The 68,862-nt window shown below is 35.1% G+C and overlaps 3 protein-coding genes and 1 pseudogene across 3 annotated transcripts; 2 read left to right on the top strand and 2 right to left on the bottom strand.

Annotated features, from left to right (window-relative positions):
• Positions 1-15,023: 15,023 nt before the first annotated feature.
• LOC120166241 (probable glycosyltransferase At5g03795) lies at positions 15,024-39,669 on the top strand. Its single transcript, XM_039175548.1, has 7 exons — positions 15,024-15,357; positions 15,670-16,680; positions 16,773-16,903; positions 17,071-17,419; positions 17,793-18,487; positions 33,444-33,453; positions 39,659-39,669. Exons 2-5 carry the CDS (start codon positions 15,769-15,771, stop codon positions 18,465-18,467), a joined length of 2,067 nt encoding a protein of 688 aa, XP_039031479.1. The 5' UTR covers positions 15,024-15,357; positions 15,670-15,768; the 3' UTR covers positions 18,468-18,487; positions 33,444-33,453; positions 39,659-39,669.
• LOC120166240 (protein unc-13 homolog) lies at positions 22,707-27,285 on the top strand. Its single transcript, XM_039175547.1, has 6 exons — positions 22,707-23,383; positions 23,800-24,666; positions 24,866-25,321; positions 25,528-25,717; positions 25,808-26,797; positions 26,860-27,285. Exons 1-5 carry the CDS (start codon positions 22,838-22,840, stop codon positions 26,740-26,742), a joined length of 2,994 nt encoding a protein of 997 aa, XP_039031478.1. The 5' UTR covers positions 22,707-22,837; the 3' UTR covers positions 26,743-26,797; positions 26,860-27,285.
• LOC120166226 lies at positions 28,070-30,885 on the bottom strand (annotated as a pseudogene).
• On the bottom strand, positions 33,776-54,952 carry LOC120166239. The gene is given in 25 exon segments (XM_039175545.1): positions 33,776-34,001; positions 34,081-34,172; positions 34,293-34,535; positions 34,633-34,843; positions 35,503-35,780; positions 35,880-36,068; positions 36,593-36,611; positions 36,613-36,825; positions 36,962-37,089; positions 37,259-37,530; positions 38,251-38,359; positions 38,771-38,864; positions 39,495-39,831; positions 46,161-46,286; positions 46,289-46,345; positions 46,604-46,721; positions 46,809-46,908; positions 46,997-47,052; positions 51,910-52,035; positions 52,130-52,258; positions 52,413-52,532; positions 52,867-52,981; positions 52,983-53,073; positions 53,416-53,531; positions 53,921-54,952. Coding segments are annotated over 25 exon segments (4,311 nt in total). The 5' UTR covers positions 54,745-54,952; the 3' UTR covers positions 33,776-33,853.
• Positions 54,953-68,862: the final 13,910 nt, after the last annotated feature.

Here is a 68,862-nt window from a genome sequence, read left to right on the forward strand (position 1 = left end):
TCTTAACTTTAGAATTTGGATGAAATATGGAGATTATAAAGTGTTAGAATGGTAGACGTTAGTTAAAATGATTGTAGATGAGTTTAGTGGTATGAAAGGAGTTTTAAATGAGAAAATTCAGTGAAGAGTTGATGAATTTTCTGGTGAAAAAGCCTGTTTTGAGTAGAGTTTATCGGTACCCTATGTATGTGTACTGATACCATCTTGAACGAAAAATAACAGAATGCAGTAAGGGTACCGATACCTCAAGGGGTGTATTGATACCCCCTAAAGGAAAAATTGAATATTGATTCATTAAATTTGTTTAAGTTAATAGCGTCGAAGTATAAGGTTTAGGCTTATGATAATCATCTTGAAAATTATATTTTTGTAGATACAGAGCCTAAACGAGTTCTGGAACAATTGGCAAGTAAGATTGATCGAGGGAAAGGCAAGGAAATATAAGTGAGTGCATACGCATAGCATGAATATAGTATTATAATCAGTCCTAGACTTGTGATAAGTCTAGATTCAATGTTTTGATACATGACCACATTCCATATTATGATACATGATATGAGTTCATACCATATGCATTATGTGACATGAATATGCAAGAAAAGTTATATGAGCTATGTGATAAAGGTATAGAAATGATATGTCTATGTGATAAAGGTATGGAAATAATCTGTCTATGAGATACATTATGTGAATTGTGAAAGCCCATGTTATGTAGATGAGAACTATAGGTATAGCTATGTGACAAATTCTACGTTGTGTTTCGGGACATATATGTATTCTTTGGAACATGTATGAGGTATTTTGAGACACATACTTGATCCTTGGTATATGTATATGATTCTTAAGGAATTTCTATATGGTCCTTATGGACAAATCTTATATGGCACTAAGGTGCATTTCTACGCGGTCCTTCGGGACAAATTCTACGTGGCACTTCGGTGCAAATTTATACGAGCTGTGGTGACAGCATAGTGCACAACCTCACAGTACTCACATACCTCATGTTCTCAGTATTATATCATGGGCCAATGAACTTATTATATGAATTCATGATGGTTAATTTGATGAGATTACAGGTAAGATATATGGTTATGTAACTTCCATGGATTAAATATGTAATTTTGTCACACTTCATCTCATGACAACATTATCATTATATTTTATTGTAATTATTATTATGCCTCCCTAAGTCGATGACTTAGCATGTGAGTGTTTCACACGTAGGATCAAAGAAGATAGACAAGCAAGGTTAGACAGCTGGGACAACATTACTCCTACAACTATCAAATCAGAATAAACTTAAACAGTAGGTATTATTATGTGATAAATAGGTTGACATGTAAACAAAGTCTTTAAATTAAGTATGTGTGCTCTGAACGAGTTTTGGAATGTTTTAAACGTAATTATGTAAATGATAACTTTATAGTGTTGAAAGTTTAAATTTTTATGAGTTTAATATGTTTTGCCGAAAATTACTGTAGTAGGGTATCGATTCCCCTATATCAATCTGGAAAAAATTTAGCATTCGATATTGTTCACGGTACTATTAATCAATGTTCACGGTATTGTTCATACCGTATAGTACTATTCATAAAAACGTATATATTTTTTTAAATTGTTATAAGAAACATAATTCAAAAATATATTATCATATTTTCATAATATAAGTCCAATTGATCTGTATTTTGTTAAGAATATTTAAAAAGTCAATGTAACATCTCGGACTCGTATCCGAGTCTGGTACGGGTTGGGGTTACATTTAATGGTATCATAGCTACGGTTTAGTCGATTCTTGGCATAAACCGAAGTCTAGAGTATCTTATAATGTATACATGTCAATAAAATAGTGAAACCTTCTGATCTGGTATAGTAATGAGTATGTTGTTTTGCTAATAGAATGATATGTTTATTCTTATTAGATTTCCGGACATGATAGTTCTCGAAGTGAAGTGGGAGATGATCGGCCCGCTAAAAGTAGTAATTCACCTGCCCTGGCCAGGCAAGGTGAAGAACAGACACATTCTGGAGTGCCTGTAACTGATCAAGATGTGTTCTTTAGAACATTAGATACGGTATTGACGCGCTTCCAACCTCCTTCTCCATCAACTCCCAGAGTAAATGTAGCAAAGGAGTTGAGAGGATTATGAGCTTCTAAATTTAAGGGAGAAGCCAAAGAAGGTCCGGTTGCAACGAATCTTTGGTTAAATGATTTGAAAATCATGTTAAATGGTCTGCACTATTCTGAAGTGGAGAATCTGGATGGAGTTGTGTCTTTACTTGGAGGACAAGCTAGAATATGGTGGACGAATGTCACCATGAGAATGTCAAGTGATCAAGTAACTTGGTCTCTGTTCTTGGAAGAGTTTAAGCACAAATACATTGGAGATCAGTTTATCCAGCAAATGAAGTAGGAGTTTATGAATTTGAAACAGATGAATCGCTCTGTATATGAATACGAATGTGAATTTAATAAGCTGAGTCGGTTTGCTTCGGAGCTTGTGATTACTGAAAAAGATGTTTGTGAATGGTTTATGGAGGGCTTATGCCCTAGATTGAAAAAATGCTGATAGTATTGAATTTTTCATCGTTCTAGGAGGTGATTAATCATGCTAAAGCTCTTGAGAGAGCTCAGAACGAGAGATTTGGGGACTCAAGAGTTCATATACCTAAGAGGATTGATATTTCTTCTAGCACAACACCATCAAAAAGAGGAAGAGATTTGAGATTCCGACCTCGAGCTAGATCAGAATCAATTGCATCCTCTGCTAGAGGAGCAAGTCAAATGAGAACTCGACAGACGTAATAAATGGGATCTGGTACTGGGAGAGCCACTCAAAGTCAAGTGAGACAATGTCAGCATTATGGGAAAAATCATTTTGGAACATGTCGAATGGTTTCTGGAGTCTGTTTCCGATGTGGAGATGTCAGACATTTTATTCGGGATTGTCCATTAATGGTGGGTGAGTCTGTACCATCTGAAAGAAATGTTTCTGCTTCTCAAAGAGGACAAGGAAGAGGTAGAGGGAGGAATCAATCTGAATCCTCTGTATAACTTGAAATTCGCTCCACTGTACAAGTATACAATTTAAAGACAAGTGACGATCGTGATGATCCCGATATTATAGTAGGTACTTTCCAACTATATGATAAATTAGTATTCGTGCTGATTGATCTGGGTTCTAATTATTATTATATTATCAGTAAATTAGTAAAGGAATTAAGAATCCCTTTAGAAGCTACGAGTAATGAGGTGATAGTAACTAACCCTTTAGGGCATAGTGCTCAGGTAAATAAGGTTTATAAGGGATGTCCCATAAGGATTTAGGGAATTGAATTTCCTACTAATCTGATGAAACTACCTTTTGATGAATTCTAAGTGATTCTGGGAATGGATTGGTTGTTTCGTTCTTATGGGAACGTGGATTGTATATTAAAAAAGATAACCCTGAATAGTCCAATAGGGATAGAAGTAAATGTGATTAGTGAAAGGTTTAATCCTTTAGCAAATGTAATATCGGCAATGGCAGCAAAGAAGTTGATGCTACAAGGATGTCAAGGTTTTCTTGCAAATGTGATAGATACAAGAGTTAAAGAGAAAGGGTTAGATGAAACTTCTATAGTCGAAGAATTCCCTGATGATTTCCCTGCGGAATTGTCAAGATTACCTCCAGATATAGAGGTAGAATTTCAAATTGAAGTAATATCGGGAACAGCTCCTATTGCAATGGCACCTTATCGTATGGCTCCAAAAGAATTGTAGGAATATAAGAAGCAATTGCAAGAGTTGCTAGAGAATGAATTTATTCGACCAAGTGTGTCGCCTTGGAGAGCTCCAGTGTTATTTGTTAAGAAGAATGATGGTTCAATATGTCTCTGCATTGACTATCAACAGCTTAATAAGATGACAATCAAGAACAAGTATCCCCTTCCTTGAATTGATGACTTGTTTGATTAGTTAAAAGGAGCTTCGGTATTTTCGAAGATTAATTTGCGTTCTGGTTACCATCAATTAAAGATTAGAGAGAAAGATATTTCGAAGACAACTTTTCAAACAAGATATGAACATTTCGAGTTCATCGTGATGCCATTTGGAGTAACAAATGTGCATGCTGCTTTCATGGACCTCATGAGCAGGATTTTTCAGTCCTATTTGGACCAATTTGTTGTTGTCTTTATTGATGACATACTAGTATACTCAAAAGCCCATGAAGAGCATAGCATACATCTGAGGATAGTCTTACAAATTCTCAGGGATAAGAAGCTTTATGTTAAATTGTCCAAATGTGAATTTTGGCTAAATGAAGTAATTTTCTTGGGGCATGTGATCTCTGAAGATGAGATTAGAGTGGACCCTCATAAGATAAAATCTATAATGGACTGGGAAGTTCCAAAGAATGTGTCTGAAGTTTGAAGTTTCCTTGGACTTGCAGGTTATTATCGAAGATTCGTTAAGAATTTTTTGATGATAGTGCTGCCTTTAACAAAGCTTATGAGGAAGAACATACTGTTTGTTTGAACTTTGGAGTGTCAAGAAAGTTTTGAAGCTTTAAAGAGAATTTTGACAGAAACTCATGTATTAGTTCAACCTGAATCCGGTAAGAATTTTGTGGTATATAGTGACACGTCCCATAATGGATTGGGATGTGTATTAAAATAAGAAGGGAAAGTGGTAGCATATGCATCAAGACAGTTGAAACCACATGAAAAGAATTATCCAACTCATGATTTAGAAATGGTTGTTGTAGTTTTCGCTCTCAAGATTTGGCGTCACTACCTATACGGAGAACGTTGTTATTCGTATACAGATAATAAGAGCTTGAAGTATATGATGACTCAAAAAGAACTTAATTTGAGTTAAAGGAGATGGGTTGAGTTCTTAAAAGATTATGATGTGATAATTGACTATCATCCCGGAAAGGCTAACATGGTAGTAGATGCTTTGAGCAGGAAAACGTTTGCAACTTTACGAGCTATGGATGTAAGATTTTCTTTAATTGGAGACGGTGGTCTATGTACAGAGTTAAAGCTTAAACTAACGTGGTTGGATCAAATTGGGGAATTACAAAGTAAAAATGAAATGTGTTTGAAAAGAATAGAGCAAGTAATGAATGGAGAAATTAAAAATTTTGAGGTTAAGTTGGATGGGAAATTGTATTATAGAGTAAGAATTGTGATACCAGACGATGAGGAATTGAAGAAAGATTTATTGACAGAGGCTCATTGCAGTCCATTGACGATACACCCGGGTGGGACCAAGATGTATATGGATTTGAAAAATCGGTATTGGTGGCCAGGAATGAAAAGAAATATCATAGAATTTGTGTCTAAGTTCTTGGTATGTCAACAAGTCAAAGATGAGAATCAAGTTCCATCAGGATTATTGCAACCGCTTTTCATTCCACAATGGAAGTGGGAAAATGTGACGATGTATTTTTTGGGGGTTATCCCTGACTCCGAATAAAAGAGATTCAATCTGGGTGATTGTTGATCAATTAATTAAGTCAACGTATTTTCTTCCTGTTAGAACTTATTTATCTATGGAAAAGTACGCAAGGTTGTACATTAGAGAAATTATTAGATTGCATGGAGTGCCTATTTCTATAGTTTCTGATCGAGACCCTCGATTTACTTCAAGATTCTGGAAATCCCTACATGGAGCGTTGGGAACTCGTCTAAACTTTAGTACGTCTTTTCATCCTCAAACTGATGGGCAATCAGAAAGGACTATTCAAATCTTGGAGAATATGTTGATAGAATGTGTAATTGAGTTCAAAGGGTCATGGGAAAAGTATTTACCATTGGCAGAATTCGCTTACAACAATAGTTATCAATCCAGTATTAAGATGGCACCCTATGAGGCTTTATATGGAAGAAAATGTCGTACGCCATTAAACTGGTATGAACTCAAAGATCGAAGTGTTCTTGGTCCGGATTTGATTCAAGATGTGGAAGAGAAAGTTCAAGAAATTCAGAATAATCTCAAAGTGGCATTTGATCAATAAAAGTTCTATTCTGATCTTAAAAGGAAAGAAATTGAATTTGAAGTTAGAGATAAAGTTTTTTTGAAAGTATCTCCTTGAAAGAAAGTATTAAGGTTTGGTCGGAAAGGAAAGTTGAGTCCTATATTTATTAGACCTTATAAGATTGTAAAGAGAGTAGGACATGTGGCATATCAACTAGCTTTGCCACCTAAGATGGAAAAGATACATGATGTCTTTCACGTTTCAATGCTTCGAAGATGTAGATCTGATCCTACTCATATCGTGGCACCATAAAAGATTGAGGTTCAATCTAATCTAACTTATAAAGAGGAACTTGTTCAAATATTAGCTCACAAGGTGAAACAACTAAGGAATAAGACTATTCCTTTGGTCAAAGTTCTATGGAGAAATCACAAGATAGAGGAAGCAACGTGGGAACGTGAAGATGATATACGGCATCAGTACCCTCATTTATTCGTGCAATGAAGATTCGAGGATAAATTTTCTTAAGGGGGAGATTTGTAACATCCTCGATACCGAGTTAGTAATTAAAGTGTAAGATTTTAAAATTCAATGACCATATTAGATAAATTGAAAAGTGAAAGAATTAATTGAAAAATGTTGGCGTAGGATGAATTAATAAATGAAGGACAAGTAAAAGGGTAAATGTGTCTTTGAATAAGAAAATAATTAAATAATAATTAGTGGGTATTATAATACCCATGTGGAGCATATGTTTGGGAAATCAAGTTTCCAAACATTTCTCCCATCTTCATCTTCTTCTCTTCTCCGACGTGAGGCCAAAATTAAGATAAGGTGGGTTTGATTTCTTTTGGTTAATCCTTCAAATTCAAGCATGGTTTTGATTCATAAAGCTTTAGGAAAGATGATGGAGATGAAAAAGGTCATAAAAACTTAAAGATTTGTAAGTTATGAAGGATTAAAGATAAGAAGTGGATAAGTGAAATTTTGAATAATGATGTATAAATAGATTTAGAAGTTGAATTTGACTTGTCATAGGTATGAATAATAAGTTATAAGTGTTGGAATTAAGTTTGGATAACATGGAAAATTGGGTATGATTCTTAACTTTAAGAATTTGGATGAAATATGAGAGATTATAAAGTGTTGGAATGATAGAAGTTAGTTAAAATGGTTGTAGATGAGTTTAGTGGTATGAAAGAAGTTTTATATGAGGAAATTCAGTGAAGAGTTGATGATTTTTCTGGTGAAAAAGCCTGTTTTGAGCAGAGTGTATCGGTACCCTATGTATGTGTACTGATACCCTCTTGAACGAAAAATAACAGAATGCAGTAAGGGTACCAATACCTCAAGGAGTGTATCGATACCCCTTAAAGGAAAAATTGAATATTGATTCATTAAATTTGTTTAAGTTAATAGCATCGAAGTATAAGGTTTAAGCTTATGATAATCATCTTGAAAATTATATTTCTGTAGATACAGAGCCTAAACGAGTTCCGGAACAATTGCCAAGTAAGATTGATTGAGGGAAAGACAAGGAAATATAGGTGAGTGCATATGCATAGCATGAATAGAGTATTATAATCAGTTCTAGACTTGTGATAAGTCTAGATTCAATATTCTGATACATTATCACATTCCATATTATGATACATGATATGAGTTCATACCATATGCATTATGTGACATGAATATGCAGGAAAAGTTATATGAGTTATGTGATAAAGGTATGGAAATGATATGTCTATGTGATAAAGGTATGGAAATAATATGTCTATGAGATACGCTATGTGAATTGTGAAAGCCCATGTTATGTAGATGAGAACTATAGGTATAGTTGGCATGCAAGAGTAGAGGGTCTACGCGGTCATTTGGGACAAATTCTATGTGGTCCTTCGGGACATATATGTATTCTTTAGAACATGTATGAGGTTTTTTGAGACACCTACTTGATCCTTGGTATATGTATATGATTTTTAAGGAATTTCTATGTGGTCCTTATGGACAAATATTATATGGCACTACGGTGCATTTCTACGCGGTACTTCGGGAAAATTTCTACATGGCATTCGGTGTAAATTTATACGAGCTGTGGTGACAGCATAGTGCATAACCTCACAGTACTCACATACCTCAGGTTCTCAGTATTATATCATGGGCCAGTGAACTTATTATATGAATTCATGATGGTTAATTTGATGAGATTGCAGGTAATATATATGTTTATGTATCTTGCATGGATTAAATATGTAATTTTGTCACACTTCATCTCATGATGGCATTATCATTATATTTTATTGTTATTATTATTATGCCTCACTAAGTCGATGACTTAGCGTGTGTGTGTTTCACACGTATGATCAAAGAAGATAAACAAGCAAGGTTAAACAGCTGGGATAACATTACTCCTACAACTATCAGATCAGAAGAAACTTAAACATTAGGTATTATTATGTGATAAATAGGTTGCCATGTAAACAAAGTCTTTAAATTAAGTATGTGTGCTCTGATCAAGTTTTGGAATGTTTTAAACGTATTTATGTAAATGATAACTTTATAATGTTAAAAGTTTAAATTTTATGAGTTTTATATGTTTTGCCGAAAAAAATTGTAGCAGGGTATCGGTACACTGTAGCAGGGCATCGATACCCCTGCATCAATCTGGAAAAATTTTAGCATTCGGTATTGTTCATCATTGTTCACGATATTGTTCATTATTGTTCATAACATTGTTCATACCATATAGTACTATTCATTAAAACGTATATATTTTTTTTAAATTGTTATAACGAACATAATTCAACAGTATATTATCATATTTTCTTAATATAAGTCCAATTGATCTGTATTTTGTTAAGAATATTGTTTTAAAAAGTCAATGTAATAACTCGGACTCGTATCCGGGTCGGGTACGGGTTGGGGTGTTACACTTTGATTTTCAGTTTCAACTTCAGTTTAAAAGAATCATTTACAAGCTCATATACAAGTATAACATCCTCAACAATCACAACCCTGGTTCTTTTGCATGCTCCTACAACATTTTCTTCTCTGTGTCTTACCGATTTCTGTTAATTTTGTTATCTTGAAGTTAAAGTTTCCTTTATTTATGACATTATAGAAGCTTAGCAGTTAACGAAGATAAGTCTATGTTGTATAGTAGCACCGACAACAGTGGTGAATGCACTGCACGACGGTCGTAGATTATAGTAAATAGTTAGTAAAGCATCAAGAAATAACCATCACATCTTTTTATGCTTCCCTATCCCATTTACGATCCCATCAAGAAGCAATCAATTATGCAGCGAGGAACGTTGAACCTTATTTGATGTATGTTTTCATTTTGGTCCACAGTTGGATATGTGCTATTGGTGGACGCTCATTGTTATTTGGTTTTGGTTCCCCTCGAATATTTTGATTGTTGACCGAATTTAAGATGATGTTTATACTTTTGTGATGCATAGAGATGCCTGAGTTTCGCGTGTGGATTAGAACATTACCAATACATTAAATGTTTAGAAAAGTGATTTATGTTTTTGATATTTTCTAGTTCTTCTTGGCCTTCCATTGTGCTTTGTATCACTTTTAAATTGTTATAATGTTGTTTGTCATAATAATGAAAATTCGACTATCATCTGATGATTATTGAAATGCACACATGGATTTCATTCTCAGTGAATTCATTAGTTAGCATTTGCCTTATAAATATTATCATCACACTATTTTTGATTGGTTGAAATTTATATTTATATCATTAGTACATAGAATTACATTTAATCAACCCTTTTTTATTTTTCAATTTTGTTCTGTTGACTTGGTACAGTCACAGAATTACATTTAATTAACCCTTGCAACATGGAAGAGATAGCCATTCATTCCCTTAAGAACATGAATGAATTACATTCATCCATTCCTTTTTTGTCTTTAAAGTATCACTATCATCAATTTTCTAATTTTTCTTTATATATATATACATATATTGATGCAGGCTTAAAACTATGACAGTAGTGATAGAATGGAAGCTACAAATGTGCAATCTAGCAAATCAACTAATGAAGTACCTAACTTGGAAGAGGCACATGATGAAAACAAAGAGGGAGGCTCTAAAGTTGAAAAGGATAAAAGGAAAAGGAAAACTACAGATGAACCCACATCCAAGAATCCTGAGCCTAGAGATGAAGGTAACAAAAAATATTGTAGGAATATTAGATCATGGGCTTGGGATCATTTTTCTAAAGATCTCTCTTGTAGCACAAAAAGTAGAGCTTTTTGTATTTGGTGTGCAAAGTCTTATGCATGCGATACTCGCAAAAATGGTACAAGTAATATGATAAATCATTTGTTGCATATTTGTAAAAATGTTCCCAAAGAGACTCGTGATTATCATAAAAAAACTCTTTCCTTTCAACAATTGAAAAAGAAAGATGGTCAGGGAAGTAGCAGTGTTTTGACTAGTGTTCATTTTGATGTTGATGCATGTAGACAAACATTAGCTAGAATGATAATTGTGGATGAATTGCCTTTCAAGTTTGTTGAGGGGGAGGGATTTCGTTACTTTATGAGTATTGTGCAACCTAAGCTACCAATTACGGGAATGATTTCAGCTGCTAGGGATTGTTGGAGTCTTTAAATAAGTGAGAAACAAAAATTGAAAATTTTGTTTAATCACACACATCAAGGTGTATCTCTCACAACTAATTGTTGGACTTCTGTTCAAAATATGAATTACCTTTGTCTCACTGCACATTGCACATTTTATTGATGAAAATTGGAAGTTGCATAAGCGGATTCTAAGTTTTTGTCAAATTAAAAATCATAAGGGAGAGACAATTGGTAGAAAAATTGAAAAATGCTTAGAGAGTTGGCAAATAGGTAAAGTTTGTACTATCACAGTTGACAATGCTAGCTCTGATGATGTTGCAATCTCTTATTTGAAAAGTAGAATGGAGGATTAGAATACACATCCTCTAAAGGGAGAACATATGCATGTTAGGTGTTGTGCTCATATCTTGAATCTTATGGTTCAATATGGATTGAAAGAGTGTAATTCTACAATTAGTAAAATTAGGAATGAAGTTAGATATGTCTGTGCATCTCCTGGTCGCATAGATAAGTTTAGAAGTTGCATTAAGGAAGATAGGCTACAAGATAAAAGTATTGTGCAATTAGATGTGCCTACTAGGTGGAATTCCACCTACTTGATGCTTAAAAGTGCTTTAAAGTTTCAAAAGGCGTTTAAGAGATTGGGGGGAAAATGTGTTGAATATGTGATGTTGCAAGGTGGTATTCCAAATAATGAAGATTGGGAAACTGCAAGATGCCTTGTTAAATTCTTTAAGATTTTTTTTGATATAACTGAAAAAGTTTCAAGTACAAAATATGTTACCTCTTTCCAATATTTTAATGAACATGTTTTGTCTTTGATTACATTTAAAAAAATGAGAGAAAGTGGTGATCTAATGCTTGGAATGATGGCTGAAAAAATGAAAGTTAAATATGATAAGTATTTAGGGAATGTGAAAAATATGAATATGTTGATTTTTGTTGCTCTGGTGCTTGATCCTCGTAATAAGTTTCAGTTTGTTGAGTGGGGAATGAACAAAATTTATGAGAAAGATATTGTTGAATTTATGAGTCAAGAGGTGAAAGAGGAATTGTATGAAATGTTTGAGAAGTATAGTTTTTTTGCTAATCAAGAGCAGATTGAAACTTGTGTTCAATCATCTAATGAAAATAGAACGATAAACATTGATTCAGTTAATGATGAACTTGCTGTTGAGTTTGAAAAAAACATGGATCTTCGTGAGAATTTGAATAAAAATGAAATAGACTTGTATCTCATAAAGGCATTGGAGAAGAAACGCAATCCTAATTTTGACATTTTGAATTGGTGGAAAGTAAACTCTACCAAATATCACATTCTTGGTCAATTAGCTAGAGACGTTTTAGCCATACCTATGTTTACTGTTGCTTCAGAGTCTGCTTTTAGCACAAGAGGTAGAGTGCTTAACTGTTATAGGAGCTCTCTTACACCAAAGACCGTTGAGGCTTTGATTTGTACCCAAAATTGGTGTCGATCCTCCCCAATATCAACTGATGTTGAAGAGCTCATGGAGGATTTAGAAAAACTTGAGCTAGGTATTTTTATTGTACCTCATAGTAGTGTATTTGTTTTTTATTATATTTTAAATATTTGTAGATCTTGCTCCAATCCCGCAACTAAATGAAGAGTAATCTGATGTGGATCTAATTAGTTGTTGATTTGGTATCATATTTTTAATTGGTTGTTTTTCTTAATAATAGTTATATTGATTATTATTTTTAATTGGATGCCTTTTTTTAAACGTGCAATGGACTTTGGATCATGTTGTTTGGAGTTATTTAGGATCATGTTGTTATTTGGAGCTGCTGTTGTTTGGAGCTGTTTTTGGATCATGTTGTTGTTTTAATGTATTGACAGTGTTGTTGTTTTGGAATCTGTTGGATTCTATTATACTTTTTCTTTATCTAAACTATGATTTGTTGCAATATGGATGCTTGTGGGGGTTATTGTTCTAGAATGCTTTGAATTTGAGCAATTGCGTAACTTTTAGTAGTGTACTTAGGGTTTAGAATTTGAACAATGTACTGGTTTACTTTTACTCAGAGCATTTCTAAGGCCTGAATGGAACTCTGTTAAGTTTGCTTCTAGTTCTTCAAACAATGTTTTCTGAATCGTATGTAAATAAGTTTTTCTAAAAGATATTTCTGATTAAATTTCTTGCATATCTTTCTTCCCTTGGATATGTGCCACCTGAGATTTGAGGATGTGACATGTTTTGGCATTATGAACTCACGGCTTGGGCATAACTTGGTACCATTTATTGAAATTAGTTCAAACTGTAATTGAAGAACTGGTCTAAAAAAGAACATTGCTAAAACAACGTAGGGCTTCCTAAATATCAAGTTTATCCTTCCCCTTTAAGCTATGTATATCATGATAATTTATTAATTACATGTAAAAAATTGTTAAATGAACTGTAATCTAATGAATGGAATTTATTATTGGTTTAAAAAAGAAGAAAAGTAAAAAAAAGAGTTGAAGGTATCTCCTTAGCATTCTATTGTTAATTCTTGTATTCTTCTTACTACTCTGTATCAAGCAATGTAAGATCTCGCCAATGGTAATTTTATTCTTCCGAACATGTTGCATGGTTTTGTGTAATTCATCTTGCTGAATATGGTATTTGTTTTCTGCAGTGAGTTTCAGCTCATTCATGAGTTATGCTTATATGTACTATGAGTTTCTCAGATAACAGAGCTTATACAGGCTACGCTATCTACTTTTAAAGCTTGGATTAAAAAAATGTGCTGACAGTGTTGTTGCTTTGAATTATTTTCAAAAATTAGATTCCAAAAATCGCACAAATCCAAATCGAATCAAGCCGCACTTAATTGGATCGGATTTTCTTTTAGAAACATCCAAACCGATCCAAACTGCAAACATTTATACTTTCGGATTGGATGAATTTTTAGTCAAAACTCGATCCAAACCGACCGCGAACACCCCTAATCCTAGGTTAGAGTTGGATTCTCATCGCAACACTATAACTAGTCAACTCATTTTGACACCAATTAAATGATACACGTGTTACTCTTTGATTAGAGTTTAAATTTATCAAATTAGATGATTGAAATAAAATCTAATTAAGGGGTAACAACTGCCATTATTTAATTGGATATTAATTTTATTGAATTAATTTAAAATTAGGATTAGGTCGATATAATATAAAATATTAAGGATTAAATGTACAATTATAATAATTTTAGTAACGGCCAAGTCACCACCTCTATCAAATATTAACGACAAGTGACTTGATTGGATACAATTAAATAGTTAAATGGTCTAATTGATATAATTGAAAAATTGATGATAATAGTAAAATAGCTAAATAGTTTTGAGTTATTCATGTAGTTTACCCTAAATAATTTACTTTTAAAATTTTAACTAATTTATAATTATACGTTGAGTTTTTTAGAATTTTAAATTTTATAAATTAAATTAATAATACTATCATTAATGATATTTATCGGTGCTCGTGTGAAAGAATTTTCCCCTATAAAATTATTAAAATTGAAATTGAAATTGAAATATTTAAGGACGAGAGAGTATAAATTACGGCCGAGAACGTGATTCTACGTAATAATATAAAGAATTTTTCGTTCACTTACTTAAAAAAAACAAAACTTCCTAATTTGAAAATAGAAGGTACTTTCCTCAAATATACATTTATTAGAATATTTATAAAAACATTTATTAGAATAAAATATCCAAATAAAAATTACATTCAATTGATTATTAAAATAATATTTTTTATTAAAATTCTGAAAATGTATAACTAATTAGTTGTTTTGTTGCATATGTGTCATCTAAACTACGATTTCATTTTTAATAACATAAAAGGATTCTAAAAGTTGTAGTGAACAAACCGTATTTTTCTTGAATTTTGAATAATGAATGAATTGTCAAAATGAAGAAAATAAAATTAATAAATAAATTTCTTCTAAAAAATTATATACATAACACATATTGGAAACATGTATTAATATATAATACGAATAAAATTAAACTATGACGGTATATATTGAAATTTTTTATCTTTAATCATGTGTGAGTAGATATTAAAATATTATATTTAATTATTTAGAAAAATAAATATTTAATCAATATAAGCTTCGAAATTGTGATATTTATTTGTTTAAATTTTAAACATTTAAAATGAGATATTTGGGTAAGTTAGTCAAAATAGAAAACTAAATATGTGCATTTTTTACTAAATATTTGCATTTTTTTTTTTAAAATTGTTATTTTAGAGGAAAAAGTAGAGTGAAACGCGGAGACGGGTCCGTTACGTTAAGGAAAGAATTGAGGGAGCGCTAAATGCGCCGCGCGTGTATTAAAGACAGTCGGGTGAGAAGATAAAAAGGCGGTGGTTAATTCGTAATATCAAAAGAGATTGGTGTCCTTTGTCGTTCAAAGGAATATCAGTTCAAGTTACTACTATTAATACAGACCACGGGAATCACCGTTTCCACGTTCAGGGTATTCCCGTAGTTTCAGTAAAACATAAGCTGTAAGAAGCCTCGAATTTCCCGTTGAGATTTCAAACTCCCCATGCAAATCTGGAATTCATTGTTTGGCTGCTAAGAAAATAGAATTCTTTATAGAAAGTAAAAGGAAAAGCAAATGAAGTGAAGAGAAAGGAAGAAAACCCGGTCTCCTAGTTTTGGCACTGTCCAGTGTCCACCTCTTGGAGACGATTCCAAGTATACTTTCTGAGAATTTTCGTTTTTCATCCTTTTTTTCTTGTCAACCAAACAGAAGATTGAAGAACGAGAGTTCAATGACCCAAAAATCGTACGTATATCTTTCTCCGGTTTTATTTGACCATGATCTTGAGTTTCTTGTTGTTTTGCCTTTCCTCTGTATTTTTCTAGATTTGCATGTGTCTGATTAATGGAAAGACGAACAAGCGAAAGAATTAGCGTTAGATCGATAATTGGAAAATACGAGTCGGTCTTAATTTTCCTTTAGTAATCAATATAAATTTCAATTGTTCAACTGTTGATCTTTGAAACAATTTGGCTTGTTTAGTAATCTCTAAGCTCCTTTTGCTTGGATTATGTTTCGGAATTTTCCAAGTTATTGAGTTTTTCATTCATTCATTAGTGGAGGAGTTTCGTTTTGACTAATTCAGGGACCTGGGAACGCAATTCAGGGATGATATTAGTGTTTTAATCAGTTGACAATCGGTCGAGTGGTTTCTCAATGAGGCATGAAGTTAAATCTCTGCTTCAAGTGAATACCAGGAAATTGATATGGCTTATAGGGATAACGTTTGCTGTGATTATAACTTTCCAGTATCTTGAACTTCCATACGGGAATGTTTTTTCGTCATTATTTCCTTCCGGTAAGGTTTCAGTTGAGGAACAAAGTCGCTTCTTGGATATCGGTCCTTCATCTGCCGAATCTAGTCTGAACTTTAATGATACAAATGCTTCTAATGAGACAGCTCATGATGCTGAGAAGGAAGGTAATATCACAAGTTTAAATAATCAGAACAAAACAGGTGCTGTTAATGAAACAGCTAAAGCTAATGATGTTGGGGCCTCGGAAGATGGTTTCACATCAGCAGAAGTAGGCTTGAATAGATCTTCTACATTAGTTAAGGATAGCATTTCTTCTAGGGAGGAATCCGAGGACCTAAACAAAACTTCCACAGTGAATTTCCCTGTTAGTTCCAATAATTCAAGTATAGCTGAGAATGTTGGCAAAACCGATGAAAGTTTTTCTTCAAAAAATGGTACCGTTGAAATCAGCACTTCGAACAACGATATTGGAAATGAAAGTGTCGGTTTATCACCAATAAACACACTGTCCTCAGATACAGGCCTCGTTACAGCTAACACTGCCTTAGGAAAAGATGTTGAGACAAATGTCAGCACTCCTATCGCATCTTCTAATTCCAGTATATCTACAGTAGAGCAACATGCGACACCAAGTGTAGTCAAGAATGAAAAATTGAAAGAGATGCAGAACAATTTCACCAAATCAAGTGATGATCCTGCTCCCCTCAAGGCTCCCAAGATGAAGGAAAAGCCCCAGACCTTACCTGCACTAACTACAATAGCTGACATGAACAATTTGGTTTATCAGAGCCGTGTTTCATATAAATCCAAGGTATGCTCATACATTTTGTTTTCCCTTATTACAAATGGATACGTTAGTTCTATATTTCAATGTTTCTTTTTTATATCCATTTGTTTTTGTAGACACCAAGATGGCCTTCAGAAGCTGACAAAGTTCTACTAGAAGCAAGATTGCAGATCGAGAGTACACCCATTATAAAGAACGACCCGCAACTTTATGCACCTCTTTATCGGAATGTTTCTATGTTCAAAAGGTAGATTACCACTCCACTTTTCTCTTTCATTTTTAGCGTTTCACCAAAATGTATTACAAGGAAAGGTGGAGTGCTGGTTGAGTTGAGAATGTTAAGTTTCTGCTAAACAGAACCAGTTACAAGTACAGAAGTGCATAAAGTATAAACAGTTTGCTTATCATTTTCAGGAGCTATGAATTGATGGAAAACATACTCAAAGTGTATGTCTACAAGGAAGGAAAAAGACCCATAGCACATACGTGGCCTCTCAAGGGTATTTATGCCTCTGAAGGATGGTTCATGAAGCAGCTGGAAACTAGTACAAAATTTGTCACTAAAAACCCAAGATATGCCCACATGTTTTACTTGCCTTTTAGTTCCAGAATGTTAGAGGAAACCTTATATGTGGTTGGTTCCCACAGTCATAAGCCCCTTATACAGTATTTGAAGAACTACGTGAACACAATTGCAGCAAAATATCCTTACTGGAATAGAACTGAAGGAGCTGACCATTTTCTGGTTGCTTGCCATGACTGGGTAATGCTTTTTATGCTTCCAATACATTTTAGGGTCTTTGGAACTATTCATAAATTTCAAATAGTCCATCTATTTTACATACCACTAGTATTTCAAATACCTTAATGTACATGACATCTATTTTACTCATTAGAAGTTATTGCCAAATGATTGATTTTTCTCCACTATAAATTCTTGTCTCCCTGTTTTTACCTCGACCTCTGTATAGATACAGAGCCATATACCCCCTTTGTAAGCTTGCAAATCAATGACTGCATTGTTTCGTTTTTCTCGGTAGAGACCAATAGTTTGATATTTTTCATACAATGATGAAATGATTCTCTGTTTTTTCCTCTTCTTGGAACTTTCTTCTTATAAACACTACTTTTCTCAGGCGCCATCTGAAACAAGGGAACCCATGGCCAATTGCATAAAAGCCCTCTGCAATTCTGATGTTAGAGAAGGTTATGTTTTCGGCAAGGATGTGTCTCTTCCTGAGACATATGTTGGGAATCCAAAGAAACCTCTTAGAGACCTCGGGGGCTACCCTCCATCCAAGAGATCCATCCTGGCTTTCTTTGCAGGAAGCATGCATGGTTATCTAAGGCCAATTCTGTTAGAACATTGGGGAAACAAAGATCCCGACATGAAAATCTTTGGCAGGATGCCTAACATGCCTAATGTTAAGGGGAAACTGAACTACATCCGGCACATGAAGACCAGTAAGTACTGCCTTTGCCCTAGAGGATACGAAGTTAATAGTCCAAGGGTGGTAGAGGCCATTTTCTATGAATGTGTTCCTGTGATCATCTCCGACAATTTTGTGCCCCCATTTTTCGAGGTTTTGAACTGGGAATCATTCGCCGTATTTGTTTTGGAGAAGGATATTCCAAATTTGAAGAAGATCCTGTTATCGATCCCAGAAAAGCAGTATCTGCAGATGCAACTTAGAGTAAAAAAGATACAACAACATTTTCTTTGGCATCCCAAGCCTGAGAAGTATGACATATTTCATATGATTCTTCACTCAGTTTGGTACAATAGAGTTTTCCAAATGAAATCCAGGTAAGTGAACGTCAGATTGTGTACGTTGAATAGATGATTAACTATAATAATTTAAGGACTTATTTTGATTAAAAAATAATTTAGGAACTTAAAGTAAAAAAGAATGCATAGGTTGAGTACCTATTTTTACATGAATAAGCAAAAATATAATTTTATTTTTGAGAATATTTTTTTTAATTAATTCAATTATACACTAATAATATCAATCACATAAAAAATAGGTTAGTCTATGTTTATGTATCATTTAAAAATTAACAAAATATTTATGGGAAAATCAACCGAATAAAACGTTTCACCTAATAGTTAGCGATGGTTAGTACAATCCATGATTAGAAACTTAAACTATATTCTGTTATAAAAAGAAACTTAAACTTTACTTTTATTTTTCGTTCACTTTTGGCTTTATCAGTACCTTACTAACCTTTACTTATCCCATAACCAAAGAATATATACTAAATTCATTATTTTGTTTAAATTACTATATATAATCACTTTAAGCATCTCAATTATTTTTTATCAAAATGAGTACATAAACTATATTATGTTGCTTTTAGTCCCTAAAGTATTTTTTTTAAACATGTATCTAATTTCGTGTGATGTGTTAATATCTTATTGGTAAAAAATTATTAAAACTTAAAGTAATTAATATAATTATTTAAGTACTTAAATTCATAAAAAAAATAATTTAGATATCTAAATTAAAAATTAAAAATAAGTATTTTTTTTACTTTTAAGCAAAAAAAAAATACTACTTAGTTGGTGGAGAGGTAAAGGGCGATTTTCCCAATAAATCGTCATTTTAAATTTTATTTCCCTGTCAGACACTTTTTATTTTTTGATTTAACGCCTTTTGCAGAAAAACATGACCCATGCTTAGCGTCTTATGTCACATGTTGAAAGGCGCGACCCATGCACCGCGTCTTATAACATGTGTAACAATTGGGTTTTCGTTTCGTAAATATTTTTAAAATGGTGTAAGTATGTAATTAATTTCTATTAGGGTGATTTTTTGTGTAAAAAAATCAACTTTTTTTATTTATTTTTTGTGTGTGAAATTTTTTTTCTGCATTAAAATCTTTAAATATTCTTTTACAAATTATTTTATAACTCGATAAATTTTAATTTTTGCATGAAATTACACAATAGGTATAATCTAGTGTAGGAAAACTTTGATTGTAAGTAATTTAAAATATGAATAATTTTATAAAAGTTTTATAACTAAAATTTCTTTTATAAAATGATGATGATAATAAGAAATATTTTATAATTTAAAAAATATATAAATTTCATATATTTTTAAAAATTTATTGACTTTTAAAATTAATTATTTAAAAATATAAAAATATTAAAATAAACTTTTAATTAAAATTGAGGGATTAAATGAATTATTATTCATTAATTATTATTTTTTAACAACACTTAATAATGTTTATTCATTTTTAATAAAATTAGAATTTAATATTTATTTAATATTTTTTAAAATTAATATTAAAAAATAATATTTTAAATATATATGTGATATTTTTTAGTTTTACATTTTTTATATTGAATTTTGTTACAAGGTTAGAGAGTAACAAAAAAAAAGGAAAATCTTTAGATTTTCATGTATGTGTTCATACTTTTCTTTTAGAAACATTTTACCATAATTTTCTTAATTAATTTGAATAATAGCATAATAAATGATTAATTTGAATTATAAATCATATATTTAAAAAGCAATAAAAATACAATAAAAAATTAAAAGTGAATAAAATTTAATAAAAAAAGAATTTAAAGCTAAAGAATCAATTATTTTAATATTTTTTTATATTTTTAAACAATTAATTTTAAAAGTTAATAATTTTTTTTAAAATATATTAAATTTATAATTTTTTAAATTATAAAATATTTATTATCATCATCATCATTTTGTAAAAGGAATACTAGTTATAAAACTTTTATAAAATTATTCATGTTTTAAATTACTTACCCTCAAAGATTTTCTATACTAGATTATACGTATTATATAATTTCATGCAAAAATCAAAATTTGTCGATTTATAAAATAATTTGCAAAAGAATATTTAAAAAATTTAATGTAGAAAGTTTTTTTCACACATAAAAAATAAATAAGTAAAGTTGAAGTTTTGACATAAAAATTATTTTAACAGAAATTAATTATATATTATGCACAATTTCAAAAATATTTACAAAATTAGCATTCGCTTTTTACACGTGACGTCACATCAGCGTAAGGTGTGGTGCATGGATCGTGTCTTACCAACGTAATGTCACATCAACGTAAGACACAATGTATAATCTATTCATTTATGGAAGGGATATTAAATCAGAAAATAAAAATGAAAGGGTGTATAACATATAAATAAAGAGATAAAAAAGTGATTTACTGGGAAAATCGCCGAGGTAGAGAGTAAATATGGAAATCTTATGTAATTGGGCTGTCACTATCAATCATAGCAATTATAATTAAATATAATTATATAAGTCGCTCAAAGATTTTCTGGCGCTGTCAAAACAGCTTTGAATTTTATTCGTTAGTTAAAATAAAGGGAAAACTATATTAAATGTCACTCTTGGTTCATTTTTTTGATTGTGGTCATTCAACTTTTAATTGTTACGATTTAGTTACTTATATTAACGATTATTAACAATTTGGTCAATGAGAGGTTAAGTAGTGTTATATTGATAATGTGATAGTTAATAAAAATATTAAATTTTAATTTTAATTTCAATTTTGGTTAAAATATTAATTTAGTTATTTAAAAAAACTCTTTTATTCTTAGCTTTTATTTGAAGTATTTTCATCTTTATAAAAAATATAAAAACTAATTTAATTTCCTTTTTATTCCATATTATCATATCGTTATCGATGTCACTCCAGTCATCTTCTTTCAATTGATAATGTTGTTGAAAAATAAAGATACCTCTTCTTTATTTCCTTCTATTGTTATATTTTTTAAACTCGATTTGAAGATAAAAAAATCTACGTCTTCGTTATAAATTTTCGTACCGTCATCTTTCAACGTCACTTCCAATTAAGAGTAGTGTTGTTTGACTCCTCCTTGGTCCTTTCTTTCTATATCGATATGTCGATTTAGACTAGTAAAAAATATTCGGAAATCCTCAAATCTCAAAACAAATTTAAATTCTAAATTTTTTTGACCTATCGCTTTTAACTGTTGGATTAACTTAAAAACAAACCATATTACTATTTTCAACGTAATTACGTGAGTTACACACTCACAATTGAAATTTACCGATGATTGTTTCGATCATCGGTAATTTGTTGAGGTCAAACTAAAGACATTATCTGTTTAAAGATAATTCTCAACCACTTAATATTGAACGTTCACACTCCTAACATTCCTAATGCTCAATCCGGAACCTCAAGAAATAACAATATTTTTACCACTAAGTTGCTCTTATGGTGCTAGTCGTATGATATCTTTGATCGATAATGTTGGGTTGATTTTGGTGAAAGTTTTTAGTTTGGATTTGTGTCTCGATTGGTGGTAGGAATTAATTAGTTCATAGTGGTGACTATAATTAGTTGGTTCAGTAGTGATAAGTGGTGACAAGGAATGATAGGGAAGTGAAAAATGATTACGGTAGTGTTAGATGCTTAAGGGTTTGATAATATGACAAGGTTATGAGTTCGAATCCTGATGTTTTTGAATGATATTAGGCTAAGAGGGTCTCATCACATTTTCAGTATCCGATCCAGATTGATTGATCAAAAGATCGGATACTGATGGTTATTGTAATTAATTGATAATATGTGACTAAGTAATAACAATTGGAAGTTGAGTTACTAAAATCTGAAGAGAATAAAAAAAAAGTGACATTTACTATAGTTTAACCTAAATAGAATTTTTAAAAAAAAATCTCCGCTGTATAACAGCTGCGCGTGGTCCCTGTCCGTCGCCACCGTGAAAATAAATTACCTTTCTTTTTAATATAACAATTTAATTATAATATAAATTAACCCAGTACAAAAATTGTATGTCAATAGAACAATTATGGATGATTTGAAAATTTTCATTAGTCTCTTAACTAGAACAGTTAATGATGTTAATAATTCAAATTAATTAATAATATTATAAAACTAAGAAGACCAAATTTTATTCAAATTAAAAATATAACTTAAAACTCAAAATTTCGTATAATGGATGGACCAAAACCACAATTTGACTTATTAATTTAGGCCTTTTTTTTTATAAACTTTGAATATAATATGAAAAACCAAAATGCCAAACAGCTCCTATCTTTTTCTCGTTCTCACCAGTTTTTACTCTCTCAGAGAGTCCCATGTTCTAACTCAGTAACTCGTTCGTGTAGGTGTTTCTCTTCTGTCGTTCACAGTGACTTGATTCAATGGCGCATCTCTTCAGGGATCTTTCACTCGGTCACTCAAAGAGAGAGTCGACGCTGACGCCACCGCCACTGCAAACTAAGCCTCAACCAATGCCTAGCAAGCTCACCCCGACAGATCTCCAATCTCCATTCGGTCAACTCGCCTCTCAGCTCACTGATTCCGACCTTAGACTCACTGCTTACGACGTTTTCCTCGCGGTATGCCGTACCTCCTCCTCCAAACCTCTATCCACTTCCGCCTCCTTCAATCCCGATTCACCGAGTCTCAACTCGCCTGGTGAAAACCACAATCACTCGCCTAACACGCCCGCGTTGCAGCGCTCGCTTACGTCAGCGGCTGCTAGTAAGATGAAGAAGGCTTTAGGATTGAAGTCGCCGGGCTCTTCATCGGGCTCGAAGAAGAGTCCGGGTTCCGGACCAGGCTCGGGCCAGGGCAAGTCTAAGCGGTCTATGACCGTAGGGGAGCTTATGAGGATTCAAATGCGGGTACCTGAGACCATCGATTCGCGAGTTAGAAGATCGCTTCTGAGAATCGGCGGTGGCCTGGTCAGCTCAATTTAACTTATTATTATTATTTGAAAATTGGAATTTTGGTTGATTCGAATGCTTTTATTTACGATTTACTAGATCTGCATAATACTGCTTGTGAGCAAATCAATTTTCGTTATTTATAATATTAAAGTATATGCGTTTGGATCCAAATCCGACGGTATGATTTTTAAAAATAGATTATGATTTACGTTCCAAACAAATTTGATTCTATAATTTAATCTTGAATGATGGTGCGACAATGTAAATTCTCCAATGTTCGTGAAACTCATTAAGATTATCAAATTTAAGATTAGAATATAGTTGCGCTTCGCTGAAGTTCACGGTTCTTATTTGTTGTAATCTTATTGGTCTTTAATTGATTTATATTACCTCCTATTGTTTCATTAGTATTGATTATTTTCGAATGGTAGGTTGGAAGGCGTATTGAGTCAGTGGTTCTTCCATTGGAGCTGTTACAGCAGCTCAAGCAATCAGATTTTACTGATCGGCAAGAATATGTTGAATGGCAAAAAAGAAACCTCAAGGTTCTTGAAGCTGGTTTACTGTTGCATCCTCGTGTGCCACTTGATAAGTTAAATAATTTATCACAAAGGCTACGGCAAATCATTCATGCAGCCTTAGATAGACCAATAGAAACTGGAAAAAACAACGAGTCAATGCAAGTTCTTCGTACTGCTGTTATGTCTCTTGCTTCCCGATCTGACGGGTCTCTTTCTGATTCATGCCACTGGGCTGATGGGATTCCACTGAATCTTAGACTCTATGAAATCCTTTTGGAGGCATGCTTCGATATTAATGATGAGACATCTATTATTGAGGAAGTTGATGAGCTTATGGAGCATGTGAAAAAGACATGGGTGATCCTTGGGATTAACCAAATGCTCCACAACCTCTGCTTTACTTGGGTCCTGTTTCACCGTTTTGTTGCCACTGGGCAAGTTGAAATGGACTTACTATATGCTGCTGATAGCCAGCTAGCAGAGGTAGCAAAAGATGCAAAGGCAACGAAGGATCCAGAGTACTCCAAGATTTTAAGTTCTACATTGACTTCAATATTGGGCTGGGCTGAGAAACGACTCCTTGCTTATCATGACACTTTTGATAGTGGAAATATCTATACCATGCAGGGAATCGTTTCTTTAGGCGTATCAGCAGCTAAGATTTTGGTTGAGGATGCATCTACTGAGTATCGCAGAAAGAGGAAAGGAGAAGTCGATGTAGCTCAAAATAGAATTGACACTTACATCAGGTCATCATTGCGCACTGCTTTTGCTCAGGCAAGTCTTTATTATCTGCTATTGGCCCTTTTACTGATCCTTTGAGGAAAAATGAGCGCTTATGTTGTATATATAGTATCTGAATTGTCATGCATATGTACAAATTTCTTAGATGTATTGGGCTTGGGATTGTCTTGCCACCTAGTTTTCCTTTTAGTTGGTTTAACGACTATGCATATGCTTTTTAATTGTTATACAGAGAATGGAGAAAGCAGATTCTAGCAGGAGAGCTTCCAAAAACCAGTTGAATCCTCTTCCTGTCCTTGCAATCCTTGCTAAGGATGTTGGTGAGCTAGCTGTTCATGAGAAGCAGGTTTTCAGTCCAATATTGAAGGGTTGGCACCCTTTGGCTGCAGGTGTGGCTGTGGCCACCCTTCATGCTTGTTATGCAAATGAGATAAAACAGTTTATATCAGGCATTATGGAGTTGACTCCTGATGCTGTTCAAGTACTGAGAGCAGCAGATAAATTGGAGAAGGATCTCGTGCAGATTGCTGTTGAGGATTCAGTTGACAGTGATGATGGTGGGAAGGCAATAATCCGCGAGATGCCTCCTTATGAAGCTGAATCTGCTATCGGCAATCTTGTTAAAGGTTGGATCAAGACAAGAGTTGACAGACTTAAGGAATGGGTTGACCGGAGTTTGCAACAAGAGGCATGTGTTTACTATTCTTTGCCCTTTGGGTGAAAATTTTATCTGAAATTTAAATCTTTCAAATCTCAGTTCCTTTTGAAATTAGCATTTTTGGTCATGCAACTGAGCAGCTATCTACTGAATTGCTGGTTTAGGTTTTGACGTTTTGCTATAATATGATTTATTATTACTATTATTATTGCTAACAACACATTCCATGACACTAGATCTGGAGTCCAGAAGCAAATCAAGAAGGATATGCCCCCTCTGCTGTCGAAATTTTGAGAATCGTTTATGAGACTTTGGATGCATTTTTCCAGCTACCAATACCAACACATCCTACATTGCTACCAGATTTGATGCTTGGTCTTGACAAATGTCTTCAATATTACGCAATCAAGGCAAAATCTGGCTGTGGTATGCACTTGCAAATATAATAAATGATCTCAGTACGACAGCTATGGTTTTTAGAGTTTCTGACATTTTACCTTTTAATCTGACATTTAGGTCCACGTAATTCATATATCCCCACAATGCCTGCATTGACTAGATGTGAGACAGGATCAAAGTTCCAAGGTGTGTGGAAGAAGAAAGAGAAGTTACAAAACTCTCAGAAGAGAAATTCTCAGGTTAGAACAATGAATGGAGATAATTCATTTGGGGTGCCACAGCTGTGTGTTCGTATAAATACATTGCACCATATCCGATCCGAGATGGATGTTATAGAAAAGAGGATCATAACGCACTTGAGGAACTGCGAGTCTGCTCATGTGGACGATTTTTCTAATGGTTTGAACAAGAAATTTGAACTAACACCAGCTGCTTGTGTGGAAGGGGTTCAGCAATTATCCGAGGCAGTAGCTTACAAAATCTTATTCCATGACCTAAGTCATGTTTTATGGGATGGTTTGTATATTGGGGAGCCATCATCTTCTAGGATTGACCCTCTATTACAGGAACTGGAGCGAAACTTGTTGATCGTCTCTGAAACTGTGCATGAAAGAGTTCGCACTAGGATCATAACCGATATCATGAAAGCTTCCTGTGATGGGTTCTTGCTGGTTTTACTTGCTGGAGGCCCCTCTCGTGCTTTCACTCGTCAGGATTCTCAAATTATAGAGGATGATTTCAAAGCCCTTAAAGATCTGTTTTGGGCCAATGGAGATGGTTTGCCTGCCGACCTCATAGATAAGTTTTCAGCTACTGCAAGAGGGGTCCTTCCCCTCTTTAGAACCGATACAGATAGCTTAATTGAGCGGTTCAGACGTGTGACCTTGGAGACATACGGCTCATCTGCAAGATCTAGGCTCCCACTACCTCCAACATCAGGTCAGTGGAATCCTACTGAGCCAAACACACTCCTGCGCGTGTTATGTTACCGGAATGATGAGACAGCTTCAAAGTTTCTTAAGAAGACATACAATCTACCAAAGAAACTTTAAAAATCTGGGGTTTGGTGTATATCACAGACCAACGAAGACTGCATCCCGTGTAGCAGTGATTGCCTGCAATAATTATTCCATATATTTTCCGAGATAGGCCCCGACAAAGATGCTTAGCATGTCATGACTGGTTGGCTTCGAATGCCTAAAGATGTGGCCCTAATCTTGTCTAGTATAATGGGAATGTTGGCGATGAAATCCAACTGCTTCTCACCAAGATGCAGAGTTGGGAGATAAAAGAAAGCCATAGAACCAGATGATTTTCCAAGGGCTTGCCTACGAGGAAAGGTTGGTGCATAATATTTGGTTATTACAGGTTTTAATTATGTCAATATATGAGATTCCTTCAGCTCTAATCTTGTCTACTCGTTAGAATTTAGGAGAACCTGTGTTTGTTATCCTTACAAAGCTCATTTTGTTCATTATTTGCTTTATCCTTCATTGCTTGTTCATTTTGCTTTTTTACTTAGATTGATGCATTTGACATCGGTCGGTATGTGTTTATACTTATATACTATCGTATCGTATGAAATTTAATGTTTATCTATCTGTGTTATTCATTTTTTGATAATAAATCTTACATACATGTATCAAACGAAGGGTTACAAGATTCAGCTAAGAATGCTCTTGAGCCTTTTTGGAACTGTTTAATGGTGTTTCACCCAACTTATTTTACAAGTAATTTTTTTTTATTTTAGTATTGCAAAAATAATATTTATAATTCTTTTATCATCGTATTATGGAATCTTATTTTTTGTTTTATTTTTCTAGTTTTAACACCTCTAAAATTATTCTAAAAAATACCTTCAAGAACATTTTTAAAAAATAATATTATAGATGTTTGATTATACCTAATTCTAAACATCCGATAGCAGTAGAATCCTACATATTTTTCAAGAAGATACATTTGACCTAAAAAACGATTTCAACAGTACTCACCGAGTTGATTATTTTTTTTAATTTCATCTAGTTTTAACACGCCTACAAAATTATTCTAAAAATACCTTCAAAAACTTTTTAAAAATTAAGTTTATACATATTTGATCATACCTAACACTAAACAACCGATAACAATTATATTTTATCAAAACCTGCATATTTTTCAAGAAGATACATTTTGAACCTAAAAAACGATTGCAACAATACTCGTTGAGTTGCTTGCGAAGAGTCGCAATTTGCCTATGGGGGCATCAATATAAAACGAACGATGGTTCTGTAATAGACACCACATATTTGGTGTGGCTTGTAATTGAACATCAGTAAGCTTTAAGTACCAGATTGTAAAGAACACATACTGCAGTGTATGGGATTTAATAGGATGAACAACAATTTTGACTTACACACAGTGTTAGATTGTAATTCTCGTTTTTGTTCAGAAAACCACTTCATATCAACCCACCCGGACAAGGGAAACATTGTAATCGAAGATTCAGAAGAAGCAAGAATCATGCGAACTATCTGATTGGTTGGCCTAGCATTCTACAGTATTCCCCTCTCCTAGCAAAAATATAGGAACTAGAAAGATCAGTATTGCCAGCTCGGAAGGGAATGGCTATGTTTTTTTTCTTCCTACAATTGGTTTATAATGCTTGCCTCATAGCCGTCGTGATCGTATTGGATCACAAACTGACACCTGCAACCTCTTATGTCGTGTGTTTTCCTTTCAATCTCTAAGATATGAGCATCATAGTAAATTGATTGGTTTCTTCTCTCCTAATGAATTAACAAGAGTTGGAAGACTATTTTAGAATTTTCGAAACAATGAGTGGAGTATATTGTCACCTGCAAGATCTCCAACTCTCACCTTATGACATTCGGAATGTTCAAATGGGATGGATCGCTATCGTACTGCCCTTTTTACGTTAACCGGTTCATCCTCTTCAGCTCCAAATCCAGCAAATCTGACAAGAACTTCCTTTAACAAACAATATATTTTATCAAACGAGCTGTAAAATAAATATTCAGTCATTAGAAAACATTAAACTCCTTTAAAGAAATTTCTGCTGGCTCAACAAGATGATAGAAACTGACAAGTTTGAAGAGAGCATCAGTCTAGATAGTGAATGCGGTAATATGATTTGGATACTCACAGTTTCAATGGGACTGATATATCGGTGAGAGAGAAACGTATCAACATCATACCTGCACATTACAAGTGCATGTCATTTCAAGATTTTGTTTTCTTTATACGTAAAGAAAAATAATAATCACAATAGAAAGAATAAAATTATGCTATGGAATCAATTTAGAAACATATGCTTACCATGCTTCATTTTTTTACGACTTTGCCTCAAATTCTAGTTCAGATAGATCCAGGACCTTTTCTCCTACATTTGAAACAAATCCTAGAGCGAGAGTAAAGAAATTAGCAATGACAACATGCATATCCACAGAACATGAAAGGATGTTTCAGCTGTGTGATAAAGGTTCCAAGTTTATTTTTGTCAATGGTTTCTAGATCACAAAGCAAAAGCAGACATGACAACAAAACCCTGTAAGATTTCCACACTCGTAGAATAGAAACATAAAGTGAATAAGAACAACAAACTCGTGTATTAAATCACAAAACCGATAGAAGTTTTATTTCACAAGTAAAACAAAAAAGAAATAGCATGGCACAGGCTACCCAATTCTCAGCCTTGCCACTCGAAGGACAAAGACGCTTTTTTTGTGTGCGTGGTTATGATGGTTACACAGGCAAGGCCAATCAAAAATAAATTCTAAGGCCGGGGAACAACTAGTCTATATACAACATTACATGTAAAAACAAAGTCTTAGGTTGTATTCTCAATTATTGTAGAGCTATTATATTTCCAAAAGGGGCCACGGTTTAAAGTAGCAAATTGAACAGTTCTTTTCAAGCTCCCAAAAAGATACACACACACCTTTAAGAATCTGATAACATTGACCTCTATTGTTTAGAGGGTAAGATTGAGGGATTCCAGACTCGGCTTTGGATCCATCTTTCTCAGACGGAACTTTCAATGTGCTTTCTTGCTGCCTAGCAATAAACCATTTTTGTACCTGAGAAACAATTGTCAAATTAGGGATCATTCGGGAGTTCCTAAACTGTTATATAAAAACAATATAAGCAAAATTAAATGAAAATAGGAGAAATAATAAGAAAAATAATGCAGAAACTGAAAAGAGAGTAAAGAAAGACATCGGTCCATTTAACGATAGGCTTCCCAGCACGAGCCGAGGATGAACTACAAAGACAACACACATCTAAGTGCCACCACATTCATTTGGTTAAAACAATAGGGACAAAAGAGAGGGGGACTAAGAAGTGATACATGAAATTCAACTAACCTAAAGCTTCTTGCAATTTTTTGACAGAACTCTTTCCTTTGCAGCAGCTTTTTTGATCCCATGAACAATTTCTCCATCTTTTCAATCTGTGCATAAAGTGGTAACAAAGTGGAAAAACCATATGTTTTATGATCCCATCTTAGCATAATAGCTTTTCAGAAACCGCAAACATGAGGCATCTCAACAGTTATAGTGTTATACAGAAACACGAATAATGATAGCATCAGTTCGTTTAAAGCAAAAGATCTGAATGAAAAACATTCAAAGTTCAAACAATGTGTACATTATTACCATGCCAAATCAATAAAGATCCTACACAAAACATCAAGCATGGAATAATAAAAAAATCACATATGCCAACCAGAAACTAGTCAAGTGCTCGAACTTCACCATGTTAAAGAAAAAAACATTAACATGTATTCAAGGTAACCAGAAGCAGAAACACAGGAAACGTTAAGACATAGGAAGCTACCCATTCAGGGAAATCTAAAAATATGTAAAATCCCATAGGACCCACACCACCAATTGTTCTAGAAACTAGGGCTCATAACCTGGAGTTTGGAGTCAAATAACTCAACTATTCATTCGTAAAGGAAACTACTATCGATAACATTGCATGAAAATAGCAACCTGGTGAAATTCTTCAGGGAAAAAACTATGAATTTAAGCAAAAAGTTATACTACCTCAAAATACACATTTGTTAAGAAATTAAGAAACTGGAATATACATATAGACAAATGTCATTCAAAAGATAAGAAAATAGCTCTTATTACCTCACCTTTTGTAAATCCAGTGAAGAGTGGTCTCTGTCTTGGGCGCAGACGATCCATCAAACACTCAAAAAACTTTCCTTGTAAAATTGGTGGAAGTAACTGGGAAAACAATTGGAGATCAACAAGACCTAAATTTATATAATTTGGAAAACCCTAAACCCCTTCAAGTTTCAAAAATAGTTTGTTATACAGTACAGCGAATGCCGGTGTAGGCGCCAGTCAAGTTCTTTTATTAAATTCTAATGTTATTGTCTTTCTCTTTTCCCTCCTTTTTGCTAAAGGTTAGAATCCATAAACACTCGAGACTAGAACAGTGGAAAATAATCTTCGCTCAAAACATGAATTTTCCATTTTCTTGTATTGAAAATTATCTCATCAAGATCAAAAGGGTAAAGTATATAATGGTCACTGAACTTATCAGATTCTTGCATTTAGGTCCCACAACTTTTAAAACTTGCAATACAATCACCAAACATTTAGTTCGTTTGTAATATGGTCCTCGACATAACGATCGTTTCACTGCCGTTAGGGTAAATTATATAAATGGTCACTGAACTTTTAAGGCGCTTGCATTTAGGTCCCTCAACTTTTAAAACTTACAACATAGTAATCAATTACATTCAAAACCCCATATTCCAAAATATTTCAATTACATTCTAAACCTCAAATTCCAAAAATACTTCAATTACATGGTCAACCCCAAATTCATAACCCATTCTCGAAATCTACCATAACAAATTGAATTTGAAGTAACAACCCTAAACCCTAAAAATATAACCCTAAATGATAAATTTCCCCACCAATTAACCCAACATAATCAACAATATTTAGTTCATTTTGGGTCCATAACAATAAGTGATTATGTTGGGTGTAGGATTTAAAAGTTAGATTTAACCAACTATGAGTGAACAATACTCAATTTGATTCGAAAAAATTATTTTTCGAATTGAATTGATTCAAAAAATTTGATACAAATTGACTTTGAGTTGTAATTTCATAAACTCAACTTAAAAAAATTTCAAGTTAAAATCGAGTTGTAAAATACAACTCGAATATCTCAACATTTTTAGTAATTAGTGGATTCATTTTTAAGTTTGAGTCAAGTCCCTTGACTTTGTATGATATATGTATATCACATATGGAAAAAAATATGAAGAAATATATGTATTTGTATATGGTTAAAAACTATTTAAATTAGAATCAAATAATATTATAGTATTATAAATATTTATAATTAAATTTAAATAGAAACTCAAAAATTCAATTCAATTCGACTTGGTTTAAATTTTATAAACTAAAATCGAAAAAATTTTGAGTCAACTATTTAATAAACTGAAATTAGAATCAAATAATATAAAATATGAAAAATATTTATAATTAAATTTAAACAGAAACTCGAAAATTCAATTCAATACGACTTGATTTAAATTTTATAAATTAAAATTAAAAAAATTGCGTTAACTATTTTATAAATTGAATTGAGTATTTAGGTCCAACATAACCCTAAACCCAACATAATCACTTATAGTTGGTTAATTTTTTTTTGAAATGATTATGTTTTAAGGGTTTAGGGTTGTTACTTCAAGTTTAGTTTATTATGATATATTTTGAGAATGGATTATGAATTTGAGGTTGGGTATGTAATTGAAGTATTTTGAAATTTGAGGTTTAGAATGTAATTGAAATATTTTGGATTTTGGGGTTTAGAATGTAATTGATGACTTTGTTGCAAGTTTTAAAAGTTTGGGCCTAAATGCAAGTGCCTAAATGCAAGTGCCTAAAAAGTTTAGTGATCATTTATATAATTTACCCTAACGGCAGTGAAACGATCGTTACGTCAGGACCATATTGTAAACGAACTAAATGTTTGGTGATTGTATTGAAAGTTTTAAAAGTTTGAGGATCTAAATGCAAGCATCTAAAAAGTTCAGTGACCATTTATATACTTTACCCAGATCAAAAAATTTGTTGAAAATCATATGTACTTCTTACCCATCGGCCGGGTTCAGAGAATTTGGGCCTTGATTAGGCCCGAGTTGCCATTTCAAACTTTGATGGATTCTGATCTACATACGGCTAGAAAAGTGACTAACTCCGACTTTGGATTCTAATAAATCCATGATATGGATTTAGAAGATTTGGGCTTTGGTTATTGGATAGGCAGGCACATAGAATTTATATACTCTCAACCATTTAAGAATATATGTTTAATCACCTTTGTACTTGAACTTATGATCTCTAAGAATAATAACGATTCACAATGTATTTGTACTCATATATATAATCTTTAGAAATAATAATGATTCTTTTAACCACTGAAATAATTTTCTTGAAACTCAATAAATATAAAATAATTTGATTCATGAAATTCGATAAAGATTTATATAAAGATTTATTATTTGCTATATTAACCGTGGGAACAATATTATTTGGCTGCTGGACAGAAATTCACACACACACATATATATATATATATATATCTCATTTAAACAATTCGATAAAGATGTATGTTGACCGGTTTTTACAATCATATATAGCTCAAAGAGATTCTTCTGCAACACAAAATGGAAACAAGATTGATGGTTCACTGGCTGGAAATGGGGCATATACTAAAGATATGTAATTGTCGACTCTCCATGTATAATTATATTTATTCTACATACAATTAAATATCTTCCTATAAATTAGTTATATCATTATTAACCAAAAGACACTGATCTGTCGATCATAAAATAAAGCGTCAACAGAAAAGGAATGTTGGATCCCTACGATAACACGAAATTACATATAAAATGTCTTCTCTTTAAACAGCCACCCAATTCGTTATTAGCATTGGAGCTCCCAAAAATAAAGGGGAGAATTGACATCTTACATAAATGAATGCTGACCTCATCTTCTCACTAATAATTTTTCTTTAAATCCCTTCTCCTTTGTTTCTCTATTTCTACAACAGGACAGCAAAAATAACTGAACAAAAGAACTTTGTCAATGTGTAAGTGTATGCATCTCTTTAGACGGTGGTTTCTCATGACTGCCAAAATAAGTCAAAATCATTACTATACAAGGTACGGTCTTGAATCTCTAGATTCGCAACATGCCAATTTATGAGCTGTGATTGGAAAAGCTTACATAAAACCAGTCCCACTGGAAAAATCCACCATTCGCTTTCATCCCTGCATCCGAAACAGCACGTTGTCGTCGTATTAAGCAAGGATATTGTATTTTTACCAAGTTTACTTTGTATCAACTTACATGTTAATATTCCATGGCTGAAGCTTTGGGATCCATTTACTTGATGACAACCGACTCTTGTAGTGAATATACCCACAAAGAAATGCAACAACCTGTTGAAAGATGAGATGATTACCATATATTCCTCGTCACTGGAATTATGGAAAAACGATGACCACAACAAAAGTAAGTTTACCGAGGGGGAAAAGATATTAAAAGCTAGAGCAACTTACAACATTAACCAAGGATGTTATGTTCCACAATGCATAGAAACGTGCAAGACCTGCAGAACGCCTCGGTCCATGACTGAATAAAGCATTTATGCCAGCAGGAAAGGGAAGAAGAATTCCAAGAGGCAAAATAAACAACACCAGAAATACATCCAACAACGATATTGAATACAACAGAAGGAACGTAAGCAACACTAAGCTAAAATCTCCTAAAAGTAGCATCGATATGACCAACCCAACAAGATCCTGCAATCATATAAACAAGGTGTTAAGTGAAAGAATTAAATCTGTAGATAGTTTACAAGAAAAAAATAACATAACCGCTTAAGTTCATATGAGCTACCTGGTGACCGACAGGTTTAGTATTGTGGACTACGAAAGAGAGAAGGTAAAACATCTCTCTCTTCTCTTCAAGCATTTGTATGCTGTTAGTATCTATAAGCCTTGTGTAACCCCTCTTCCGCCTTGCAAAACCTTCACTGCTCTGGTGACCTTGAGTTAAAAGCACCTCTCTTAGAAAACCAGATTCATTTTGCATGTCCATGGTCTTCACACTGAAGCAAGCACGAAAGTAACAGAGTTAAATTCCATACAATTAGAGAATCAAATGATTCCATCATATGCATGCACACACTACTTTTAAAAGGGTTAAATAATATTTTGACCCCCAAAGTTTCTCATTATCACTTTTGACACCTAAAGATTTTTTTGGTCCAATTTGCTCCCTGGAGTCCCTAAATGTGAAGCAAGTTACCCCACTAAATATTTCCGTTACAAAAAAAGCCACACAACACTCTAGGAACAATCCACATGCAACAAAATATATATTAAAATTTCTCAAACTTTAGACTTTCTAGATTTAATTCTATTTTCAGGATTTTTAAGGTTCTATGAACTGTTTTAATTTTAACACATATTATGTGTCGCGTGGCACGTTTTTAGAAAGCCATATGGCTTTTCTTATAACAGAAATCTTTAGTGGGGTGACACCCTTCACTTTTAAAAAGGGCTGGACCCTGAATATCTTTCTATAATTACCCTTCATGGGGCTTCTGCCGACTACGCCCTCAGGCCATCCTATTTGCAGCTACATATTTCTAATATTCATCAAATACATGCTCAATGTATGCCAATGCGTCTTTGGTACCTGCCACGTTGAACTGATTCAATTTCAGACAAATAATGATGATCTAGTCACTCACACACATATTACCTTGACAGTAGCTCAGTCTGGACTCCTCCAGTATTTCCAGGTTCTCTTTCCTCTTCAAAGGAGGACACCAAAAGTCCATACTGGTGGTAACCATTAGGTGCAGCCTGAAACCAAGCAAGACGAATGCATACACCATAGATTCTCAAAGCAGGATTTGCATGGGTTTCGAGCCATCGCAAGACAGGTCGAAATGTTACTCTTAGCTGTCCATGACGAACCATGCGTAATTGTGCATTCAAACCAGCCACCAGTCGATACCAAGTAGTAGGGGGCATTAACTGTAAGAGTTTCAACAATTAAAAGAATTCATTATAACAAAAATTTAGAAGATGAACCCAGGCTTTCACCAAGTACATGGTTAAAATATTAAAACTGACCCGACTCATCAGACTGGTAAGAATGTTATCGTTTTGAAGGGAAAATGGAGCCATATAACTTCCGTCACCACCAAAAATTATAGCCATAGGAAACCTTTGAGGGAGCAGAGGAGGAAGGTCTGGTCTCTTTTCATCTCCACCAAGGAAGAAGTCCACATAAGCAAGCATTAAATCAGAAGTTGCAGATACCTACAGTGAATAAATATGATAATTTCAAGTGTGAAGCTACATACAAGAATCATACTTTGGCAGCAAAATAGTATAAAGTTTATTTTAAATGAGTAAATAATGATGTGCAACCATTTTCACCTCCAAAATAGTAGCATCCATCTAACCATGTATTAAAGGAGCCATTTAATCAGTCCATCGGTTATAAAACAAACCAAACAGAGAACTTGGATATCTCTAGAGTATATAAGAACTTCTGGCTGGTACATAAAATCTACTCTGGCTTTCTAGATGATATGAATCACCATGAGCAGAAAAATGTTTAACAAACTAGAAAGAAGATAGCAAATAAAAAGACATCTATCTCAGTCCTAAGACGTGTCCATGGTTTAAAAGGATGACAATAATGAGAAAAACAGCAGGAAAGATGGAGCAAAAGTAAAACAGTTTTGAGATTGACCCAAAAAGCCAACTGGGAGATGCAAATCAAGGAAAATTAACCCATTAAGCAAACAAAGTAAATCAAAGACGGAAGTAAAAGAAACCTTAAGCCCCTCATAGAGCCCGTGAACGGCGAGAACGTAAGCAAGCATAGTCATACTCTGATCGCACAAACTCTCGTAATTGTTGCAACCTCATTCTTCGGCGCCATTGCTGCCATGACCAAGCAAGTGGATAAGCAAGAATAGAAAGAATTGTGTATATTGCACCTTCCCACCACTGGTAAGCAGCTATTGCATTAATCTCATCCACAAACATGTTGTATACACCCTCATATCTGCCAGGTAAAGTACATAAAATCAATGTGAAATAATAATGATAAAATATTAATAAAATCCAGTACTCAGAACTATTGGAGATAACATGGCGATGTATGAGAACTGATTCAAAATAAAATACAGCAATGTACTCACACAATCTCTTTTATTTCTTCTGGTGGAGTGTGGGGCAGATGCCAAGGTTCACTGAAAGTATTAGGACCCATGAAATACATTCTGTGCACATGACTCTGTGACTCCTCAGCTCTATTTGTTTCCAATACCTATAAAGACAAAATTGAAGCCAACCAGGGGTTGTTATGGGGGGAAAAAACAGAAAAAGGGATTGATAGCCCAGCAAGGGAAATGAAAGCATATAGAATATAATTATCAGTATAGATGACCAGGAATTCTATGAATAAAAAGAAACAAAGCATAGAAATTGTTTACCACCTCATTTAATGACTCCAGAAATGGGAATGAATGATCTATTTGAGAGCCATGTTGAGTGGGAGCTGGGCCTGGTAATTCATCAACTCCAACAAATTTCATTCGTGCAACACTGAGCACTAGTGCAAAGAGGATGAGAAGACCCACTAGAAGACAACAAAATAACCAAGGTCCCCCAAATGTGTAAATTAACTCTTCAAGTGCTGTATAGCAGTGTGGCATGTGATATCTGCTTGAAATGCATTTGTAAGGACAAGGGGTTTCAGCAATACCTCCTGCCAAGAAAGGAGAGGAGTTTGAAAATCAATTTGCCTTACTGAAGAAATTTTTTGAAATTAGCTTGTTAAAAGAGGGAAAAAATCACAAGAAAAATACCCTTCCCAAGACGTGAGGCCAGAAATGTTATTTTGGAGGGATCGAACAATAACATTATTAGTATAAAACTAAAAAGAGAAAAAATACTTTGTGGGCCGTTCACGTAAATAGAACATCAAACAGTCATTTTGATTTATTAATAATAGTTCAAGTAAATAGCACAATTATTTGTGTATAAAGAGTATAATGATTGATTTTAATATATCCTTTTCCATTTATTGAAAAAACTTAATTTTAAATATTACGTATAATATTGTTTAACCAAATAAAGAATTAAGGAGGATCAAATAAATAATGATATAAGATTTAAAATTGATGGCTAGAAAATTAATCATATTAACATATAAATTTAGAAAGAGGTGGCCAAAATTAAAGAAGTTTGAGGGCCAAACAAGAATTTTATTTATTTTTCTTAATTGTTAAAGCTTTTATTAATTGGGCATTCATTTTAGCTTAGGTGGGGCCAAGGCCCCTGCCAGCCCCACCCTTCAAAAGCTTCATCTCAACCCTGTACTTCAGGACAAAAAATCCAATTACTCAGCAAAAGAGCAGTATGCCATTTTTTTTTTTTTGCCATTTAAATCACATATAAGATATAATCTACTCAATATTGAATGTACCTCGAACAGCAGTATAAATGGCACGACGGGGAAGCTCCCAAGCAGGGCAAGGATGACAGAGAGAACTATCAGATCCACTAACATTCTTGTAAGTACCAACAGGACATTCCTGTGAAAAAGCAGAAATAGTAGCAAACTCTCAAACTTTAACAACCAAAAGTATCATCAATTTTTATTGGTTCAAAAGAAGAATTTAAGGATTTACAAACTAATACAAACAGATGAATGATAGACTTCTCCAACATTACTTTAAAACTTATACTTCCTCAAAAATTTCATTCATATAAAACTCCCCTGTAAATTCAGCCACATAATTGGATTGGATAGATTTCTTTTTCCCCTTGAAACTCCAACACGTCAGACATTTAAATGAAGGATTCATGCTATTTGATTACTGTAGAATTTTATTTTTCTAAATTTCCAAGTGCTTCCATATAAAAGTATAGCCCCAACTACCAAATTTCTAGTTAAATGAAAAGAATCTGGAAATTTTCAGAATGTAACAAAATTGCCAACTTACCACACAAAACGTCCCGTACAGCCCCTTCGGACAAGCTTTACCAGTCACTGTTCCATTTTCTCCACAACCACTCTCATTTCTACCTAATCCTCCACTTTAAAAATCATAAAAACATCACCATGATATCCAGATTATAAAGTCCATAAAAAAGCATCAAGGACATTAATTAAACCACTCTCATTAATGCAACCAAAGTCTAGCACCCTAATATTACAACATAACAAATTAAGTCTACTACCCTAATAAAACCCCAAAAGAAAATCTTACAAAATAATAATTGCAGTTCGAGTCTTCAATTTAGAATTGTCAGACACCAAAAAGCAAAGAAATCTAATCATTTCATTACATAATACAATTTTCCCCATGAATTACAGTGTAACAGAAACTCTACATAAAACAATTGTATTTCTAACATACCCATAAAGCATTCACCATGCAATAGTATTTGGGACTCAACACTTCTGAGATTAAAAAAATGAGCAAGCATTGATTAATTTCTAAGTTCACGCCTCAACCCAAGAAAAAAAAAGGGGTGGAAGCTATGTGAAATTTCTAAGTTGAAAAGCTTCTTAGCAGTTATCATACAAAACCAATTGGTGAACAAACACCACATGGAGTATTGATTGTCAATATATCATGGACCCAGAAATTTTATCAAATGTGCAGGGCCATCAGTAGCCTGGTAATCTACAATTGAGAAAGAGAAATTACATTGGAAACAAACCTAGAATAGATGCTTCCCTTCACTCTAGCAATAGGATGGTACAAATCTCCAATGGGAATGTCTGACCAATGAAAATGAATCCTTCCACCTCCTCCACCACCACCACCTTTGGGACTACCATATCCTCCTACGCTTGAAAGAATAGCAGATTCACCAAGAGTCAGTGTGTGTAGAAACAGAAGTACAGTACCACCAGATCCACCCCCAGGAGCTATGCTTGAATCATTAGAAACTAAATACTTGTGTTGCCAGACAGTTTCGGCAAAGCTTTCTCCATCAGACCTCACAGCTCCCTCAACAGACAAGCTTGATAATGGATGATCCATGGAACCCATCACTGTTTAGACAGAACATCTCATGAAAATCTAAGGAACAAGTGTAAGTACAAGCAGTATTCAATAATGCTTTGTTTAGTTGGGAGGACAGAAATGGAGGACGGATTGTTTTTAAATATGATAAACACATTCTGTAGCTCAAAATTAGATTAAAACTCTTTCCTACTTTTCCGTTATCCATCCGTACTAACAAAAGAAGAGTAAGAGTTTAAGATGATAAAACCCTCAAACATGGCTCCATGACCCCCTTTTTTCACATATAATTTTTTTTGATAGGAATAGGAGGTCTCATTAAAAACCTCCCTCATAGTTGCCTCTTGATAAGAGGCAACTAGCGGAAGGAGGAAAAGAGTACCTCAATATATTAGTAAACCCGAATTACATAAAACTATAACTTACAACATCACCCGAATTAAAATACCAAACATAACCGCTAACAGTAAGGACATTCAACCTATCCCCTCCTTAGCTAACTTGTCCGCCTCCCAATTACAAGCCTAGGAATCAACCTAACCATAATATCCCCACCCGAAATTACATCCCCAATTTCCCGAACCAAAGAACTGAAGAACGAAGGAGCCTCAGTAGGCCTGAAAATCCAATCCACTGCAGTCTTACAATCACTTTCGAGAATAAGTCTTCCCTTCGACGCCCAGTCCGAATGTAGAAATAGATCAATTCCTTCTTTAATGGCTTTTAACTCAGCAAACAGAGGAGGACCAGGTCCGACAGGCTTAGAGAAATAGATCACGGTAGAGCCATTCGAATCTCTCAACAGACCTCCGATTCCACCCTGCAACCATCACTTCTAACGCCCCATCCACATTGAATTTATAAAAAATCAGGTGGAGGTGAATACCAGCACAGATCCTTCTTCTTCTTCGAAAATTGACTGCTAAACCATCTGCCAGCCTCGGATCTCCTATTAATAGATCTCCTGGATGTTAACTTCTGGAAATTTAGCTAGAAAACCATTTGGCCAGCCTGAATCTGCAAATGAAGAACAGTGTAGATCTCTCAAAATTCCATTTTTCAAACACCACTAAGTTCCTACTTCCAAATCGACCACATAACAACACCCGGGATGTATTTCCAAATAGAAGAAGAAGCCTTCAATCAGACCATGAACTAAGTAGAGACGGGGGATCTTTGGGCAGAACAGTATTAACCTCCCATAAATTGATGAACAAATTCCACAACTCCCAAGCTGAAAATTTCCTCCAGAGCTTCGAATAAGAGCTGATCTACAGGCCTTAACTGAGAACAAACCATCTCCACTCCCTGACCAAATTAGGAAGTCATCAACAGCATCAATCAAGACAATATTATCAATCAAAGTCATTAGCGATATCTCCATTGATCCAATTCCCAATCACATAAATTCCTCCTTAGACAAATATTCCAACTCCAACAATTATTATCATAGCAGCCAAGTCCACAACTTTCCCCGTTTGTTTATCGATAAAGCATAAATCCTAGGGAATTGTTCTTTTAAGGTGGAATTATTAGCCCAAATGTCATTCCAGAATTCGATTGATCTACCATTCCCCACTGGATCTTGGAATTGGACCTCAGACAATTCCCAATATCGTCATTTTTCTCATAATTATTCACAATTCTCTCCATATCCATGAATCTTGCGGGTTAACAGCCTTATTAATTGAAAGAGACAAATTGGTAATTGTGCTTGCAACAGATCATCTCCTTCCACTGAGAATGTTTATCATTTGCAAACTTCCAAACCCACTTCCCCAGAAGCACTCTATTCGCCAACGACAAATCCAGGACACCCAAACCACCCTCCTCGTACGGTTGACACACAATTTTCCAATTCACCCAATGAATCCGCTTCTTCGAGGGATCGTCCCCCCAAAGGAATTTGGCCATCAGAGAATTCAACTTTTGATTAATCTTTAGAGGGATTTTGAAGATAGAGAGAAAGAAAATTGGCAAGGACGACAAAACAGACTTCACTAATACTAATCTCCCTGCCATCGATAATGTTTTTGCTTTCCAGCCCTCTAATTTGCTATTGAACTTCTGCAGAACTGGTTCCCACAACAGATCCGAATTTCTGTAAGTGCCTATCGGTATACCAAGGTATGTCATAGGAAGAGCCCCAACACCACAACCTGCGAACGTAGCCCATTCCTTTAGAACTCCTCATCCATATTAACACCAAATAACTTGCTCTTTGATAAATTAAGTTGGAGGCCTGTCATTAAGCCAAAAATCCTCAAAACTCTCCTAATATTCATAATTTGAGCAGAAGAGTCCCTGCAGAAAAGTATTAAGTCATCTGCGATTGTAGATGCGTCAAATGAAACTTATTTTCCGCCCTACCAACACTGAACCCTTCAAACAGAGCACAATCAGCGGCCTTAATCAACATTAGATTCAATAATTCCCCAACAATATTGACAGCATAGGAGATAAACTGCAGCCTTGCCTTAACCCTTTCCCCATCTTGAATTCATTGGTCGGAGAACCATTGACAAGAACAGAAATTGAAGCGGAGGAGATACACAACTCAATCCAAGAAAGCCACCTATTTCCAAATCCCATAATTCTCAGGAGTCTCAACAATATCGGCCATTCCACCGAATCATAAGCCCTTCGAAAGTCCACCTTGAAAACAACACCTTTCCTCTCTTTTTTCCTCCAATCATCAATAACTTCATTAGCCAAGAAGACACAGTCCAGTAGCTGCCTTCCGGGAATGAAGGCAAACTGTGACGGACTAACCAGAACACTAATAACAGCCGCAAGCCTTCTAGCTAGAACTTTGGAAATTATTTTATACAAACTGCCAACTAAGCTTATCGGTCTGTAATCTTCTATACCTTCAGGATTTCTGATCTTTGGAATCAACGTTAGGAATGAATGATTGACCCCGTGCTCCCAAATCCTTCCATTATAAAAGTCCTCGACAAATTTCATAATGTATGACTTCAGAGATGGCCAAAATTTCTTAAAGAAACCCATGGTGAAACCGTCTGGCCCCGGTGCTTTGGCACTGTCCGAGTGGAAGACTGCCTCCCACACCTCGTGTTCTGAGAATTTAACTTCAAGAAGCTTCTTTTGATCATCTGTCAATTTAGCAGAAGGCAAATTGATTTTGTCCACCTCTAGGGTTGTTACCGAGTTAAAATTGTCCTTGAAATAATTAAAAAAAAGCCTCTCAGCTGATCCGGTTCTGAAATAATTCCTCAACTACCTTCAATGAAGAAATGGTGTTAAACCTATTCCTATTCAACGCACACATGTGGAAAACTTTGTGTTTCTATCCCCCTCAATACTCCATCTCACTCGTGACCTCTGCAGCCAAATGCTCTCCTCCTTCCTATGCAAATTCCACAACTCCTTCCTCGCAACAATCATCAAGTCCCGTTCTTGAAAGGAAGTCCCCTCTTCCTGTAGCTTCAATTCCAGACCATTAATTCTGGATTCTAATTCAGAAATAGCATCGGAAAGTCCCCTGTGATTATTCCTTGGCCAATTCCTAATAGCCTGCTTAGTTCCTCTAAGCAGTGAAACAGACCCCTACCACAATACCCCTCCTTAGATTTGATAATGACGATTCCACCGCCCCAACAAACCCATCTTCCTGAAGCATGTAATTATAGAACCGAAACGGCTTAGGGCCCCAATTATTGCATTCTTCTACCAACAAAACTGGATTGTGATCCGAAAGGGATTTGGGAAGCATTTTTGGATCACATTTGGGAACTGATTTAAAAATGATCCACTAATCAAAAATCTATCCAGCCTTACCCATGTAGTTGACTCTCTATTATTGGACCATGTAAATCGCCCCCTACTAGCGGTAAATCCATCAAATTTGAAGACTGAATAAAAGACCTAAGCAGATCCATAGAGTGCCAATTCTGAGTAAACCCACATTTCTCCTCAGGGTCTAGATAAGCATTAAAGTCCCCCCCCAAGCAGACCGCAAGTTGATGCTTTGAACAGCACATAAAAAATCCCTAAAAAATTCCTCTTTATCAGCCTCTACCGATGGACCATACACATTGATAATGACACATTCAAAAATTGCTCATCTTAAACTTCCCTGATAATGCCATAAATCTTCCACTGTTAATCTGTGCACTAACCTCAAAGCATTCTCATTCCATAAACATATTAGACCTCCTGCCGAACCATCAGCTGGAACAAAACAGCTGCCTCTGAGCAGATTACCCCAAGCTTTCTTGTTAATCCACTTCTACAGACATTCAATTTTGATTCTTGAAGTAGTAAAATAGCCGGCTTTTCTCTAAGAACCAACCTCGACACTGCCCTGATTTTTTCAGACTTCCCAAGCCCCCTAATATTCCATGTAATCATTTTTAGTTTTGACATTTTAATTAATAACATTCAACACCAAATACAATCCACAAGGTACAATCAGGAGGCCTTTCCAATCCCCAACAATTCCATCTTGAAAATCTCATCCTCTACAATTTGATTCCCCCCTTTAAAAGAAATTCCCAGCATGTCACAGACTTCCCTAGTATGTTCCGCTTCCTGCCTGGCTTGAACAGAGTCTTGAGATGGCTGAGACACCTCCCTAACGTATTCCACTGACTCCCTGTCCGTGCTACCAGTCACCCTCCTATATATTCTATCATGAAATCTTACTTCCACTTCACCCTCCGAACATACACTACCCGAATGACAAGGAGCAATTCTGAACCTTCTCTTGTTCATTAGATTTGTTGACCGAGAAAAGCCCTGACCAGAATTTTTTGTAGACTCCAAACTGCTCTCCTTATCTAAGAATCTACCCTCCACCTCATGGTCAGCAGATACACTATTCCTATCCATGTCCATTTGTTTATGAGAATTTATCACATTATCCTCAATTATACTCCGCTGCTCAATAGCCTGCTCTACGATCAATTCGACGCCCTGCTCAGCTTGTACCAATTCCTTCTCCCCCCCTGAAATTATAATCACTTGCCTAGGATTATCAACTTCTACAGGGACCAAAGGATTGACTAAAATGTTATTGGGCTGGAAAATTAGTTTGTCTCCAATTCTTTTTACGTTATATGCAGGCCCAGAAGGACAGATTTTCATAGTAGAGTTTAGGGGAGACTCATTAACATCAGATTGGTTTTTTTCATCGGGAGAAGAACTTTCTCTCAGACCTAGTCCCACGTGACCTTCCACTTGGACAGACCTATTTTCCACAAAACCTAACAGCCCACAATTGGACTTTCCTGCATTTGATTTGAAGTAGCCTGACCCTCAGTACCTCCATTCATACCACTATTATGACCATTATTCAGCCAAGAAGTAACTTTATGCACAGAAATCTCTGCAAAATCTTCTCCTTCAACTGCTCTTTCTGGAACACAGTCCTCCTCTGACTCGGAAAGGACAGAATCCCTGTTCACCTTGTTTGAAAATTTCTCTTCCATCTTCCTCCCCAGTTCATTCGGCTGGATCAACACAGACCCCATGAGAATCTTAACTTTGAAAGATCTACCATAAGAACCTACAATGACCATTTCTGGAACATCGAAGGGACTCTCCACCCTTAACAAAACCTTCGCAGACGAAAGGTCGTATCTCATCTTTGATTCTTCCTTAAACAAATGAACCTTCCCCAATCCTTAGTAAGCTTCTCCAAGAAAGCCTCATTCCAGCACAATAAGGGCAAACCACACAGTTCTATTTGGCACAAAGCCAAAGGAACACCATTCTCATTAACTGCTGGAGCTAACCAATCGAAACACAAGGACAACACTTCCTTCTTGTTCTCCCAAGCATAAGAAAATTCATCAACAGAATTAAAAGTGATGATACAAGCCTTCCAAGCATAACCCCATCTCGACACCTGAATTCCCAATCCCTCTATCTCCATGGCTTCCTTTACCGACTCTAATCATAAGTTGATTCATTATTCCTGTTAATGATTTCACCCACTTGAAATTGTCTGACGCAATATGCATCTCCCACACGTTCCTCACACCAGTAGCATTTCGTTTGCTGCCCTCCACCAACATCTCCGACTCTTGTTCTCTTCTCTTGTTTACATCAGACCTCGCTACTTCCTTATACGTTCTGCCATCCCTGAAGCTTTGCATCGACTTTGCCTTTAGCCCATTTGAAACCAACTCCAGCTAAACTGTAAACTAATGCAATCAAACTAAAGCTCCAGCACCCTAACACAATCAATAAAATCTCACTAGGTAAATAAACTATTTCAAAAGAACAAGCACTATAGGTCTCAAACTACACTCGCTAATACTTGCCAATTAGAATCTTCAGAAATTAAATGGAAGAGCCATAAGCATATATGCCCATGAAAAAAAATCCTTACCTATAAGACCACCACCTGCAGTCGAATCAGCTGAACTCTCATTTCCACTTCCACTACCAAGTTCACAGGGCAACTCTGAATTCCCATATGAATTACCACCCCCAACACAACTATCATTATAACATCACCACCACTGCCAATACTGTTGTCTAAAAAGTTTCCTCTACCAACGCCACCTATGCATCCTGTACAAAACAAAAGAAAGTCCACCCCAATATAACTATTAAAAATTAACAAGCTCACCTGTGGTTTTCTTTACTTTTCTTCAAGGCAAATAAGAAGGGATTAAAAGCCATACAAGCCCGTCATAAAGACAGATGATTTCTGTGCATGGATATGCTTGCATGTGTAGGTATGTATGGTTATGTACATAAACGGTCGCATATATAGAAGAGGGGAAAATTGGAGAGAATAAGAACCTAAACCAGAATATAGAAACATACCCATCCCAGAAGCACTGATTATTCCAGAAGACTGCACCGATATTGTTCTTGCTCGATGGAAATGAACAACAGATCCCTTAATAAGACCTTCAACAGTGATGTCCTCAACTCGGCATATCTACAAACCAAACTAATGAACCAGTTAAATATGCAAAATCAAGCTTACACCTTAGTTCATTACTACACAACCATACTGAATAAACACCTGGAGAGTAAAAGACAGAGATGAGTTCACATTGCAATCATCAGGTGGATGAAGTAGTTCAATAGGACAATCTTGGTGATCACAATAAAGCTTTGGTGTACTGCCAAACAAAAAGAAAACAAACAAATATATTATAAAAAAATAGAAATCTTCAGTACTAGGGAGATACAACCAAAATGAGAGCTTACATGGCATAAGATGATGCATTCTCTAAGGGACCGCGTAGAACAGATCCGGGTCCAACCTTAATGAAAAACAAATATAATTAATTCATCAATTCATACAGTGATAAATCTTGCGGCAAAAATTCATCAAACTGGTGAATAGCATTTGTAAGTAATTTTACCATACACCCCTTTTATTTAATTCATATGACGATTAAAACATTTGTTAATAGCTAAAGAAGGCTAATCTACCAGCATGGATATGAATAAGGCAGCAAAAAAAGTTGAGAAAAGAACTGCAAATTACATCAAATTCACATTGCACTATCACCCCAAAGAAAAAGAAAAAAGCAGTCCACCAGCCAAATTCATACTTCCATCAAGAAAAGACTTCCATAAAAAGTTGTATACTGTGATTAACATTATAAATCACAATGAAACTAAAACTAAATCATTGTACTTGCAACAACTGAAGACAAACAGCTGGATTACAAATGAAAGGCAATTTCAGAAAAGCAATAAAACTTAATAAGTTACCAATAGAGAAATAGAAAAGAATCCTCATTACCCAAAGCTGTCAACCATTAATGTTTAACCAGTATAAACCTTAGCCTCCTAATTCAAATGTTCCCCGAAAATTTACTCTTAAACATATAAAAGCAAAAAAATTTAATCCAACAAAATTTTGAATTAGAAAATGAGTCTATCTACAGAAGATTCATTGTCTTATCCGGAAAATTTCGTCAATAATTTCAGTTGTATTTTCATCAATGTTTATGGCCCTTCAGTAGAGGAGGAGAAAGATAGTTTTTTTGAAGAGTTGAGCATGTTCATAAGTGGTCAGAGGGCTCCGATTTGTGTAGGGGGGACTTTAATGTTTATTTGCATGATGGAGAGAAGATCGGAAGAACTCAGAACAGGAATTCAATGAGGATATTCAATCTTTTTATGCTGCAAACAGGCTTAATTGATTTACCTTTAAATGGAGGAAGGTTTACTTGGTGCAATAATCAAGATATCCCTACACATGTTAGATTGGACCGATTTTTGGTTGATGGCCAATTTCTTGGTGCATTTCCTGATTTGGTGCAAACCTTACTGCCTAGATCTCTTTCAGACCATAATGCTATTCTGCTGGAGAATGGAGGTGTCAATTGGGGTAAAAAGCCTTTTAAACTTTTTAACTATCTCATGGAAGAAGGTGGTTTTGAGGATTTGGTCAGTTCTATTCAAGAAAGGAAGAATCAGCAGAGGAAGGCTGGAATTTATAGTATACTGAGAAATACAAAAACTGCTATCAAGAATTGGGCGGGCAGTAGGGACCAATTTCCTGGGGCTAGTATCTTAGCCTTAGAATCGAGGATCCACATTCTAGAATTGGATATTCAACAGTTGCAGGATGGTGTTAACAGTGGAATGGCAGCAGAGTTAGTTTCAGCAGGAGCAGAATTGTGGAGACTCTATAAAATAGAGGAGCAAATCTGGTTCCAAAAGTCCAGATCAAAATGGATAGAAGATGGAGATAGAAATACAAGATTTTTTCATAATTGTGCTTCGATTAGGAAGAGGAGGAATGCTTTGAATGCCTTGAATATCGGGGGTAATGTTATTCAAGAACCTTCTGTCATTAAGACCATTATTAGGGACCACTTCTTTAAGATTTTCAACTAGCATTTGACTTTAGAGGTGGAAGAGATCAGGTTGAATTTTCCTAGTATTTCAGTTGAGCAGAATCTAAGTTTAGAGAAGGAATTTTCAAAGGAGGAAATCTGGGAGACTATACAATCTTGTGATAGTAATAAAGCACCGGGACCGGATGGTTTAAATATGGGCTTCTTCAAAAGGTTTTGGCATGTCCTCAAGGTTGATATTATGAAATTTTTTCATGATTTTTATTTGGGGAAAGAATGGGAACATGGGGTTAATCATACCTTTATCACTCTCATTCCAAAGGTCTCTAACATTGGTGGTCTAGATGACTTTAGGCCAATTAGCCTAGTTGGTGGGTTGTATAAGATCATTTCTAAGTGTTTGTCGAGGAGATTGAGGGGTTGCATTTCAGACATCATTAGTCCAACTCAGTTTGCCTTCATACCGGGTAGACATATTCTGGATTGTTCTTTAATTGCTAATGAAGGAGTGGATTATTGGAGAAAAAATGGACTCAAGGGTTGTGTATTCAAGGTTGATTTCAAGAAAGCTTACGACTTTGTTGAGTGGTCTATTTTATTTAAATTAATGGAGAAAATGGGATTCGGGTCCAGATGGAGGGGCTGGATTGAGCAGTGTGTAACCACAGCTTCTGTTTCGGTTCTTGTAAATGGAGTTCCTTCTGAAGAATTCTCAATGGCTAAAGGTCTTCGACAGAGTTGTTCCCTGTCTCCTTTGTTGTTTAATTTAGTAGGGGAGCTACTTAATCTATTGATTCGAAGGGCAGTGTCACAGGGTTTGTTTTTTGGAATGGTGATTGGCAGAGAACAGGGGTCTGTAAATGTGTCACATTTACAGTTTGTGGATGATCTGATTATATTTTCTGGTGCCTCGAAGATGCAAATTCAGAATGTCAAAAGGGTGCTTCGAGTTTTTCAAGTGGTTTCTGGTCTACAGCTGAATTTGAAGAAGAGTAAATTGTTTGGTGTGAATGTTAATGAGGAGGAACTGCTGGAATGGGCTACTTCTATTGGATGTTCAATTGGAAGATTTCCTTCTGAATATCTAGGACTTCCCCTAGGTGCTACTAGAAATTCTGCAACTATTTGGGAACCTGTCATTAATAATTTTTTTAACAAGTTATCCGGGTGGAAAGCAGCATCTCTCTCTTTAGCAGGGAGACTAGTGTTAATTAAGGCGGTTCTATGTTCGCTTCCTACATATTATCTTTCCATTTTTAAAATTCCAGCTTCGGTTCTTAAAACCCTTAATTCTATTATGTCTAATTTCCTATGGGGAGGGGGAAATGGCATTAGAAAAATTCACTGGGTTAGCTGGTCCAATGTTAGTAAGCCGAAGAGTGAAGGGGGCTTAGGAGTTCTTAATCTTAACTTGATGAATAGAGCGCTTTTGGGGAAATGGACTTGGAGGTTTGCAAATGATAGGGACTCAGTTTGGAGGGAAGTTGTTTGTGCCAAATATAGACTCGATTCTTCAGTTTTAACTCTGGACAGTAAGCTTCCACCTAAGGTATCCTGGATTTGGAGATCACTGCTAAATAATTATTTTAAAGAAGACTTCTTTGGCACTAAGTTTAGAAGCATGAGTAGTTTTCATGTTGGTGATGGTAAAAATATTCGGTTTTGGCAAGATATTTGGGCTATGGATCATCCACTTGATGTCATTTTTCCGAGACTATTTTCTATTTCCTTAAATCAGTTTGGGAAATTATCTAAATTTGGGGAGTATATCTCTTCTGTTTGGACTTGGGATGTCAAGTTCGGAAGAAATCTTCATGACTGGGATCTTGAACAATGGTCTAACTTGTTGACTATCATTACAAAATTTTCACTCTTTGGAATTTCCTGATTGTGTGATCTGGAAAGGTACTGGGGATGGGGTTTTTACTGTTAGATCAGCTGTTAATCTAGGTTCATTGGAGACTTTGGGATCGGAAGAGGTCTTTTTCTGGAAGAAGATCATTTGGAGAAGTCTAATACCTCCAAGAGTAGAGTGTTTTCTTTGGCAAATCGCTCATGGGAAGCTGGTTGTTAGGACTGAACTTGTCAAAAGAGGTGTTCAAGGAATTGAAGATGTGTTGTGTCCCCTATGCAAGATGTCGGATGAGTCTCCCTCTCATTTGTTTTTCTCTTGTTCGATGGTGTGGTCCCTTTGGAATAAGTTTTTAAGTTTTTGGAGGATTTGTTCTGTTTTACCAGCGGACGCTAAAAGCTTCTTTCTAGCTTGGGATGGTTTAAAGTCTAACTCTTTGATTTGGCCTTTTATTCCAGGGGTCGTTCTGTGGACCACTTGGAAAATGAGGAATTTCGTGGTGTTTGAAGGGGGGAAGTTTGATAAGACAGAATTCTTCTTTTTAGCAAGGTTTAGGCTTGCTTCTTGGTTCTTAGCAAAGTATAAATAAGTGTCTATTCCTAAAGACTCACTCATTTCCGATCCTTCTCTTGGGGACTTGTTTTTTTTTCGCTCTACTCAGATTTCTCCTACTTTACTTTGGTCTCCTCCTCCTTTGGGTTTTGTTAAATTAAACGTTGATGCTGCCACTTCAAGGGATTGGAAGAAAAGCGGGTTAGGAGGAGTTCTAAAAGATTCCTCAGGTTCTACTATAGGCTATTTCAAGGAAACTGCTAGTTCGGGACCGCCTACGTTAATGGAGTTAAAGGCTATTCTTATGGGGTTGTCTTTCTTTGCAAACTATCGACAGAGGATCAAGGACCGTCTGATTATAGATAGTGATACTAAGGTGGTTGTGGATTGGATTAAGGGGGATGAATTATGTCCTGTTGTATATGCCTTCTTGATTAAAGATATTGCTCATAGGCTTAATGCCTTTGAAGGCGTTGTTAGATGGGTTAGTAGGACAGCCAATTTAGAGGCTGGTGCCTTAGCTAAAGAAGGCATAGGCTGAGTCAATAAAGTTGTTGATGGCTATTTAGGGTGGTATCTGGATTTTATGTGTTTTGTAAGGGGATTACTAGTGTTGTTTTCGCTGATTTTGTGTTTTTAGTTAGGGTGTTTTATGGGTGTTTCCAGCTTATTTGGTTCTGTTGGGGTGGTTTTGTCGGTTGTATCTTATGTGTTTTTATTGTTCAATAAAATCCTAAGGCACTCTTTTCCTCCTTCCGCTGATTAAGGAGCTTCACTACAAGCTCCATTAATCAAGAAGGGGGATTTTAATGAGGCCTGAAATTCTTATAAAAAAAATCCAACAAAATTTATGAACTTTGAACTGAGAACCAATCAAATAGCAAAATAGAATAATCACTTACATTAACGCTGTAAAATAGTGATAGGACCAGACGTTGCGCTTGAATTTTATCCCCTGGTCCAGATAAATTCAATAAACCTTGTCCATGTACTCCCAGGTTTGCGTTCGAATGTATGGCAGATGATTCCTGGGTATGAAAAGGAGAGAACAATAGAGTTGTCACAAATGATTTCATTTGAGAAAATGCAACTGAAACAACAAAGCTGCATCCAGTTAAACACCTTGAGAACGACCAAATTACTAGCCTCAAGCCATGAAGTTGAAACAGTTGAATCTTCACCGCCATCTATTAGCATTTTAGAATTCCACATCAAAAATATTTTCACAGTCATGCGTAAAGCCCCATACACCTGAGATGTGTAGAACAAGGAGATCGTAAAGTATTAAAAGCATATTACTATAAATAGGGAAGAACAATGGTACATAAACGTTCAAATGATTAGAGAAAAGAAAAGAAAATAAGATAATTCATCACTCAAACACATAAAAGAATGTACTGGTCACCTTGATTATGGAATCACTCATTAACAATTCTTCGGCCAATAGTTCAAACTCTGAAGTTGCATAATGTGCTAGCCCAAAGCTCAGCACCCCGCCACATAGAAGACTTATCTGTCCTTGCACCTATATAAGGAACAAAAAGTAGAATTAGATTCCTCTTGCCAAAATGTTTTTCTCTATAACAAGCATAACCATATAACATGCAAAATCAAAAGCGCTGATTCAAGAGGCAGCAACAACAAAACAAGAAAAATGAATATCTTAAAGAAAAAAATTAAATAAAACAAATATGCTTACTCAACTAACTACTAAGATGCATAAAGATGGGAAAATAAAAATAAATAAATAAACTTTGAAACATCCAAATATATGAGAACTAAAACCCAGTAATAATCATGTGTTAGGAGATATCAACATTTTCTAGTATCTTGTAAGAAAAATATTAATGTGCTCAAACCTGAACACGACTCCAAAGCAATGGAACACTGGCTCTGGCGCAATTTTTAATATAGACATTTGTCCAAAGTGGCTGATAAGGAAACTCCAGAAGAAGTGTTTCCATATCTGATGACATTAAAATTGTTAACTGTGAGGCTTCGAGGCACACCATCGTAAAGGGTCCCAGCAGCACCAGCATTCTCAGGGCAGCCATAGCTAATTCCTCCTGAAAGATGATTATCAAATAGTTACCAAGCATTCACATAAATGGACAAAGGGGAGCAAAAATTGAACAACAAATACACAATATGATGAAATCAAAAGGCATCCCTATATTCCAAAATACTCTAATCGTAAAAACTGTTCTGAACAACATTAGCAATCTTTTGATCGTGGTTTGAATCATGTGAATATTGCTCATTCTTTTAGTAAGTTGAAAAGGTAATCAAGTACCATTAAAAACGTTGTATGAAAAGAATGCCTTAATTTCTTAATCTTAATAAACACTGAACCTTTTTCCTATGATCCATCATAATGAAAAATGGCAAAGAAACAAGAAGTGTCTTACCATGCACATAAATTTTTGGTTCATCGTGCCTACTGAAAACATCAACAGCAACTCTTCCACCACCCCCACCACCAAAACCATTACCTCCACAAGCACTTATCCTGCCACTTCCAGTCCAGCTCTTCAGAACAACAGGTACTAAGACATTTAAACCCTCAAGGATACCCAAGTAAAGTAATAAATTCAACCCAAAGTTGTAATTCAAATGAAATAAGTAAAAGTGCATACAGATAAAGCATGTTAACATACATACTATAAAGAAAATGCAATGTTTTCAAGCAAGTAAATAAGTTGTTAGAGTTAATAATGGTTTACCCTCAAAATTATGCCTAGGAGGGCCACATAAACACCCACTTACCTATCTGATTTTCTGAGACTAGGTAATAACTTAATCTAATTGTTCCCTATCCACTTACCAAACAAACACAGAACAACCATCCAACTATGGAAACAAAATAAATAAACCAAAGAAACACTAACTAGAGTTACTAGACAGAAGCATTACATTTTATGAGCTATGATATGGATGGAACCACCTGAACCACCACCTCCTTTATTCCCTCCATCAGACCCATCAGCCAACAAGCTCCCATTCACCTCCAATAACTCTTTAATCACCAGTTTTACCCGGCCACCGCCTCCGCCTCCATATTCCACTTCCTTTCTTGTTGACCCTCCCTTGCTACCATAACTCAAAGGCTTCTGCAATGATGACCACGAATAAGCATCCCCACCCCATACATCCTCCGGCAGCTTCCCCTCCGCTACCACGCAACTTGCACCTCGGCCCCCATGACCTCCGCCCGCTCCTTCTACTCCCTGAGGTGTACCACTCGTCTGTGACGGTGGGTCTCCAGCCCATCCCGTAGTATTCACGGCCGAACCATTGGAAAAACTAGCGTTATAAGCCGCGAGCTCGAATGTACCAGTAACTATAGACGAATTCTCACCTAAGGAGAAGTTCCCGCTGATGTTTAGGGTTATGGAACATCCCAAAATGGGACAATGGAATCTAACCCCAGTGAGTATGTAGAAATTATTCTTTCCCGCTATGTAAATATCACGAGTGAGGTTCAAATCGTCCACAATCTTACACGTGGTATCCAGAGAACCTACCCCGCCGAGATCGTCAGTACAAGATACAGAGGGTGCGTGAGGAGGCGGAGGAGGAGGTGCTGGAGGAGAGTAGTCTTGATGGAACAAAAGAACCTCCGAATCCGAATCGGTTATAGAAAGATCCGATTCGAAGCTCGAAGCAGAAAGAGGGATGATGAAGGTGGTGAAGAAGAAGGTGGAGAAATGGAGAAACAGAGAATGAAATCGAGCCATTCACTGCTGGTTAGGATTTTGTTTTGGAGGTAAATTCGCCGATTCGAAAACGTACGGGAATTGAAACCACCATAAGCAAGCAAACAAACAATTTAACAATGATTCTCTGTAATATTTAGGGCGAAACTTATCAAAGAAGACAAAGGAATTTGAAAACCCTAAAACTTAAGTTTCCCGTAACACTCTCTGCAACAAAATAATAATAATAATAATAACAATAATAATAATATTATTACAACAATGAGAGTTGCTCTTTTCACAGAGAGGGGAACTTAAGAGAGATGAAGTAAAAAGTGGAGAGCGCTGTATCGGGGAGAGAAAGATGAAGCGAAATAATCAACTATGGTAATGATTACCTGAGCTTCTTCCCTTTTCGAGTTTTGATTGGTTAAGTGGCAGATTCTTCAATTTTAAACGTTGACACATAATCGGGTTTTGGTAAGATTGGAAGCTCTGGATCATTTATAGAAGCTAATGCTCCTGTAACCTCCTGGTAAGAGAGCGTTTAAGATACTTTAAACGGCGTCGTAGAAAGCTTCTTGTCCTGTGAGATTTAGAAAAGTTTACCACCTTGATTAAATAAATCAACTAATTAATGTCTGGCAGTGGCAGTGAAGCTTATGCGAAGGGTAGGTAGAGATAGGGTCAGAATTTTAAATTATTAAATGTGTCAATTTGAAAATATAAATTCGATAATTTATTTAAACCTAACCTAACATATAGAATAAGCCACATCCGGAAATGTAAGAAATAAAGAATTAATTGGTGGCGAAAGTGATGTCATTAGATCTTGTATAAAATTTTAAATAAATTTACTGACATTAATTCATTTGATCACCTCTTTACTGTATATATAAGAAAATAAATTATGCTATTAAACAAAGAAAATAAATTATGTGTAAGAAATTAAATATAAAAAAGGTAATAATCTCAAAATAATAAGAAAACGCCAAATTATATTACAACATTCGTACGAATCAATCTACAAATTTCCTTTTTCTTTTTTACAAGCTTTTGCTTTTGCTTTTGCCAATATCTTCAGAGATGTTGATTCCGTTCCCCAGTAGCTCATCCACTGTTATGGAAGCTGCTAAATTTTCATTGAATTCCTTTCTATATTAAACTCAAATATGAATATCAAATTCTTTATAAATATTTTATGGAAAAAAAAGTCGGATTACATAAGTTCCTTTTTGTCACTACTTTCATCTCTATTCTTCTTATCCAGTCATTATTTTTATATTTAACTCAATAATTCATTTGTCAAACTACTTATCCCAAAAAAAATTCATTTGTCAAACTATTTTTCCTATAAAAAAAACAGTACAGTTATAGGGTTAATTAGAATAACGAGCATTTCTTTTAGACAAGAAGACCAGCTAAGGAATAAAGTATGACTAATATTACTTACATTTAAAGAAAGTCATGGGATATATAAAATTTAGTTGAACGAGAGCCGGTTATTCATTTTAATTTGCATTTATGTTAACCCAAACATTTTAATAACGGAAGTCCTAGAACTTTAGGTAAATTTAACTCAGTAGCTAAATTTATTAGCTACAAGGCACGCGGCCCCTGCCTTGTGAACGAGGAGGACCAGGCAAAGCTAAAACCTACGATACTGCTTCGAAAGTAGAGCAAAACTATCAAAATTGCAACCTTTTACTATATTTAGCCATACACAACTGCAAGGTTAAGTACTCGAAGAAGAAGGACTTGAAACACACGCATGCTCGAACGCACGAGTAACTTGGACAGAATTCATGCCTTGAAACTCTTATAAGGAACTGACCTTTGTAATGGTCACTTGTATCTATCAAGCCTTTCTTTGAGACTACATAGTGTCATTTATCTTCTTCGGCTGCGGACGCTTGTATCTATCAAGCTGTTCTTTAAGAGGTTTATTATGGAATTTGCTATGACTCTGGCACTGGTTTTCATATTGCCACCTAAAACAACAAAAATGGGAGAAAATGGAAGTTTGTTAGGAATAGGATGGATGAAAAACCCAATCAGCCATGTTTATACGATATTCATCATTTCAGGTAGCAGATTCATCCATTGCTGCTAATTCCAAGCCTAGCTCCAACATCTTTGTTGATATATAATGGAAAGCAAATAAAAGATTTATTCTATTCATCATTCTCCATTAAAACGAGACTGCGCTAGAACTGTATATTGGTTGCTATAGAAGGATCTACATCAATCAACGAGTGAACTGGAAATTATATTCTTAATTAATGTAAAAAGGGTTGAGTTCAAACTTAGTTGGAATAGTAACACACGTTTAGAGGAAAAGAAGTGTTTGTTGTCTGCTTCAAGCATAATATTAAGGTTTGAAGATACCGAACCTGACGTAACCATGACAATGGAAATGTTTCTCTCACGAGAAAACCTGAAGACCTTTCTTGTAGTAACTAGTTTTCGTCCGGACCTTTTATTTTATTTTATTATTATTATTATTTTATTTTTATTAATACATTTATATTTGTACTTTTGTAGGTCCAACAAATCACAAACCCGAGACCAAAACTAAACCCTAGCGAAACCTAAACTAACCCTAACCCTAATACTCCATGTTTTTGCTGCCGCCATCACTGTCAATTGAACCTGCCGCCACCAAGCCGATTCCAACGTCGTTCCACCATCATCACCTCAGCAACAGAGTGAAAACCAACAAATCAAATAAAAAATCAAATAAAATACAACCCAATCAATCAATCCCGGAAATCCGGGACTTACCCACCCCACTATGAAACCATCATCACTCCCTCAACAAACAAGCAACCGATTTAAAGAAGGAAGCAAGAAACCATAAAAGGGGGTCTCGGTTCGAAAAAAGGGGGAGAATCGAACTAAAACTAAAAAGGGGAAGAGTTTACCTTTGGGTCTTCGCTTATGGTAACTTCGGTGACCGGATGACAGATTCGAATGGTCAGCTGAAAGAGGAGACTGAAGAGAATAACATACCTTGGAACCAAGTCGATCCGACGGTCCAACGGTGAGATCAAAGACAAGAAAATCGAATAGTAACGGCCTCGTTTCGTTTGTGTATGGGGACTTTAAAGGAAAACCGAGGCCAGATCCATGATTTGGAGTCGAGATGAGTTTGTTGGTGTAATTTGGGGTTCAACGACCACTGAAGACGGTGGCCGGCGGTGACAATCACGACAACAGGCGACGGAGCACCTCGCCAAACTTTGGGAAAATAAAGAGAGTGTGGAGGGAGAAGAAATTAAAAAGAAAACAAATGAAACAAAAATGAAATAAAAAGGAAGAATGGGGCTTTAATACCCCACGCAAAATGACACTGTTATGGGGAGAGGAGTCTGCGCATATGGTGGAGGGGCTAATCGCTCTCCAGATCCCTCTTCGTTTGTGTTCTATCACTTTGAGCATCAAATGCAAGTTATTTTTCTTTTATTTGGATCCTTACATTTTTTCATGCTCTTATTTTAGTCATCACTTGTTTATTGTTATGTTTTGGTTAAATTTTTGATATTGGTCGTTAATTTATGATTTAGTTCATGTTAGTCCCCCTAGATTATTTCATGTTGAAATACACTCGATTTATGTTTCTGGCCCCTATAGTTTTGCCCAATATTAATTTTGGTTCACCATTTAAGAATCGTGGTAGTGGAACGACGAAGTCCAAACTAAGGTGAAGACAAAGCAAACTTGCTTCAAGGAGTTTCTACAATGCAATGACGACGAAGAAAGATCGAGAGCTAAACAAAGATACAAGGAAGCAAAAAGGGAAGCCAAGAAAATGGTGGCTAAAGCAAATGATAAGGTATACGAGGAAATGTAAAAGAGATTAGACACCAAGGAAGGACAAAACGACATCTTCAGACTTGCAAAATCTAGGGAGAATAGGAAAAAAGATCTAGGTAGCATCAGGTTTATTAAGGACAACAATGGCATTCTTTTAGTGAAAGATCATGATATTAAGTGGGTTTGGGTAGTTATTTCTTTGGCTTATTTAATGACGGTGCCTCTCCATGTAGAGATAGTACTGTTGATGGGTTAGCCGACCATCATACTACGGCCAATGACTATCCTACAAGTATGATTGGGTTTAAGGAAGTCAAAATGGCTTTAGAAAGATGGGGAGGGACAAAGTTGTCGGTCCAGATCAAATTCCTATCACTGTGTGGTTGGCCCTAGGAGAAGAGGGAGTTAAGTGGTTGACCAACATCTTTAATATTATTTTAGAGACTGCCAAGATGCCAGAGGAGTGGAGAGAGTCTACGGTGATACCAATCTTTAAGAATAAAGGAGATCCCCAACGTTGTGGCAACTACAAAGGTATTAAACTACTCAGCCATACCATGGAGCTACGGGAAAGGGTGATAGAGGCTAGGTTGAGACAGGTTACTAGGGTTTCGGAAAACCAATTTGTCTTTATGCCAGGCAGGTCTACTACGGAGGCGATTCATCTACTTCGACGGCTTATAGAGAAATATAGGGAAAAATAGAGATCTTCACATGGCGTTCATTGACCTTGAGAAGGCGTATGATAGTGTTCCCTGCGATACGATATGGAAGACCTTGGAAACGAGACGGATCCCAACTGCTTATATCCGGGTAATTCGTGATATGTACTGTAGATCTACTACATACGTCAGGACTACAGTTGGCGACACCAAGGCATTCCCGGTGGAAATCAGACTCTACCATGGGTCGTCTCTTAGCCCTTACATCTTCGCCTTGATTATGGATGACATATATTGTGCGAAACCAGATGGTGTTCCATGGTGTATGTCTTTTACTGACGATATTGTCCTAGTTGCTGAAACAAAAACTGAGTTGAATAGTAGACTGGCTACCTGGAAGACTGCTTTGGAAGAAAAAGGTCTAAGGATCAATATTGAAAAGATAGAGTATTTATGTTCAAACTTCAGTGGGAACCAAAATGATGAAGATGTAGAAGTATGCATAGAAGGACACGTTCTCCACTCAAAGGGTTGTTTCAAGTACCTAGGGTCTATGATACATAAGGATGAGGGTGTAGATGATGACGTTACACGCCGTATAAAGGCGGGATGGCTAAAGTGGAGGGCTGCTACTGGATTTTTGTGTGACAAGAAGGTGCCTAAAAAACTTAAGGGAAATTTTTATAGAATGGCAATAAGACCAGCGCTGCTGTATGGATTAGAATGTTGGGCAATCAAGAAGGATCACATAAGGAGGATGGAGGCCGCAGAAATGAGAATGTTTCGATGGGCATGTGGTAGGACTATGTGAGACATGACACCAAACTCTGATATTATGATGTCCTTGGGGGTGGTGTATGTATCCGAAAAATTGAGGGAGGGAAGACTACGGTGGTTTGGACATGTTCTTAGGCGACAACCGTCGGATACGGTTAGGAGGGTAGAGTCGATTACAGTCGACGATGCCAGAAGGAGAGGACGACCAAGGCGGAACTGGGAAGACTGCTTGAGATTTGATTTGAAGGATTTAGCCCTTACCGAGGACATGACCTCTGATAGGAAAGTATGGAGACTTAAGACCAGGGTAGCCGATTAGTACGGGTCACATCCATAGGGTGTAACATTTCTGTCTTCTTTTAATGCATTTGTTGTAATTTCTATGACTTCTACTTTTTATACGTTTCTGTCATTGGAATTAATGAAGGCTTAGAACTAGGGTAGCGGATTAGTGTTGCCTTAGTTTAGGTTTTAACCCATTTGACTTTATTCCTTCTCGTAGTTTGCTATCGTTGACTTCTGTGTATCATTCTCTTCATGTTTCCTCTTTTTAATTTTAGTCGGGTCTTACGTTTCTGTCTATATGCAGAGATTATTATGCAGGGATTACTTCCCATTACAGAAGCGATATGAAGACTGTATATGAAGATTGTTCAAATATGTATTTATTTATTTATTTATTTATACATGCATTGCATTTTATCTTTATTTTTAATTTTCTGACTGCCGGAAGTCTTCCACGGAAGCTACTCTCAACCATGCGTTGGGGGCAATCTACTACCCTACCTCCCCTTTACCCCATTGCATATGAGAATAGGGTTTTATTGTTGTTGTTATTGTTTGACATGTTATTTCTATTTTTCTTTTGATTTAGCCGTTAGTTTAATTCACTATGGTCTATATTTAGTACTTAGGTTTTTTATTTGCTGTAGTTTAGCCCATACACTATATGCATGTGCTTAATAGCTTATAAATGTTAAATATTATATATTATAGTATTAAATGTACATATATGATTAGATTTAGTTTTTATTATGTTTGTCGTATGTGTATATAATATTATTAAGTAACATTTATTTATTTATTACTTATGTATCTTAAATATAAATATTTGTTTAATATTTTAATATCTTTAAAATTTGTTAATTATTCGACTAACCTATGAGAGACTTTTAAAAATTTGGGTGTCCCTCCGAGAGTTATTCGAATAAAATTATTTTAATATTATTTGTTGCTTATTAAGTAAATTAGATATATCTTATTCATGAATAAATATTTTTTTATTTTATTTTATTTATTTTTAGTTGATTATCTTATTTATTCATCTTTGCTTAATTTTATCTACTTATTGTGTTGATATTTCATCCATCATGCACATATCATTTATTATTGTTGCATTCATAAATCATTCATTTGTTTTCTCTTTTTCTAAAATGATCAAAGGCAATGTTATCTTGCATCATGGGTTAACAAAACTTAGTCCAACATGACTGGATTTCAATTTCCGTTAATTCACATAGTAAAGGGGACATCATTTTTTTATAAAGTCGAGTGAATTAAATATTTTATCGACTCAAATATTTTAAAAAAATATATTCGCTCATTATTTGAAATTCATTGAAATAAAAGGATTCTAATTTAAATTTTGAATTCAAATTTGCAAAATTTCACTACTTAGATAACGTATTATCGAGAGGTATCAATTTTGGGCGTTGTGGGGTGCTAATCTTTTCCTACTCTCCTCACTCAGGGGTGAGAAGATGAATCCAGCGGAGACACTCTTCTCTGTCGTTGGTGAACAGTGGCCGGCGTCAATCAGTGATGGCCGACGCGACAAAGGTTCACGAGATTTTGAAAAATGAGATAGCTGATTGAAGCTCTTGAGAGAGTTTTAATGAATCTCCCCCCTCTCTTTTTATCAAAGGCGGTTGGGTAAGAAAAATAATGGATTAAGGTTTTTGAAATTATTAAAATGGGTATTTGTATGATTCCTAAAACGGTGTCGTTTAGGGGTTTAGGTTTTCTAACACCTGCGCGTGGGTTAATACCCCTTTTAGTCACTTGATGCTTTCTGTTATAGCCATGAAATGGAACTTGGTTTGCGCATGATCCTTTAGATTTTGCATTCTTACATTTTAGTCCCCTTTCGTATGTATTCGTAGTTTGGTTTAATACCTAACCTTGGCTGATAACTTGAAATTTACTACATTTTAGTCCCGATGCATATTATGTTTGAACTTATCATATTTATGCATTAGATCTTTTAGCATTCATTTATATTTATTTTAATAATTGTTTTAATTTGAAATAATGTGGAATATTGTTAAACAATCCCCCTGTGTTTATTATTGTTTGGATTTGGTCCCTATTTTGTTGTGGTTTATATTTTGGTCCCTGTACCTTTTTTTTCATTTTTCATCATCATCATCATCATCATCATCATTATTATTATTAATTTAATTTACTATTTTATATATTTTTAATTCATGTATTTTTTGTTATTTTACTATAGTCCTTGCATTTTATTATATATTTGATCTAGGTGTTTTATTTGATTCGATTTTAAATCCTCTCATTTTTAGTTTAATATAATTTATTTACCTTTTCATGTTAATTTGCTTTAAATGATGGCTTACCCTTTTTTTACGCTCCTTTTTCTTTAATTTACTTATTGTGTACTTGTGCCATTCTTTTTTGTTGTTTTAAATTCTTTCTTTCTTTAATTCAATCAGTTATGATAGATTGTTCGTATCCTTAATTCCTCCATTTTTATTTCTTTCCCCTCTTAATTTGATTAAAATTTCTCAATAATTCCATTTAATGTCATTTATTTTAATTTTGTGTGCTTTTGACCTTCACTTCTAAATTTTGTAATTGAGTCTTTGGACTAGTTTAATTGTAATCTTGAATTATTCTTGTTATAAATGTATTATACTTTAAATATAAATGTGTGTTTAACATTTATAAAATTTTCAATTTGTTCGACTAACCTATGGAAGACCTCCAAAAATATGGGGTGTCCTTTCGAGGTTATTCAGATAAAATATTTTAATATTATTATTTGTTTCTTATTAAGTAAATTAGGTATATATTATTTATTTTTTAATAAAATATTTATTAGAATAAAAATATATTTTAAATTGGATATATAATTTTTTAGTGATTTTAATAAATAAATACTCATTTTTTTATTTTATGATTTATTTATTTATTTATCATTGCTTAATTATCTTATTTATTTATTTATTTATCTTTGCTTAATATTATTTCATGTTGATATTTCATTCATCCCGTATATGTCATTTAATATTGTGGCATTCATAAACCATACATTTTGTAACATCCTCCATACTAGGTTAGTGATCAAATTGTGAAATTTTATAATTTAGCGATCAAAGTTGATAAATTGAAAGTTAAGGGAATTGATTGAAATATTTGGTGTAGGATCAATTAGCAAAGCATGGGGAACTAAAGGGGCAAATGAGTCTTTTGACAAGGAAATAATTAACTGTTTCTTAAGGATATTTAATAAACCACGTGGAAAGCTAATGAGAGAAACAAGGTTCTGGATATTTCTTTCTTCTTCCTTCTCATTCTCTGTCGTGAAGCCAAGCTAAAGGTGAGTTTTGTTGTTGATTAAATTCTTGAAGAATTTAAGGTTTCTTATTGATCCTTAGTTGATAACTAAGCTTAAGGAAAGCTTAGATTATCTTAAAACAATAAGATGAGGAGAATATGAAGAATCAAAGAAAGGAAGTAGAAAAGTGAAATCTTGTATTAGAGTTCCTAATAAGAATTAGAAGTGGAATTTGACTTGTTATAAAGCTAACTAAGAAGTATGAGGTGTTAGAATTCAAATTAGAACATGTTGGAATTTGGGTTAGATTCTTAAATTCTACATGGAGAATTTGATTTTTAAGTTTCAAAAGTATGGAATGGATAATAATTAGTTTAAGTAAGAGTATGCAAGTTAAGGATATATAAAGAGGGGAAATATAAAGTGTTAGTAGACTAAGAAGAGATTTCCGTGCTAAAATGACAATTCTGGGCAATGTGCATCGATGCACATTCATTGTGCACCGATGCATCGATGATTAATTTAAAAAGAAAACATCGAATAGGATTTATGCATCGATGCATAAGGATTGCATCGATGCATCCCCATTAAATACAAACATCGAATAGGATTTATGCATCGATGTATGGTGTAGTGCATCGATGCATACCTCCATTAAAAGATGAAAATGGCGTTTCTTTTAGACTAAGAAATGATAGTTTAGAATATATTAATTAGTATACTGATAAGTATCAATGAATTACTATGTAGATATCGAGCCTAAACGAGTTCCGGAACCATCAACAAGTAGGATCAATCGAGGGAAAGACAAAGAAATCTAGGTGAGTGCATATGCATAGCATGAATATGTATTTTATTCAGTTCTAGACTTGTGATAAGTCTAGATTCAATATTTTGATACATGATCGTAGTTCATATGATGATATATGACATGAATCCATACCATATGTATTATGGGACATGAATATGAAAGAAAAAGTTATATGAGTTATATGATAAAGGTATGGAAATAATATGTCTACGTGATATAAATTAGATAAATTGTGAAAGCCCATGTTATGTAAATGAGAACTATAGGTATAGTTGGCATATGTATATGATTCTTAAGGAATGATATGTGGTCCTTATGGACATTATTATATAGCACTGTGGTGCAATTCTACGCGGCACTCTGGTGCAATTCTACGTGGCACTTCGGTGTAATTATATGAGCTATGGTGACAGCATAGTGCACAACCTCACAATACTCACATACCTTAGGTTCTTTGTATGGTACCATGGGCTAATGAACTTACTAAGGCGAACTTATGAATGTGAAATTGATAAGTATATGTGTAAGAAACATGGTTTTGGTTATTGCATTGTTTACATACATCTTATTATTGCAACCCATCTCATTTTGGCAATTACTTTATATTTATTGATATTATTATTCTATTGCCTCACTAAGTCGATGACTTAGCGTGTGAGTGTTTCACATATAGGATCTGATAAAGTAGACGATCGAGGTTAAGCAGCTGGAAAACATTACTCCTGCAACTATCAGATCAGAAGCAACTTAATCAGTAGGTCATTTTGTTATGAAAATGGATGTTGGCATGTAATTAAAGAGTTAAGTTGTGTATGCTCTGAATATTTTGGTAAACTTATATTACCATATGTATATTATTGTATTTTTCGTAATATAAGTTCAAGTATTTTACTATTATTTGTAATGAGTTGTATTTTAAAAGTCAATGTAATATCTCTAACTCGTATCCGAGTTGGATACGGGTTGGGGGTGTTACATTTAATGGTATCAGAGCTATGGTTTAGCCGATTCTAGGCATAAACCAGAGTCTATAGAGTCTTTAAATGGAATACATGCCAACAAATAGTGAGAATTTCTGATATGGTATAGTTTGAGTATGCTGTTTTGCTAATAGAACAATGTGTTTATTCTTATTAGATGTCCGGACATAATAGCTCCCGAAGTGAAGCAGGAGAAGATAGGCCTGCTGAAAGCAGTAATTCACCTGCCCTGGCCAGGCAAGGTGAAGAACATGCATCTCAAGGAGTGCCTGTGCAAGATCAAGATATGTTCTTCAGAACGTTAGACGCTATTCTAACGCGTCTTCAATCTCCTGCTCCACCAACTCAAAGGATGAATGTAGCAAAAGAGTTGAGAGGTTTAGGAGCTCCCGAATTTAAGGGAGAAACCGAAGAAGGTCCGGTTGCGGCAGATCTTTGGTTAAATGATTTAAAAATCATGTTGGATGGTCTCCACTGTTCTGAAGTGGAGAAGTTAGATGGAGCTGTCTCGTTGTTGAGGGGTCAGGCGAGAATATGGTGGACGAACGTCACCATGAGGATGCCTAGTGACCAATTGACTTGGTATTTATTCTTATATGAATTTAAAAACAAGTACATTGGAGATCAATTTATTCGACAGATGAAGCAGGAGTTTTTGAATTTGAAACAGATGAACCGCTCTATATATGAGTATGAATGTGAGTTCAACAAGTTGAGTAGGTTTGCATCTGAGCTTGTGCCTACTGAAAAAGAGGCTTGTGAATGGTTTGTGGAGGGTTTACGCCCTAGATTGAAAGAGATGCTGATAGTATTGAATTTGTCCTCGTTCCAAGAGGTGATCAATCGTGCCAAGGATCTTGAAAGAGCTCAGAATGAGAGATTCAGGGATTTTAGAGTTCAGACATCAAAGAGAACGGGTGCTTCTTATAGCTCAGCACCATTAAAAATGGGAAGAGACTCGGGATTTCGATTACAAGCTAGATCAGAATCAGTTGCATCATCTGCTAAGGGAGCAAGTCAGGCAAGACCTAGACAGACGCAGTCAGTGGGATCTGGTGTTGGGAGATCTACTCCGAGTCAAGAGAGACAGTGTCAATACTGTGGGAAAAACCATTCTGGGGATTGTCGGATGGCTGCTGGGACTTGTTTTCGATGCGGAGATGCCAGACATTTTATCCGGGATTGTCCATTGATGGTTGGTGAGCCTGCACCATCTGAAAGAGTTGGTTTTTCCTCACAAAGAGGTCGAGGAAGAGGCAGAGGAAGGAACCCGTCTGAATTCTCTGCTCAACCTGAAGTTCGATCAACCGCACGGGTGTATAATCTAAAGACAAGTGAAGACCGTGATGACCCTGATATTATAGCAGATACTTTTCAGTTGTACGATAAATTAGTATTGGTACTGATTGATCCGGGTTCTAATTATTCTTATATTATAAGTAAGTTAGTAAAGGAATTGAGGATTCCCTTAGAAGCTACGAGTAATGAGATTATAGTAACAACTTCATTAGGTCATAGTGCTCGGGTGAATAAAGTCTTTAAGGGGTGTCCCATAAAGGTTCAGGGAATTGAATTCCCTGCTAATCTGATGGAATTACCCTTTGACGAGTTTGAAGTGATTATGAGAATGGATTGGTTGTTCTGTTACTATGGAGATGCTAATTGCAGATTGAAAAAGGTAACCCTGAAAAGTCCAGGAGGAACAGAGATAAGTGTGAGCAGTGAAAAGTTTAATCCCTTAGCAAATGTAATGTCAGTAATGTCAGCTAAGAAGCTATTGCTACAGGGATGTCAAGGATTTATTGCAAATGTGATAGATTTAAGAGCTATAGAGAAAGGGCTAGAGGAGATTCCAATAGTTCAAGAATTCCCTGAAGTTTTCCCGGCTGAGTTGCTAGGATTACCTCCAGATAGAGAGGTAGAATTTCAAATTGAAGTAATGCCAGGAACCGCTCCAATTGCAATGACACCTTATCGGATGGCTCCGAAAGAATTGCAAGAGTTAAAGAATCAATTACAAGAGTTAAAGAATCAATTGAAAGAGTTGTTAGGAAAGGGATTTATTCGACCAAGTGTATCACCTTGGGGAGCTCCGGTGTTATTTGTTAAGAAGAATGATGGATCAATGCGCCTCTATATTGATTATCGACAGCTTAATAAGGTGACCATCAAGAACAAGTATCCCCTTCCGCGCATTGATGACTTGTTTGATCAACTAAAAGGAGTTTCAGTATTTTCGAAGATCGATCTACGTTCAGGTTATCATCAATTGAAGATTCAGGAGAAAGATATTCCGAAGACGGCTTTCAGAACGAGATATGGTCATTATGAATTCATCGTAATGCCATTCGGAGTAACGAATGCACCAGCTGCTTTCATGGATCTCATGAATAGGATTTTTCAGCCCTATTTGGACTAGTTTGTTGTTGTCTTTATTGATAACATACTGGTTTACTCAAAGTCCATTGAAGAGCACAGCGCACATCTGAGGCTAGTTTTGCAAATTCTCAGGGATAAAAATCTCTATGCGAAATTGTCCAAATGTGAATTTTGGCTAAACGAAGTAATTTTCTTGGGGCATGTGATCTCGGCAGTTGGGATTAGAGTATACCCTCAGAAGGTTAAAGCTATAATGGACTGGGAAATTCCAAAGAATGTATCTGAAGTTCGGAGTTTCCTTGGACTTGCCGGTTATTATCGAAGATTCGTTAATAATTTTTCGATGATAGTGCTGCCTTTAACAAAGATGATGAGAAAGAATGTACCATTTGTTTGGACTTTTGAATGTCAAGAAAGTTTTGAAGCTTTAAAGAGAATTTTGACGGAAACTCCGATATTGGTTCAACCGGAATCTGGCAAGAATTTTGTAGTATACAGTGACGTATCCCATAACGGGTTGGGGTGTGTATTAATGCAAGAAGGGAAGGTGGTCGCGTATGCATCGAGACAGTTGAAACCACATGAAAAGAATTACCCCACTCATGATTTAGAAATGGCTACTATAGTATTCGCTCTCAAGATTTGGCGTCATTATCTTTATGGGGAGCGTTGTTACTTATATACGGATCATAAGAGCCTGAAGTACCTGATGACTCAAAAAGAGTTGAATTTGAGGCAACATAGATGGGTAGAGTTCTTAAAAGATTATGATGTGATAATTGACTATCATCCCGGAAACGCTAACGTGGTAGCATATGCTTTGAGTAGAAAGACGTTTGCAGCTTTATGAGCTATAGATGTAAGATTATCTTTAAAGGGAAACGGTGGTCTTTGTGTAGAGTTAACCCTTAAACCAACATGGTTGGAACGAATAGGAGAATTGCAAAGTAAAGATGAAACGTGTTTGAAAAGAATTGAGCAAGTAAAGAGCAAAGAGATTAAAGACTTTGAGATTAAGTCAGATGAAAATCTATATTGTAAAGGAAGAATTGTAATACCCGACAATGACGACTTGAAGAAAGAAATATTAACAGAGGCTCATTGCAGTCCGTTAACGATGCACCCGGGTGGAACCAAGATGTATATGGATTTGAAGGA

Source organism: Hibiscus syriacus, unplaced genomic scaffold (genome assembly GCF_006381635.1).
Source record: "Hibiscus syriacus cultivar Baekdansim isolate YM2019G1 unplaced genomic scaffold, ASM638163v2 tig00111633_pilon, whole genome shotgun sequence".
In the NCBI taxonomy this organism is placed as follows: Eukaryota; Viridiplantae; Streptophyta; class Magnoliopsida; order Malvales; family Malvaceae; genus Hibiscus; species Hibiscus syriacus.

Excerpts from the sequence above, each read along its gene's own strand:
- LOC120166241 (XM_039175548.1), top strand. The coding sequence starts at position 15,769 with ATGAGGCATGAAGTTAAATCTCTGCTTCAAGTGAATACCAGGAAATTG. Across the intron at positions 16,904-17,070 it reads AATGTTTCTATGTTCAAAAG|GAGCTATGAATTGATGGAAA; the intron begins GTAGATTACCAC and ends TATCATTTTCAG. Across the intron at positions 17,420-17,792 it reads TGGTTGCTTGCCATGACTGG|GCGCCATCTGAAACAAGGGA; the intron begins GTAATGCTTTTT and ends TACTTTTCTCAG.
- LOC120166240 (XM_039175547.1), top strand. The coding sequence starts at position 22,838 with ATGGCGCATCTCTTCAGGGATCTTTCACTCGGTCACTCAAAGAGAGAG. Across the intron at positions 24,667-24,865 it reads TGCGCACTGCTTTTGCTCAG|AGAATGGAGAAAGCAGATTC; the intron begins GCAAGTCTTTAT and ends ATTGTTATACAG. Across the intron at positions 25,718-25,807 it reads CAAGGCAAAATCTGGCTGTG|GTCCACGTAATTCATATATC; the intron begins GTATGCACTTGC and ends TCTGACATTTAG.